Source organism: Natrix helvetica (assembly GCF_964273705.1).
Source record: "Natrix helvetica genome assembly, chromosome: 7".
NCBI classification, from domain to species: Eukaryota; Metazoa; Chordata; class Lepidosauria; order Squamata; family Natricidae; genus Natrix; species Natrix helvetica.
The window spans coordinates 42,377,582-42,438,529 of NC_138558.1; the positions used below are offsets into that span (position 1 = coordinate 42,377,582).

A 60,948-nucleotide genomic window follows, 5' to 3' on the forward strand; every position below is an offset into this window, starting at 1 on the left:
TTAGGTTATTGGAAAAAGGTTTTTAGTGTAAAAATGGATTCTTCTGATGAACTTTTAATCTGTCTCCTACTTATTTTCATACACTAAAGCCACATTTTTACATTATTCCAAACACTATTTTACTTGTAACTTTCTCCTACTATTCCTGCATCTTTTTACTAGTTCCTGTATTGGCAAGGTATGGTAATTTGCCATAGAATTGTTCCCTTTCTGTTTCTTCTGTATTTTGATTGCCTTCTCTTGGACTCATATTGAAATCATTCTGTCATTTGGGGTGCTGTATCTGAGGACTGACTTCGTCCTCTTTTTATTAATATTAATGGTTACTCCATGTCTTCTGTGATTTTCCTGTCCACAATAGACAATCTGATGCTTCTCAGATGTAAAGTGATTTATTCCAGTCCATCTCCGATTTTGGATTCCCTGAACATTCCCAATGTTCAGTCATGCAATATCCGTCTTGATAACATCAAGTTTACCTTGCACCATAGCTCTTATATTCCATATTATAATATTATGCATATCTTTGCAGCCTTGAACTTTTGCTTTTGGCCTCATTTGGCACTGTCTGCTTTTTCACCTTTAATCCAGCCACATTGTAGGTGCCAAGGCTATTTTTATTTGCCCTCTTCTGGTTCATTATATGCCTTCCAACCTGGCAGGCTCTTCTTCAAAATACAGCGATGACATAGTCCCTGTTGTCTACATACCTTTAATTTTCTTGACAAAAATACTGGAGTGAACTACCATTTCCTTTCCACAGGATCATATTTAGTCTGTCCACTCTTTTATGACCCACCCATCATGGGTGACTCTCCAGGAAGTGTTCATTCCCAAAGAAAGTATAGTCCAGCATCACTGGGATGCACAAGTTCCTTTGCCACAACAAAGCAATGAGCCATAAAGGGATTGTAAACACCTCTATCGCTATCAGGAAATTTATTTGAATAGCTAGCTGGAATATGCTTTGATGCAGTTTCCAATAAGCTGTTTACTACAGGAACTAGATTCCACGTAAAATGATTTGTACAGAACACTGTTAACTGCATTTTTAAAAAATGAATGCAATGTTGAACACCTATGATCATCGAACCAGGACAAAAGTGAATAGAATGTGCTTTCAGCTTATTTCATATTTACATAGTACACATTTACTCTAGGGGAAAAAGCATAAAATACCTACATAAACTCTTATATCAAGAGTCCTGATATTTGTATGATGAATAATCACCCAACTTTAACATTCCGTTGTTGGAGTTCCACCTCCTGCTCAGTGTGAGCCCCATGTCATCTGGCAGAACCAGACCTTCAAACTCCTTCAAAAGGTCAGGAGAGCAAAGGCTTGGCTCACCTCTGGATGAAAAGTATTCCAGAGAGTGGGAGCAATAGCAAATAAGTTCCTGGATCCTGCCAGTCAAAGTGACAGGACCCATACATATCTTTTCTGCCTGAATAGGTGGGATGGACTGATATGATTATTTGATGGTTCCTCATGTAACCTGGCCCCATGCCATGTAGGGCTTTAAAGGTAATAACCAACACCTGGCATTTGATCCAGAAACTAAACAATTACGGTATCTAATGTAGCTTCCATAGCAAAGTGTTACATGCACCATCCTTGGGAGTGTAAAATAGGTTGCATGGGCCACATTCCGCACCCACTGAAGTTTCTGAATAGAGTAACCCCATATAGAACATATTGCAGTAGTCCCTAAGGGAGATGACCCAGAGTATGAATAATTTCCCTAAGTCTTAAAAATTCCTTAAATCTTATAGCTTAACTACTCAACAATTTACTAAGGAGAGAAAAAGATTAGGAAATATTATAGAGGCCGTATGATGCAATAAAGAGTATTGATTTCGAATTCATGTAACTTAAGACCATGGTAGGTTGTTTTTTTTACAGAAAGAAGATACAACAACCGCGAGTGATATATAGATGGCAATGCATCTAGAGGAAGTAGATACCTTGATAGAATGTTTAGTAAAGATAGAAACAAAGAATTTTAAAGATATGCAAAGACAAATTATTTATGTTGTATATTTCAGCTGTATATTTCAACCCCAAACCACCCCAACGAGGCTGTCGAAGTGATGTCCCGGTGTTTGGAGGCCGTCGGGGTCTGGATGGGGGACAACAGACTCAAACTCAACCCCTCCAAGACCGAGTGGCTGTGGTTGCCGGCACCTCGGTTCAGCCAGCTGACTCCATCGCTGGCCATAGGGGGCGAACAGTTGTCCCCTGTGGAGCGGGCGCGCAATTTGGGTGTCCTCCTTGATGCCCGGCTGTCAATGGAGGACCATGTGACAGCCGTGGCAAGGGGGGCATTCCACCAGGTTCGCCTGGTGCACCAATTGCGCCCCCTACTGGACCGGAGTGCCCTGCGCACGGTCACTCATGCGCTGGTGACGTCTCGCCTGGACTACTGCAATGCTCTCTACATGGGGCTTCCCTTGGGACGCATCCGGAGACTGCAGCTGGTTCAGAACGCAGCCGCGCGGGTTATTATGGGAAGTACTCGTTACTCCCATGTAACACCTCTCCTGCGCGAGCTGCACTGGCTACCTGTAGCCTTTCGGGTGCGTTTCAAGGTATTGATTACCATCTTTAAAGCGCTCCATGGCAGAGGACCTAGTTATCTGCAGGATCGCATCCTACCACACACGTCCCTGCGACCTATCCGCTCACACAGGGAGGGGCTCCTCCTGGTGCCGTCTGCCAGGCAATGCCAGCGGGCGACACCTAGGAGTAGATCCTTCTCTGTGATGGGCCCAACCCTCTGGAATGACCTCCCCCCAGACATTCGAACCACCACCGACCTCCGCTCCTTCCGGCAAAAGTTAAAGACTCACCTATTTCAATCAGCTGGCCTGGCACCGTCTTAGTTTTACCTCCCGGGATTTATTTATTTTAATTGGGTTTTAAGGGTTTATAGGCTTTTAACGTATTATATTTATTATTCGATTACAGTCTCATAACCTCCTTCACCAGTATTAATTTAATTGTTTATGTATGTATTTTAGAATGTATTTTAGTGACTGTACACCGCCCCGAGTCCTCTCCGGGAGAGGGGGCGGTCTATAAGTGTGAATAATAAATAATAAATAAATAAATAATAAATGTGTCCAATCACACTTGGCCAATAAAGAATTCCCTTCCATTCCATTCCATTCCATTCCATTCCATTCTATTCTATTCTATTCTATTCTATTCTATTCTATTTGCTTGTAGAAAGGTAGCAGACAGGGATATATGGCTCAGGATTGCTGAAAGAAATGTATTTGTCAATGTAAGTAAGCTGGATGTGTTAATAGAAATGAACAAAGAAGTTGAATGCAATGGCATGGGGTACCTAAGAAGCCTACAGTATGTGCAAAAGAAGTGATACGGTCAAGAATGAGCAGATGTGATAGAATGTGTTCATGCAGGAGCACAGGGACAGACTAAAAAGGTCTTTTTAAAAAATCTCGAAGAAGCACTGGAAAGTCATTTGCCAGAAATCATGCTACATAGACTCTGAAATCTGATTTTTTTTACCCTTATAGTAGTTTTATTTACAAATAAGGAGTTTGAGAATAACCATGAAAAACTGTACTGATGCATCTTCTTAATCACTCTTTGAAATAACAGGATTAAACCTAAAAAACCTCCATCTATAGGTTGCTTAAAGTTATGTATAAACAGGGAATCATCATTTTATGTCAAAGCAACTACTGGATTCCTGCATAATCCTTAGTTTAAAACATCCATCATTTTTCAAACTAAAAGCAATAATTGAGCTATAGTTGGTTCAATGTTGCTGTCAAGCAGTATGCTAGACAGACCCAGCAAGGAAAAAGTAGAGGTACAAAAGCACTTCCTTTATATCAAAATATAAACAATAGTATGCTTCTTAGTCATGCATTTAGCATTTTTTTTCTAAGCACCACTTCTGTCACATTAGTAATTTGGCTTGGTATCAATATTTGGATGCTTTCATTGCTGCTACATTCAAGTTTGTAGAGAAACAAATATTGGGAAGGCAGGTTAGGTATCTCTGTGCTAGGATGCCATTAAAAAAGCACATTATGGCAACCTTACCAGATCTATAAACCATATATTCTTCTTGGCTTATAAATGTCACTTGTTAAAGGGGAAACAAGCCAAAAGGGAATCAAGGGTTTCACTGAGTATGTTTAACTATACTTACTGATAGGAAAAAACTCTTGCTATGATTAAACCACAGTTTTAAGCAAGTTTCTCAACCTCAGTAGCTTTAAGGTGGGTGGACTTCAACTCCAAGAATTTTTCAGCCAGCATGCTGGCTGGGGAATTCTGGGAATTGAAATCCACCCACTTTAAAGTTGCTGAGGTTGAGAGACACCGGTTTAAATAATTCTTTCCAACACTGATAGAAATGAATTCTATGCAGGTGTATTCAAAGCAAAGTCCCACTGACTTCAATCAGTCTTTTCCCAGATCAATAAGTATGAAATTTCAATTTCTCCCTAAAAACAAATCCTATGGAATGGATTGCAGTGCATGGGAATTTAAAAGTTTTTTTTAAAAAAGAATGTAGTTTCCCGTTTCCAATTCCACAGCACAATTATTTTATTATCTCAAATCCACACTTAGAGAGTTTGAAACAATACAAACCAGACAAACCTGTTTTCTGGAGTGATAAGTAAAATAAGCATTTATACCACTCTCTCTTCTAACGTAACTCCAATTCACTGAGAAAAAATAATAAACTATTTCAAGTTCTTGCCTGTCTTCTAAACCACTTTATTGGTGTCTTTGTGTAAATCCTCGCCACCTTGTTCCTATGAAAATGCGAAAATTAACAAGAAAGGGAATGCACACTGAAGATGAATTCTGAAATTCTCTCTTAATTTCTTTGGCTGCAGTCACCATAAGAACTGTGAGCATGAAGGAACGTTCATTGCATGTGATGGCATGAATGTATGCACATTCTTCCCAGGAGCTACTAAGAATTGTGCATATGCATTGCCTGCAGTCTGTGAGATTTTAATCAGAATGAATTCCAATGTATTGCATGGGTGTGTTATTTTTGGATTTATATGTGTGCAGTGTGAAACATAGGGAAATATGTGTATGCCCTGAGTCAATTTAGGGGATTAGAATAGAGCAGTCATAAATATTCTGAAGTTCACCCAATCAACTTTCCTGTAGGAATTTGCTGGGTTGTTATTTCCATCTTTCCTTAAACTGGGTTGATTGGCCTGTTTTCAAACTGCTGACAGAGAAGATGGACAGAATCTACCAAAGCCCTACTGCATAATTTCTTTGTAATATTGTTAGGTTAGAAAGAAAAAGAGAATAAATGTAAAAAAAATGACAAAGAATGAACCCTTATGCCCCTTATACTGTCTTTGTCTTCTCATGGACTACGAAGGCTAATACGCTTGCGAGGAAGGAACCGAAGAGGATGTACTTCCTGAGAATGCTCAGGAAGATAAATCTATCCCAGCATCTACTTCTCTCCTACTACCACAGCACAGGGGTGAAATCCAGCAGGTTCTGACAGGTTCTGGAGAACCGGTAGCAGAAATTTTGAGTAGTTTGGAGAACTGGTAGTGGAAATATGGAGTATTTTGGAGAACCGACAAATGCCACCTCTGGCTGGCCCCAGAGTGGGGTGGGAATGGAGATTTTGCAGTATCCCTCCCCTGCCATGCCCACCAAGCCACACCACACACACAAAGCCACGCCCACAGAACCGGTAGTAAAAAAAATTGAACTTCACCACTGCCGCAGCACCAGTGAGAGTGTCCTGACATACGGTATTCTTGCATGGTATGGGAGCAGCTCTGCAGCGGACAAAAAAGCTCTACAGAGAAATCTTAAAACTGCCCAGAATATCGGGCTCCAGCTACCAGCCCTGGATGACATCTTTGCATCTCGCTGTTTGAGGAAGTTGCACAACATTCTCAGAGACTCTTCTGATCCCGCTTACAATCTTTTTGGACTGTTGCCTTCTGGCAGAAGATACAGAACAATTAAAACTCAGACCAATGTCTTCTGAATAGTTTTTAATCCCAGAGCTATAATTGCATTCAACAATGAACTAAAGGGCCACCATCAGTGAGCTGCTGGACAGCATTACTTGGTCTGCTTTGTGGATGCTTGGGTGGTTTAGGTATGAGGAATTTTTGGAGGGTGGGGGGTGTTTGGGGATTGTCATGTGTGTTGAGCCTAGTCTCTGGGTGTCATGTGAATTTCGTTGTATGAGTATACCGTGTATATACGTACAATAATAAAGTAAATCTAAATCTTGTGCATGCATAAAATTGCATAATTGCAAAGATGAAATAAAAGCAGTCACGTAAGTTAGCTCTAAATAATGGGAGCAACTCAGAAGTTTTGTGGGATTTGTGCATTACAAATTGTGCTTTGCCTTGAGCTGGACACAATCCAGCTCAAGTTTTCAACTGTCTGCATCGCTTCAACTTTCTGCTTCATAGCTTCAGCTTGGCTGTTCTAGAGACTGGCCTGGAGTTCTTAGTTTTTTTGGATCATTACTTCAAGGAATGGACAATTACTGCATTTATAAGTTTCTATCCTAGAATGAAGAATTCAGGCAGTGTTATCAGTTCCAAAGTCAGGAAATGTTTTTTGCTGCTGATATCAAAGCAAACATTGCTGTGGGTTTTAAAGAAAAATATGATGCTATTTTATCGTGGGTTTATGCTACTTCCATAGCCAGCCCTCAACAGACATCAAAAAGTAATATTTACTGATGGTGTTAAAAGTAGTAATTTGGTATAATCGTTTCTGAATTGACTTCTATTCTCTCCCTCATATTTCTGTCTGCCCAACCTGGGGTTTCTTCAAAGTAGTTTCTTCCACCTCCATTCCTAGGTCCAATTAGAAGTCTTGGCCATGTTTTAAAGCTTGTAGGAAATCTGTTGCATTTATTAGTCAATTTAATTTTAACCCTATGCAAAATAGCACTTTAGACCTTTTTTTTTAAAAAAAAAAACCTGCCCATTCCCCATACACCCACTGCTTGTCAAGAAAAGAGACATAATTGGAAGAAGACAGAAAATTAGAAACAGAAGGGAGAAGATTCTTTATTTCTCTTACATTGGAAGAAACCTGACCAAAGATGAAAAAGGAGTATTGGACAAGGATTGCCTCATGTCAGAACTTATTTTCTTGAAGCCGTGAACTTAACCGATAATTTATGGGCAAAGATAATGTTTTCTGATTTTGAACCTGCAAAATAAACCCTCGCTCTTTTCAATGTCTAAAACCGCAGTGCACTGTTGCCTTGAACTACCTGTTCTAGAATGCAAAATGTGGGATGACTACTAGATGGTGGCAAAGAGGAATTCTTTGATGACATGTAAAAGTTTTGCAGTCCAGATATAGTAGCCTGCTGAAGAAACATATACTGAACCTGCAAAGAAATACAGTACCAGGTTCTAAGGCAGGGGTGAAATTCAGCAGGTTCTGGAGAACCGGTAACATAAATTTTGAGTAGTTTGGAGAACCGGCAAATACCACCTCTGGCTGGCCCCAGAGTGGGGTTGGAATGGAGATTTTGCAATATCCTTCCCTTGCCACGCCCACCAAGCCACGCCACGCCCACCAAGCCACGCCCACAGAACCGGTAGTAAAAAAAAATGAATTTCACCACTGTATCTAAGGCTATGCACTCTGGGAATAAAAAGATACTCAGAATCAAGGTTTTCTCCAGAATAGACCCAGTTTTATGAATTTTATGAGTTCCAGCTGAATGTGTGTGAAATATGGGTGCTGTATAGAAGGCAGACATTTGTTGACAATTGTATATTAGCTATTTATTTTGTATTAATTTATGACAGAGGTTCGCACAGGTGCTCTATACCATTGATAGTTTGGGTTATTTTGACTCTTTAGCATGGATTTATGCTCTTTCTTATCTTTTTGCCAATCCAAGTACCTCTGGGGCAGTGGTGGGTTCCGGGTCCTGTTGCAACGGGTATGCTGCAACGGGGCCAGGCATCCACCATGGGCACGCATGCTGCGACGCTCCAGCTGCTCGGCGGACATCACACAGGTGCCATACGCTGCACGTGTGTGCGCAAATGGCCCCGTTAGCTCAAATAGAAGTAAGGAACGAGGGCGGGCGTGTGGGCCCTCCAAAACACTGTTCCAGTATGGTGGCCGTTGCTCCCAGCTGCCACCGGTACGCCTATAACGGGGTGTACCACCCGAAACCCAGCACTGCTCTGGTGCAATAAGTCTGGCTTCTAAAATTCATAAGTTCTGTTTGTATAGCCTTTGGATAGAATGAACATCTATATTAAACGTTTCATTCTACCCTCTACTATTGTTTGTTCCAGTCAAACTCAGCATTGATATGATATCCCCCAACAAACAACATAGCTTTGGCTGAAATGGATAGGTCATCCCTGTTTTACAATAGTTCTGATTTCTTGATGTAGCTTCTTAAAGGCAAGCTAAATGTGTATCTCATTAGAGCACATTATTAAAGCTTGAAAAACTCTGGCTGGACAATTAAGGAAGCGCAAAAGCATGCAATTACTTTAAGCTGGAAGTGTTTTGGATTTTTCTGTTACAAATCCAGTACAAGCTGATTTTCTTTTTAATCAATAGAGCTGCAGCATTAAGTTCAATCCCATTTAAAACAACAACTAGTGTAGAGTACCGTATTTTTCGGAGTATAAGATGCACCAGAGTATAAGATGCACCAAGGTTTTGAAGAGGCTAATAAAAAAAAGTTTTTCCACTCTACACAAACCTCCCCAAAATGGCCCTGTTTTTCACAAAAAAGGGCCCATTTCCCCCCCAAAGGCATGAATAGCCTTTAGGGGGCTTGCAGAGTGTTCCTGGGGGTGGCCCCCCCAAAATGGGCAAGAAACGGCCTGTTTTTTGCAAAAACAGGCCATTTTTTGTAAAAAAAAAAAAAGAGGGGGCATGGATAGCCTTCAGGAAGCTTATAAAGTGCTCCTGAGGGCTGCTGGGGGAGGTAGTAAAATTGAGCAAAACATGGGCTGTGTTTTGCTCATTTTTGCCCTTCCTAGCCCCCAGGTGTTCTCTGAAAGCCTCTTACAAGCTATGCATGGCCATTTTGGTGAAGGGGGTGGGGTTTTGGGTGGCAAAAACTGTTGTATTCAGTGTATAAGATGCACCCAGATTTTCAGCCTCTTTTTTGAGGGGAAAAGGTGCGTCTTATACTTCGAAAAATATGGTACATTCTGTACCAAAAATATGGTACTCTAAGCGTACAAATAAGTAGCCTTTAAGGGAGATATTTTGCATTCCAATATCACCGTTGCAAAAACTGTCTTCTCCCATAAATTATTGGAAACTATACTAATAACATAATCTTTATTATTATAGATGCATGATTTTAGGGAATCTGCTATTGTCATTTAACAAGGGCAATGTCAAACAAGGTTCTTACCTTTTGCAAACATGGGTGCAGATACCTCGTCTGCTTGCTGCTTGTAAGAAGCTAATGGGGAGGATGGTATTAGAGAGGGGAAATAAATTCCCCTCCCCTTGATAAAAATCCACCCCCTGAAAAAATTTTTGTCTTTCCTGCAGGAAATGGCACAATTCTGCTTGTTCCTTCCTCGTGATTTCTCAGCATCCCTTCAGTGTTGAAAAGCTCCTTGACCCCTTATCTGTGGCAATGGGATCTTCTTGCATTTGAAGATACTGCATTTACTTTGGCTACTCTGTACCTAAGTGGCATTCACATTCAGGGAAGGGGCTTTAGGGGAGACTGAAATATAATTGGGCTCTTCATAACCTTTCACCATTTGGTTTATTAACTGATTCAGATGGTAGAAGGACAATTTTGAAGATTTGGTCTTTGCTGAGAGTATTCAGAAAAGAAAATGGTGCATTGTTCAGCTAGCAGTGTCATTACAGGTAAGTTATCATTCCTTTATAACCTTGACATATGCTGTAGTAGTGTCATCAGATGGCTCTCTTATAGAGAAAATCCATCTGTTCAAACTAATGAAATTTATTCTGATTGAGGATAGGGTTGCCCAGAGACAATACAGACGACTCAAATCATCTGGAAAACTGACTTGCTTGCTAGTGTGTTATCGCCCTGACTACAATCTTCTTATTTTACCATATCACCACGAGGGAAGGGACAATGTAATGCACATTAGTTGCCACTATTGTAGAGGGAAAGAGATAGTTTTACTCTGCTTTGTTATTTCTAGAAGGTAATTGTGAGATCTGGATGAGATGGATATTTCTTTTCAGCATGTGACCTACCGAACCACCATCGTTTATTATTTCTTAGTCACATCAATTTAACAGGTATGTCACACTAAACTTAAAACCTCCTCCTTTTAAATGATTAATGAATGAAACTCTATGAAGGCTCCTTTTGCAGAAAGCATTAGACAGGTTTGTACTGAAAGGAGATGACCCCCAAAGAAGCACAGTAGAACCTTTATTGAAGTTGACTTCCCTGGAGTTTCATTTTACACTGGTAGAAACCGACATTCCGAATACGCTGGAGTGAAAGGAAATATTGTAGCTGGAATGAAAGAGGCAATAGTTAGGCAGCTGGTAAGCGTAACCTACCACTAAGTAACAAAATGATACCTGTATGCAGGTATCACTAATGAATTGGACTCGTCCTTTTAAAATATGAAATCCAGGCTTAATTAAATGATCCACCAATTTTTAATTCAGAAAATAATTTTGGTATAGATAAAAGAACCGACACATTTATCTCAAAATCTTCTCCTTACATAGACCATGGTGCTAACCTCTTGGAAAACTGACAATTGAAAATGGCACAGAAATTAAATAAAGTAAGAAAAATAAAATTAAGGAAGAGCCAGCATAAAGATAATATATATAGTAGATACCTTACACTAGGCTTGTCTTTAAAAATGTAAAATTATTCTGAGATTTCTTACTAGGCTCATTTCTATTCTGTGGTAGTGTTTATAAACATTTTTATGGAAAGAGCTATTTTTAGACTTCCCAACATCTGAAAAAGATAATTTTGTCATGTGAAAAAGCAGTCTTTCATTAGGTTTTTATCAGACAAACGTTTATCATCTAAAACCAACTTAGATCTCAGTTTAGGGTGAAAGAGTTTGTGGTCTAAAGAAGAGAGAATTGTAATAAGCTTGAAATACTGTATTTCCATAGTGCCACTGAAGAATACCAGTACATTAAAATTGGGCAAGGAATCCAATAGCAAAACATTAATGCAGATTTTACAGATTGCTTATTTTGCCTAAATATATTTCTCCCATCAGTTCGTATTCCACATTACATTACTAGCATTAAAAAAATAAAAACTTTGTTTATGAAAGGCTGAAATATTTCTTCAGATTACTTGCTTTTGTATGAAAAATAGGTGTAATTTGAATAAGCTATTTAATACATGAATTATGTTGCTGCAAACCATAAAAACCCATTTTCAAATATCAATTATGTATGATATTTTGCTTATTGGTTAATTTATTAGACCATAAAGCAGAGATGTAATGTGTATAGCTCTAAAATCTAGTCAATTGATTCAAGATTTTAAAAACATATCATTGATTGATAAGTGGATTGTTTGCAGAAGCTTTTTTTCCCTTTTAGATCCAGAAACAGCATCCCAATTATTTAAATGGCAGTTCTACAACTTTTGGCCACCAATCAGGGAGCTTGTGGGATTGAGGAATTTTTCTTGGAGGGACAGCAAGCATTGAATCACCCTTGTGCTCCTGCCATGGTGGCATTTATAGCTCTGAGTTTGATAGTGCAGATCACATGTTTTGTGGTTTTCCAGTTATTTTTTTTTCTCCACTCAAGAGTGGGGAAGAGACGCCCAGACATCATGACTAGGAGACAGGCTTTGTGATGTTCCTCTGATGACATGACAAGCGACAAAAGGGGAGAAGGTTAGATGTTGGTGGATAGACCTGACCTAAACTTATTTCAAGTATTCCTATTTTCTTGTATTGGAAGAGCTCTTTTTTTTACACGAAAGATACAAGTATCATTCTAGCTGAAATGGACGTCTGACAATTATTCAAATGCATGTATGTTGTTGTTTTTTGTTTTGATATATATATATTTTTGGCAATAGAAGTGGTTTTCCATTTGAGGATATTTTTCAACTTCAGTCTAAATATATTTCTGTATCTCCTGATGGTCTCCTGTCCAATCGTACTTAGCTTTTTGGAGAGAGGTTCTGCCAAACGACTTTCTTTCTTTCTAGTTCAAAGCAGGAATTCGAAAGGTCGATGTTGGAATATTCTGAAGATGCAGGATTGCTCTGCTTACATTTAAAATTTTTTAAAATGTGCTTACTTTATTATGGCATTTACCCAAAATGTAAAATCTAGAAAATTATTTTCAGAGCCATAAAACATGGTAGAGGTAGTCCTCATGATCATAATTGAGCCCCAACATTGTTGTTGCTAAGGGAAACATTTGCTAAGTGAATTTTGCCTCATTTTGTGATCTTTCTTGCCACAGTTGTTAAGTGAATCACTGCCGTTGTTAAATTAGTAACACAGTTGTTAAATGAATCTGACATTTCTATTGTCAGAAGGTCGCAAAAGGGGAATTGCGTGACCCTTGGACATGCAATAAATGTGAATCAGCTGCCAAGCATCTGAATTTTGATCATGGGACCATGGGAACGCTGCAATGGTCGTAAGTGTGAAAAACGGTCAGAAGTCACTTTTTTTCAGTGCTCTTGTAATTTTGAATGGTCACTAAATGAACTGTTGTAAGTCAAGGACTATCTGTATCCCTTTGTTTCACTCCACTGTCAATGGCATAAAGTCTCCACAAAGCTGGGGAATCTGTTTTGTAAGATTGATGGAGTAGATTGGTGATACGTTTGGAGTGGATGTTGATCAGAGCAGGAAAAACGTGCTCAGATACTCCCTCTTTAATAAAGAATGCAATGTGACAATATTATTGGAATATTTCAAGCAAGGATATTTCAAGCCACTCAAAGCCCATCTATGGCCCACACATAGTTTTATCTTACCTCCTGGCAGATATTTTACTTGGGAATTTTATGGGTAATTATTTTAAATCCAATTTTGGGGTATTTTTAGGGGTTGTTTTTAAATTTGCTCTTAAGACTTTACTTGATGGTACAGTTGTATATAGCCTCCTCTACTTATGTATTTATGTATTTATTGATATGTATCTTATCTGTGTTTTAGCTTGACTGTACACCGCCCCGAGTCCCTTTTGGGAGAGGGGGCGGTCTAGAAATATGAAATAAAGTAAAGTAAAAGTAAAGTAAGATGGTAATGCCAGCCTGCTCTTTATTGACATGGGAGTAATATCCCACATTCATTATGCAATCCTAATGCATTAAATGGTCAGAAGAAGAAAGGGAAACAGCTCTGGAAATTTATTTTATTCAATTTCATAGCTACCCATCTAAATATAGTTGAAATACTATTGTCTATATAGGAAATAAGGGTCAGCAAATGACTTGGAATCCTGACTTCAATCAACAGGGGGAGGAAACTTCATAATCAATCCATAATTGGTCTGATCCTGGAAACAAGCAACTTGAGACCATGGGAAAATTTACAACCCTCTCTTTTAAAGCAACAGCATATTTATGTTCTGTTGGCTTCCGAGAGATACAGGAGGAGCTTCAGGAAAAGGCCTTCTGTGCTAATAATATTTTTATTCACTAGAGCTAAACATAAACATTTCTGAAAATGATACCAGTCAGAAGCTGCAAAAGATGACCTAAGCATTAACTGTTTCATTAAGTAGAAATCAAAAACGGTGCTGTAGCTAAAGCTGAGAAGCCATTGAACTCTCCACATCTCACAGAAATCTACTGTGTGTGGAATTGGGATACCATTTCTGGAGCAGAAATACTTTACGGAACAAAGGATAAAGATAATTGCTTGCAACCATTAAAGCCAGAGTCTCTAAAATTTCCAAACTCTATTACTGCAGCCTAAACCAGTAGTATGAATTTGGGCTGCCTGTTGGCTGAACTTACAATGGGTGGAATTTTCCCCCCTTCATTTTTCTGAAAAGTTCCCCTGTCACAAGCAAAGCTGATTTAAGGTGAGGAGGGCATGGGAGTGGGTTTTTATATAATCTTTTATACAGGAGTCCAGAGAGGAAGCCTCCTATTTTTTTCCACAGAACAACCGATTGAAATAAGTTAGGCTGAGAATGTGATTGGCCCTAAGACACCCAGTGAACTTACATAAGGTGGACAAGAACCAGGATCTCCCTGCATCTGATTCAACAGTTATAAAGGTAATTTTATGACCTGTCATTTAGGGACTGTTTGAAGTTACACTGGAACCCCCCCCTCCAGAGTTACTTACATGATACATCCCATATTTGACGTTATGATGGCCAACCCTACCCTCCACAGTCACATGATTGCATTTTAGGTGCTGGCAACTGGCCTGCATTTTTGGTTATTTTCAGCATCCAATGGTCACGATTTAATGCTTTCTTCCGTTTTCCCACAAAAAAATCCTATAGAAGGGATCCTATATTTTTTTAAATCTATATAATGGGTTCATTTAACAACTGCTATAAAGAAAAATATTGTACGATTTAGAGGGCTCACATGGTGGTCTGCTTAAAGACCCACACAGGTTACAACCATAATTGTGGGCTCAATTACAGTCATAAGTTGAGGGTCACCTGCACACTTTTTTCTCACAAAAGAAGATTCATCTTCTATGTGAACTGTTCCTTTTAATAAGACAGGACAACTAATAAATTAAAGACAGTAGGAATTGTTTGGGTTTGGCTTAGCATGAAAAGAATGACAGTTATTTTGTAATGTCATTATAATAAAATAAAATGATGGGAAGAAAATTGAAAGAAATATTTTTCCCCGGGCATCTTAAGTGTCTTTAAATAGAGAATATCAGCAAATAATTCAGATTGTTTTAGGTAAGGGATTCAAAAGATATTCTAAACACCCTAGATAAGTGGGGCCTCTAATTGAGAAACCAAACACCTTATGAATGGTATTGATTTTGACTCTGGAAGAAACAGGCCTCCATCTGAAAAAGCAGTCACTTGGGCAATCTCCTGGACTCCTGGCTCTTGTTCAAGAAAAATAGGAGGCTGCAGCCAGCTTTGTCTGGTAAACCATTTGTGGTCTTTCTGGGAGCAGAGTAGCATGCTGAATCAGAATCTCATACTTGATCAATGTACATAGGTTGCTCTTCTAAGGCCACCCAGAAAATTTAATGGATACAAAATGCCTTTAGGCTAAGTAGACAGTCATGGTACTGCCACAAGAGCAATTTAAAGCACTGCAGTTACCTGTAAAGGGCCTGGGCATCTTTGACATTGTCTTCCAGGTAACATCTGTCCACCCCAGATGTCTTACACTAAACTGAATAAGAACAATTGGTTTAATGGTACTATAGATTCTTATTCTAATGGTAGGGCATTAAATCAATTGAAAGATAACTCAAATAATAAATCAAAAGAGAGTCAGTTTGGTCAAGTGGTTAAGATAACAGGTTATATAAAGTAGGAGACCATGAGTTCTAATCCTGTCTTAGTCATGAAAGCCAAATGAGTGATCTTCGGCCAATCACACTCAGCCCAATTCACCTCAGAAGATGAGGGTGAAGGTTAGTTCCCTGAGTTTGTGGGTTGGTTTCTGAACGTTTCGGTACCAGACTAGGTAACATCTTCAGCAGACTTTAGGGGATTTCAGTGTCAGTGTTCTTCTGTTTATAAGGGCTTCAAGTGTGTCAAGTGTGAATCTTGTGATGGGGGGATTACATCAGGTGAGGGTCATTAGGACATGAAGGTTGCTTGAGGGTCAATGCTGTCTCTGGTTGGCTGTGCAGTGGGTTTGGATTCTGAGGGGTTAATAGCTGGTTATAGGTTAATGAGTCTGTTGAGAGAATTGCTTGTGGAGTGCCAGGTTTCTATGAACTCACAAGCATGGTGATTAGTTTTGTGTGGATCCAATCCAACTGGTGCTGTTTGTTGTCGGTAGAGATTAAGGATTTGGGATTGTGGCATTTTACTGCCAGCTGGAGTTTGTGGATCCTGGTTTTTAATTGATGTGATGTTTGTCCCATGCAGAATTGGTTTTAATGGTTACAGTTGATTTTGTAGATTACATTGTTCCTTTCATCCTTTTGTATCTTGTCTTTGGTTCTGGATAATTCCTGGTGGAGAGTAGCTATGGATTTGTGGGCTACTGCTATTTCTAGGGGTTGGAGAATTCTGCCTGTCATTTTACAGGGTTATTGTTGTGGGGAAAATAGGAGAAAATGTGTTGGATATGCTCACTGCCTTGAGTTATTTGTTAAGATAATGAAGGCAGGTTAATAATAAAATTAATTAAAAAATCAATTTATTTGAAAGGCAGGGATAATGCTTACTTGGACAGATTGTAAATTGAGAGCCAGGAGATATTTGGAGAAGATGAGTTCTTTCTTTTTAGTCAGACCATATCATTGAAAAACATAAATACAGGTAAAAAGCAAAGAAGTCCGTGGATCAAGAACTAGCGGTCTGAAGAGTGCAGTCTAGGTTGCAGTTGAAGCTCAAGTTGCAGGGTAATACGAGAAACTGAAGTATGTCTGGAGATAAGAAAGTGTTTCCAACAGTAAAACAGTAAAACAGTATACAGCTTCAGTGGCTGACATGGCTTAATGGAGGAGTTAGGGTTTCATATTCTTGAGCTGCAAGGCTAGGCACTCTGTCAAGTTTAGACCCCCTCATGATCTAAATCAACCCCAAATGGCCATGTTTATTATCTATGGCAGCCACCTCAGGTGATTCTCCCAGCTCTTGAGGTTGATAGTCCATCTTCGCTGCCTTTTTTAGCCTCAACTTCAGAAAAGACCATAAATCTGAAAGTCTTCACAGATTCCGAGTTCTGACTGGAGGAGATTCAAAGGCATAAATATATTTCCAGTTTCATTTTTGCCTCTGGCTAGGATAGGATGGTATTTTTGTATTTCTGAATATGTAAGGAAATCCATAGGAGCTTGTCTATTGTAGTCTGTGTTTACTTTATCATCAAATCAAAGATAGCCTAAGTACTTCGTTGGACTATTTTGTAGAACTGAATATCTGAGTTTAGTTCAGTGCTAGGACATTAAACACTCATTTATTCTTCACAGAGCTTGTGCTTGTTTATAAAACTATAAATCTTTCAAGGTATATATCTATAATGGAAAATTGAAGAAATAATTTTGCATTGTTCTTGCTGCTAACAATTGTAATAGTGTATTTAGTTGCATAATGAATGACATCTTGTTCCTTCTGGTTATTTCTTACTGTTCTTTATTTACCTATGTGGTCAAAACAAAGGGTGATAGATAAAATATGCTTGGGCACTTTACAGGAGTAATATATATGCTGATCATTATTCTGTCATCCTTTAAGAAGTCCATTAAACATTTGCAGAAAATATCTGGACTTTGGCAGGAAAGCAATAAATGCTACCACCTAATTGCTAAACCTGCCCTTCTTTTTTTACTATGTCATGAATTCTTTAATTTTCTCAATTACAAAACTAACAGAAGCAGCACCTTCATGCAAATTTATTTGAGAACTCAGCTGCACGTATTTCTAAGTAACAACTACAAATTCAGAAATTAACAAATAGAGTTGCATTGTGGCTATAAGTGTAAACTACAGCTGGTTACATATTCATTTATAGGTGAAACTTGAAAAATTAGAATATCATGCAAAAGTTCATTTATTTCAGTATTGCAACTTAAAAGGTGAAACTAATATATGAGATAGACTCATTACATGCAAAGCAAGATACTTCAAGCCATGATTTGTCATAGTTGTGATGATTATGGCTTACAGCTCATGAAAACCCCAAATCAACAATCTCAGAAAATTAGAATATTGTGAAAAGGTGCAATATTCTAGGCTCAAAGTGTCCCACTCTAATCAGCTAATTAAGCCATAACATCTGCAAAGGGTTCCTGAGCGTTTAAATGGTCTCTCAGTCTGGTTCAGTAGGAATCACAATCATGGGAAAGACTGCTGACCTGACAGTTGTGCAGAAAACCATCATTGACACCCTCCCTAAGGAGGGAAAGCCTCAAAAGGTAATTGCAAAAGAAGTTGGATGCTCCCAAAATGCTGTATCAAAGCACATTAATAGAAAGTTATGCGGAAGGGAAAAGTGTGAAAGAAAAAGGTGCACAAGCAGCAGGGATGACCGCAGCCTGGAGAGGATTGTCAGGAAAAGGCCATTCAAAAGTGTTGGGAACTTTCATAAGGAGTGGACTGAGGCTGGAGTCAGTGCATCAAGAGCCACCACACACAGACGGATCCTGGACATGGGCTTCAAATGTCGTATTCCTCTTGTCAAGCTGCTCCTGAACAACAAACAACTTCAGAAGCGTCTTACCTGGGCTAAAGAAAAACAGGCCTGGTCTGTTGCTCAATGGTCCAAAGTCCTCTTTTCTGATGAGAGCAACTTTTGCATCTCATTTGGAAACCAAGGACCCAGAGTATGGAGGAAGAATGGAGAGGCACACACTGCAAGATGCTTGAAGTCCAGTGTGAAGTTTCCACAGTCTGTGTTGATTTGGGCAGCAATGTCATCTGCTGGTGTTGGTCTACTGTGCTTCATTAAGTCCAGGGTCAGCGCAGCTGTCTACCAGGAGATTTTGGAGCACTTCATGCTTCCTTCTGCAGACGAGCTTTATGGGGATGCTGACTTCATTTTCCAGCAGGACTTGGCACTTGCCCACACTGCCAAAAGCACCAAAACCTGGTTCAATGACTGTGGGATTACTGTGCTTGATTAGCCAGCAAACTCCTGACCTGAATCCCATAGAGAATCTATGGGGCATTGCCAAGAGAAAGATGAGATAGTTAAGAAGGAACAATGTAGAAGAGCTGAAGGCCGCTATTGAAGCATCCTAGTCTTCCATAACACCTCAGCAGTGCCACAGGCTGATAGCTTCCATGCCACTCCGTATTGAGGCAGTAATTGCTGCAAAAGGGGCCCAGACCAAGTTATGAGTACATATGCATACTTATATTTTTCAGAGGTCCAATATTGTTCTATGTACAATCCTTGTTTTATTGATTGTATGTAATATTCTAATTTTCTGAGATTGTGGATTTGGGGTTTTCATGAGCTGTAAGCCATAATCATCACAATTATGACAAATCACGGCTTAAACTATCTTGCTTTGCATGTGTCTTATCTCATATATTAGTTTCACCTTTTAAGTTGCATTACTGAAATAAATGAACTTTTGCACGATATTCTAACTTTTCGAGTTTCACCTGTAGTACTGATAGAGGCCATTGTTCCGCCAGCTGCATAGGCATCTATGGGGAGGAGCCAAGAGGGGATCAGATAAATATATGCGGATGATGATGTCAGCATGCCAATGATGCTCTTGGATATCATGTTATTAGATAATCAAATCATTTGCTCAGTGATGTAATGATGTATGTATCATCTGTTAGCATTCCAGATATATGCAGAGACACAGAATGACCTTGATTTCTAGAAAGGATTTTTTTTTTATTTTGAAAACAAACACATTCTACTCCTTACTATTCCCGCCTCCCAATTCCCCACTAATGAACAGCATAGTCAAGAAAGAGAGAGAGAGTGTGTGTGTGGCAGGCCAAAGATCCTAAAAGGAATGTAACTGCAGGCCTGACATCATCATTTTGATTTCATAAAAATGAAATCAAAATTTAACAACTTACATGCTTCAGAAGACTTTTTTTTAGAACACAAAATAGGACTCCATTATAAGACATGAGAGGTTTCATGAAGTATCAGTTGAAGAAAGACGATGGATTGGTGGAGCCTCAGCACTGAAGACATGGAACACGTTCTTGTTGACTGCAAATTTTATCTCTAGAAAGGGTTGCTTACTTAGCCTTTATTTAAAAAGTACAAAAAATATTGAAACACCCAGGAGAAACAATCACGCTTATTGCAGGAAACAAAACTCCATATCATCAATAAGATTGCACTTTTCATTTCAAATGCTACCTCAAACAGGACAGAATACCTTGATAACATTGAGGTTAAATGCAGGGGTGGTGATCTATTATTCTATTATCTATTCATTATCTATTTGCATTTCTGTATCAGTTTTATTTATTTGATACAGTTAATCAACTTCATAAAGTCTTCTAAGTCCTCCACTACTACTACTACTACTACTACTACTACTACTACTACTACTTCTTCTTCTTCTTCTTCTTCTTCTTCTTCTTCTTCTTCTTCTTCTTCTTCTTCTTCTTCTTCTTCTTCTTCTTCTTCTATTTTGTCTTACTCATTTATCTTTACTTTATCTTACCTCCTATATTTTATCCTATTTAATGTCACCATAGCTCTTTTATTTCACCACTGTATCTTCTCTCATTTTATTGTATTCTACTGTATGATGCTCATGCATTGATTTGATTAACTGACTAACCAATATCGACCTCATCATAGCATACTACAAATACTGCTGACCAGTTACATTACTTTACCTGCAATATAAGGATTACAACATTGCTTTTCCTGTATGGGGCTATTATAAGGATTTTATGACACAAGTCACTTTGGCCTCTAAAGTAATGTTATGCGAATGGTATAACTTTATTTATCTGCAAAGTCAAAACCCAGTCAATATATCATATAATAGAATGGGCCTAAAATAAAGTAATCTTTATTTCAATCGTATGAAACAAGAAACAGATGAATTTTTTTAAAAAAATAGTTACTGCTTTTCTACATTTTTCCATTTCATTTCTATTATGGCATTTATTTTAAAAAGTTTTCTGTAATGCTTTTTAAAATATTAAAAATACATATTTGAAATTAAACTTTAAATAGGTCTAGAATCATATTGACATAATTTAACAGTGAATAAACTAATCCAAAATAGGTTATGTCTTATTAGAACCATACTGTCCTTTTTCTAAGTGGCCTGTATTTTTTCATGTTCTTTAATTGTCATTAATTCCTAAGCAATAATTTAATTTTTAAAAGGACAGGAATAGCAAATAAATTGTGATTCATCACCAATGATGCCATCAGTATCAGCCAATTAGTAGGTGTGCCATATCGAAATAATAGAAGATACATATTATTCTGAGTTCATTTGCATCAGTTTTTGTGATGTTGTAGATTGGAAAAGCAACGCTCCTTTAACAAACTTTATTTTAAAAATATCCTCACTGCAATGTCCCTATTCTTCAATGATTACAAGTCACACCAAAAAATAAATTGCAGGCTGAAACAAATGACACTACATTGGATTCTCCTAATTAGATGTGAGATTTAGACCCATTGTTCTAGCCACTCTAGGTATTTACTCTTCATTTCTTCCGAAATTCAGTCTTACTCAGTCTTCTACCCACGTAAGTGCAGCATGACTAAGTGCAGCATGATTATACATAGTGGCATAGGAATAGCAAACTATGTGTAATAAAGCTAAAACGAATAAAGCTCTGTAGAAAACCATTTCCCACATTTCAGAATATTTATAATGCTTCAGTATATGTATAAAGGGAGTCCAAGTGAATAAGTAACACCAAAGTTGGGGGCTTCTTTAATTCATTTCATAACAATAATGATGAGATGACTTTAAGAAGATAGCCACCTTTGGAATGATTCATTGTCTCAAGCATTCTCCAATTCAATGCTTGGACTATGGATCCCTAAAGCTTTAACATAATTTATGAAATCTCTTCCTGATTAATAGGTATTAACTATGTTTTATGGAATTTTTCAGACATTTCTTCTCAATGCGGCATGTTGAATCTCTGTTCTAATACAGTTAGACCTAAATTTGCCTTTAACTAAACTAGAGAGATCATTCTTTCACTCTGGCACTTTGAACGTTGGGTGATTTTGTCTATAAAATAAAAGCAACATTAAATGTTAGTATTATTTATCTATTCAGACTCTCTTTATATGTCTGGATGTGAGTAGGACCCACATGAAGGTCTGTTCTAATAATATGTAACAGAAAAGATCCACAAACATTCAGAAAATTTGAAAAGAGGCAAGTTTTAACAGATCTGTAAGTTATCAATGTAAAATATCTGAAAGACTTAACTTCATCTAGTGTATATTTTGGATTGTATTCTGCTTGTGAAGTGGGTCAAATTAAAAACATGGTAGAATTAATGCTCTTAAATACAAATGAAGTCTTAAATCTTCTAGTAATGTAGCTATTGTGGAATAGGACCTGAAATATCTTTTTTAGCTAATGACTGTGGAATTAAAGAACTCAAGTTGTTTATATCTCCATGTCATTTGTTTTCTTATCAATAAAAATACGTAAAAGCATTAAGCACATTTAAGCTTTGGAAAATCGATGGGATGAACATAGGTATCCTAGTTTGGATGGTGGTTTTACTGAAAGGTGAATAGTGCATGAATATGCCCATGAAATGACCAGAAATGAAACTCATCCAAATACAAATTTAGATTTTAAAAAAATGAAAGCTGCTTAGCAGGGGTGGGTTGCTGCCGGCGTTACTGTGGGTTCACAACTCGTGTGCAACGTGTCTGTGCGTGTGTCAGACGCATGCGCCAGATGTGTGTGCCAGATGCGTGCTCATGTGTGCCGTGCGCTCGTGTGCACAGTTCAGTGTAAATTGTTCTGCATGCATGTGCAGAACAATTTACAGTGAACTGCGCATGCACGCTCCCTAAAATTCAAAATGGTGGTGCCCAAGTGGCAGCGAGGGAACCGGTTTGGGGGCTTGTCAGGCCTGGGTCGCTGCCAGTTCTGTGACCCAGGCCTGAATTCCACTACCGGTTCAGCCGAACCGGCAGCAACTCACCTCTGCTGGTTAGGAGTTGGCAGCATTTGAACAGCCTTGGTTGATCTCAAAAAACCTCAATAGAGTTCCCTTCTTCTCAGAAGCCCTTTCTAACTTCTGACTGACAGCCCTGGCAGTTCTTAAGGTTTCCCTCTCTTGAAGCTGGTTAGAACGTCAATGCAGGAACATAAGAAATGCTAAGGCTGTAAGTCAGACCAAGAAGTTAAAAAGAGCTTCTGGGAAGAAGATAGTGGCAAGCTGTATCCCTATTGCTGCCAAAAAAACCCACCCCTTACTCCAGGGGTGTCCAAACCTGGGAACTTTAAGGCTTGTGGACTTCAACTCCCAGAATTCCCCAGCCAGCATGGCTGGCTGGGGAATTCTGGGAGTTGAAGTCCACAAGCCTTAAAGTTCCCAAGTTTGGACACCCCTGCCTTACTCTATATAAAGTGTCATATACTCACCAATGACTGAACTTTACTTAATGGATTCCTTATCTAAGTGAAATAAGTGAATGTCGTAGTGCAGGTGTGACTGATTTGACTAAGAAGAAGAAGAACATGGGAAGCAAACCCTAAGCTACACTGGGACTGAAGTTTGGTGGCCTGACTTTCATGACAACAGACTTCAAGGAATACCACCAGCCACGCCATGTGTACCACACAATTCCATTGTCTGTCCTTGCTGAATAGGGTCCATTATAGTACAGGCCATTCAGGTTGGCAGTATGACATCTAGTGAAATAGAAGAAGAAAAAGAAATAGAAGGTATCTATTAGTTTCAAACAAAATCACAGCTTCCTCAGACTGTTTGCAAGTAGAAACGGTGACCTATTCTTCCCCCCTATACCCTGCATCTTAGTCCTCGAAGCCTGGGTAATATTTAATCTGTAGGACTAAAAGGGGGCCACGATTTCTCTTCATCTCCACCTGCTTTGGGGGAATGCAGTTACTTCTAATCTTTTGCCACTCGCATGGACCCTGGATCTGAAGAGAATCACCACCTACTCATCATCAAAGGACTAGCAACAGGCCTAACAGGAATATCACCAACAACCTTCTCCAGTCTAATATATTGTGTGACTAAAGGTCTGAATCAATCTGATTATACAGAGCTGTTCTATAGTGACCATATCATTCTTGTGATATATTTTACTTTGTGTAAAGAAAGTTCTGTTGATTTTCAGACAAATTCTGAAAGTTATTTCATTACCCCTATATATCCCAAGAAACCCTTATTCCCTAACTAATAACAGCTAGTGATTTGCTACACTTTTATGATACCTAAAATCCACCCAATTATTACCTTGATCTCCTCGGTCATCAACTCAATGAAGAAATGGCTTATAAGATACAGTAAATAAAAATCCCACTGTATAGTTCTCCTTTGAGTAGATTCATCAAGCCCTATAATCTTCTTTTTTGGAGAAATTGCAGGAGTTTCTTAGGGATTACATCATTTAGTGTCTGTGGCAAACCACTGAATTAAAAAAATTATCTCCCTGCCTCCGTCCAATTAACCAAAAATAAGTGGAATATGTGAGTTAAGTTTATTTGGATGTTTATAAAAATAAGGAAAAACCTCATAATACGAAATCAAAATATTGAAGTTACTGATTAAAAAGGGTTACTTATGAAAGAGGGGAACCAAACAATAATTTGGTAGGATGGAAATCGTAATAATGATGCCAGTAACTGCTGTTATAGAAGATGGAAGTTGCTTCTAGAATTTTTTCTTTTTCTTTGTCTCTGTTTCTCACTTTCTCTTTTCTCCCTTTTTTATTTTTCATTTTAGGTTTGCTGTAGTTTTAAACTCTGTTTAAAGTTCTTTTTCAATAAAAATTATATGACCCTCTCTCAAAATATTGAAGATAGGCAAAGTATTCTGCCCTCAGCATGTGGAAAAGAAAAGAAAAGAAAAAAAGAAAGGAAAAGAAAAGAGAAGCAGGAAGGGAAAGGAAGGAAGGTAAAATAAAATCTATCATAAGTTATAAATACAGATTATAAAATATAAAAATACAGATTAAGTTATAAGTAGGAGCTGCAAGATTTAAAAACATTAATTCTAAAATTTAAATATATTTACAATATCATATTTTGTACTAGTACCTGCACTTCTTTTTCTCCTCGGATTTCGCGCCGTTGAAAGTTTTGAGGGATACTTAAACTTTATCCCTTTATCAAAGCCTCTTTTTTAAAAATAAGTACCTATTTATTAGTTGTGCAGGTAACTTTCCAGTCACTTTTCAATTATATCATACCTATTTTTTGCTTCCTGAATATTCTTTGCAATATAGCAGAAAAAAACCCAAAGCATTTTCTATCTTTGTTGATTTGATTCAGCACTAATTGTTGTCTGCTAATCAACTTAATTTGAAGATTTAAAAAATCATTTCCTGAAAACTGGCAATAAAAATAGTTAAACTTTACATAACCAATATGCTTAATTATGTTTTATTTCACCAGCACAATCTTCTCAATTCAGACAACATAACTATTTTGGCTACAGAAAGGGCCATTAACAACAAGCTAAAAATAATGTGATGTAGCTAAAAAAAAAAACTTTTGGAGTGTGTTAACACAAGCAAAGAGACCAAATCATAGACCTTATTTGCTCCACTCCACTCTGCCCTGGGTCGATTCCACTTACAATACTCTACTCAGTTTTGGGTACTAAAGTTCAAGACGGACAGGGACAAAATTCACAAGGAACGGAATTCGTGCTAGTCATCAAGAGGAATATTCTCACTTATGGAGTATCACAGAAAGTGATGAACCTTTTTTTAAAGAGATCTTCAGACAGAGGCTGGATGGTTACCTGTCAGAGAAGTTCTAAAGGACCATGTAGTGAGGAACAGATTTTCCATGAGGCCATGATTCTATTTGCAAGTTATTAGCAGAAGTAGACTGTCTCAAGAACAAAACAGGGTTGGATTTAATTAGTACTTGGAGGAGAATTCACTAGGAAATACTAAAGCTCTAAGCTAGACTGGAAAGGAGGCATCTTGGGAAGAGACAATTGTAAACCAGTTTTGTATTGTTGGACATGGACAAGACAACATAGTCACTAGAAGTCAAGCATGACTCAAACAGAATGTTACGTTAACAATAAATTACAAACATAACACACCCTTGCCACTATAATTAACCACTAGTTTTGCAACTGAAGTCAACAATGTCTCTGAATATCACAAAAATGGGGGTGACAGATTAGGTTTAAGTCTCTAGAGCAGTGTTTCTCAAACTTGGTGACTTTAAGTCCTGTGGACTTCAACTCCCAGAATCCCCCAAGTTTGAGAAACACTGCTCTAGAGCCTCAGGTTGCCCACCTCTGCACTAGATCATAATACAACTTGCTTGATTTTGTAGTGTGCAAACTCAATGACTGACTGGGTTTACAGCACATACATTTATAGTTTGTTGTAACCACAATGCTAAACCAAAGCTTAACAAATCGCATTACCACTTAGGACAAAGTGTGTCCTCAGCACACATTAAACCTCACAAGCCTTAATCTGGATAGGCTTCATTTTTATCTTTTCTACTTCTCTGTTTTTAAAACCCCAAAGAAGACTCTATTATCCAGTGAGCTGATTTTTAACAGGTAGGCATCTTTGACAAAGCAGCCCAGGGAACTCCATTGTCTTTCCTTATGCATAAGTGATGATGGCCTGTGATCAGTGCTTTCCCTTGTCTGTGCTTGCTGGTTTTGTTCCCGCACATACACTGCTCCATTGTTCACAACAAAAAGCATGGTTAAAAATAAAAACAGAAAAGAACTGGAGAGTTGGACAACTGCCATTCTTCCAAGCATAGAGCATCGGTGCTGCATGGCACAATCTCCACATTAAATAATTATGCCATTGGCTCTTAAAGAGATACCAGATCTTCACCTCTAGAATACAAAATCCCATAACTGAAAAGTCAAATGACCACTGAAACAGCTGTGGTTTTGGATAGTTTTGCGAAACCTAAGTGGGCAGGAAATAACTGAACCTTTGGGGAAGGGAGGTACAGTAAGAAAGAACTATCCTACTGAGAAGGCCACCTGTTTCTGAAAGAGGAAGGCCCACAACAGACCTTCTCTTAGGACCAGACCAGATTAAATATGTGCTGCACCACTAGGGGCTTTAAAAGCACTAGCACATTTCACTGAAATAGTACTAGCCTATTGAAATAGTAAACGATGCAATGTTGAAGTGACTTCAAAGTTAGTGTTATTCAGGCTTGGTGGAGTTGTCCTGTCAGGAGTCTCTCCACTGCATTTTCTGCAGCTGAGTAGCTGAAGCTGATTGTTATCCCACTGCTGCATGAGCTGTGCTGGCTTCCAGTTGCTCTTCAGGTGCAATTCAGATGCTTGTTATTAGGTCTTAAATCCCTAATGGCACAAGATCAGGACTGCCTCTTTCTAAGAATATCTACTGATCTAGGTCAGATATGTTGAGCATGCTCCAGAGCCCCTCCTTTAAATACTGGCAACTTTGGGGACTTTGTAAATGTGCCTCCTCTGTATTGCCCCAGTCCAGATCTTTTGAATGACCTGCCACTTGAGATTCTAGGGCACCTTAATTATCCTTTTAGATACCCGTGAAGCCCTGCCTGTTTCCCCAAGTGTTGGTCTAGAAAGGGGATTGAATCAGGAGGCTAATTGGTCAGGAGCCCAGTGGGAAGAGTGGTTTTGTTTTTATTTTTGTTTTTACTGATAGCTGTGAGCCACAGTATACGGTTATTATGTGAGACAGGCATCCATATAAGTTATGTAAACAAGTAAAATTAAAGGCAGCCCCAGAAAAAAAAATTAGCTGTATTCCAGCTGAGCAATGGTCAAGTTCATTTACCCTCATCAGGGTAAATTCTTCCAGATAAAGTCAGCCAACATTTGCCAGAGGGGCCCTGGTCACAGTCTCCACATTCTTTTTAAGCAGAGAATAATAATAATAATAATAATAATAATAATAATAATAATAATAATAATAATAATAATAATAATAATAATAATAATAATAATTATTATTATTATTATTATTATTATTATTATTATTTTATTTGATTAATAATAATAATAATTTTATTTGATTAATAATAATAATAATTTTATTTGATTAGCCGCAACCCTCTCCCGAAGGACTCGGGGCGGCGTACAATCAAAACAGATAAAATACAGATAAAGACAAACATACATACATAAAGAACAAAGACATATACATGTGCATGGAGGAGGTAGACTCATAAGTGAAAGACAGTTAAAAAACACAATTTAAAATCCCATTAAATAAAATTACTGAATTAAAAAAACCATCAGGAGCGTTATGAAGTTATGATTGAGCCAGGCCGGCTATTTGGAATAGGTGGGTCTTGAGCTTTACACGGAAGGAGCGGAGGTCAGTAGTGGTCCTAATATCCGGGGGGAGGTCATTCCACAGGGCTGGGCCCGCCACAGAGAAGGCTCTGCTCCTAGGCGCCGCCCCATGGCACTGTCTGGTGGACGGCACCTGGAGAAGTCCCTCTCTGTGCGAGCGGATGGGTCATAGGGATGTATGGCGCAGAGAATCCAGGAGAAGTCCCAAGTTACAAATCAAGCTTCTTTGGGGGAGTATGACCCCATCCAGAGTTACTATTAATGTTGCTGATATCTATTGACAACAAGCTGCTTCATCAGGGAATAGTTTAATCTGGACTTGTTTTACTATTTATGCTGTCACAGTCTCTGGACACCAATTCAGGACTTCAGAAACTTCTTGACATAGCCCATGATGGTGATGTATAACTGAATATTATCACCATACTAATAATAACATCATCCTGAACCATTTTATCTTGAACCACAGAATGACTCACTTCATTCATGTACAAATTAGATAATTTGGAGGGAAACCCAGAGGAATTTCACACTTTAGGGACTTGATCACAAACCTCCCCATGAGTCTGACTGGAAGTATCCACTAAGGTAGAAGCAGAAACACCATAAAATGATACCACCAGCTCCCTTCTCCTGCAGGTGGCCCAGGAGGATATTATAGTTGCTGGTACTGGACATGATAAAGAGATCTAATAAGATCAAAAGGGATATGTTGTCCCATATCAAGGTCCTAGCAGAGATAATCAACTAGAACATTCAGTGCCATTTTCATTCCTTAACTAGCCCTGACTAAAAAGGATCTAGTAATCAATTTCAACTAGAATCCTCTGCAGTGTTATTGATTTTTCCCACTGCATTCTTGACCAGTTTGCAAGGAAAAGAGTTTGAAGCTTGGGGAAAAGTTGTAAAAAAAGAAAAGAAAAAGCTGTAATTTTTACTGTAGAATAATTTTTCGTGGCCAGGATTAATTTTATTATATAACTACATTTGGATGTTTTTATCTACTTTGCTGCACAGTGTCAACTGGTGGAAGAATTTCTCCTGGGAGAAATATTCTTAATGCAAATGCCTTTTATTGTTAAGAATTAGTACCAATAAAATGGTGTTAAGAAGCAACATTTTTGGACAGAACTGTTGTGCTCTTGACATCTCATTGGATTAAGCTTCTTTGGATTATTTGGCTTCATTAAAGAAGGGGTCTACCTTTTGTAGCATTTGAAATTGTGAATCATTGTTATGCTATCAAAATCAAACTGAATGATAATCCAATTACGGTCAATTCCAAAGTTAAAATGTTTTGTAGTTCAGCACATACAATAGCCTTATTTCTGCAGTTAAATGCAAGACAATTATTTCAGTTTCTCGGCTACAGAAATATAGCCGTTTCCTTCCTTCTGTGACAGAAAGATATTTCTGAGATATATAGGATATGAACATTTTCCATACATAAAACCTGTTTGGCAATACTTAAGCAGACTGCATTTGCTTACAAAGTACCCATAGCCTAGTACTTCATCTTTCCATCCATGTGCACGATTTATCCATAAACCAATTATGTGAATACCCATTCATAATAAATCCATTAAAAAAAATGTGAACTAGGCTTAAATCGGATATACTCTTCTAGGTGGGAGAAAGCCCCATTAAATTCATTAGCACTGAGCTGTACTTTTTTTTCTGTCTTTCTTTTTATGTACCAAATCCTCTATGACTTGGCTCTTGAGCTGAATGTCATTCACCAAGAACTCTTATCAGCAATCTAATTTCATTATTTCTAATGAACTCCCCTTGAGATGCACTTGAAGACTACAGCTGGTCCAGAATGTGGCCGCGCGGGCAATTATGGGGAGTACTAGATACTCCCATGTAACACCTCTCCTGCGCGAGCTGCACTGGCTTCCTGTGGTCTACCGGGTGCGTTTCAAGGTGTTGATTACCATCTTTAAAGCCCTCCATGGCACAGGACCTAGTTACCTGCAGGATCGCATCCTACCCCATACATCCCTGCGACCAATTCGCTCTCACAGAGAGGGACTCCTCCGGGTGCCGTCCACTAAGCAGTGCCAGCGGGCGGCGCCTAGGAGTAGGGCCTTCTCTGTGATGGGCCCAGCCCTCTGGAATGACCTCCCCCCCGACATTAGGACAACTACCGATCTCCGCTCCTTCCGCAAGAAACTCAAGACCCACCTGTTCCAACTAGCTGGCCTGGCTTAACTACAACTCTATTCTCTAATCCTCCTGGCAATTTTTTAAATCTTAGGGTAGTTTTTAAGGTTATTTTAATCCTATTGTTATTGTATTATTTTATGAAATGTGATATTGTGTTATGAGTTTTTATACCTCCTCCATGCAACATATAATATATATCTTTGATTGTACGCCGCCCCGAGTCCCTTCGAGGAGAGGGAGCGGCTAACAAATCTAATAAAATAAATAAATAAAATAAAATAAGGAAAACCAACCCCAAGAAGGGCAGAAGGAAGTCCAGAAGGAAAAGGGCTATTAAGATAGGTTTACAGAATGCTTGCTAAGATATAATTGATTCTTTTTTAAACTCGTAATGAAGACTTACTACATAACGAGGGCTGGAAGAACACATTTACAATTATTATTCTTTGACTCAGAATAATTGCAGTGCAGTGTAATCCCAATGATTCACCAGAAACAAATGTGACTCTTATTTTCAGCAGTGACAAATTCCCATTTGAAGTCAGTGGAAGCTTTGACTTCACTGAAAACAGGATTTAAACATTGTTTCATTTCCTCCTCCTTATCAACTTAGCATTGATGAGAGCTGAAACACATTGTTTCACACAGTAAACTTGGCTTCACTTCAGTCCAGCTCAAGCTGTATTGCAAAATGCTTGCAATAATTGGCAAGACTTTGTGTTTATAACAACTGGATAGACAGAGCCAAACAAGAAGAATCCAGAACAAAAGAAAAGCAAGAGAACATTGAATCTGCTTCTAAGAACCTTTTCAAATGTATCTGATGGCTCTCAAATCATAAGAGACAACTTGTTCCCTGAGAATTACGCATATTGTTAGACTGGCTATGTAAATATACTTCCTTGCTATATTTTGCAACCTTTTACATTCAGTGTCGACCATTATTACTTTGGCAGTGTCAAACTTCCCTTAGACTTGCAAATGCATGGCTACACTTTAAATGCAACCAGTTAAAAGTCATTGATTATTATGTTCAATGTGATTAATGCCATGCAGAACACTGTAGAAAAGAACAGGTATGGGGAAACAAACAATGTTTCTTAACTCACTGCAAACCTGCTCCTAGCGTTACAACTCATCTGAGTGATGGTCAAACCATGGGTGGCATTTCATCCCAATTTCTTTTAAAAATGTATGAACGTTTCTTGATTCTTTAAAATACTATTTCTTATGAAGGACTAGTTTTCTTCGGTGTTAGGTTTTCTAACTACATTGGACAGCAGCTCTCAGCCAGGGGTGGGATTCAACCAGTTCGGATGGGTTTGGGCGAACCGGTAGTTCCAGCGATCAGTTGGCCCTGCCCACCTGCCCCTGCTCTATTCTGTCCTATATTTCCTTTGTTTGAAGCCCAGCTGATTGGCACCGCAGAGCGGATTGCCGTGTCTCAGCTGTTTTACTCACTGGGCAGGGGTGGGTTTCTGCCTGCATTACTGGCGGTTCAGTGCATGCACGATTGCTAAAAAACACACAACCGTTGCAGCATCCCCATGGCCACATGATGAAAATTCAGATGTTTGGCAACGGACTCATATTTATGACGGTTGCAGTGTCCCGGGGTTGTGTGACCTGTTTATAAGCAAATTCAATTGGGAAGCCTGATTCACTTAATAACCTGTTATTAATTTAATAACTACCATGATTCTCTTAACAAATGTTAAGTCGCCGGTCGTAAAATAGGACAAACTTCACTTAACAACAGTCATAGTTAGCCACAGATGTGTTGGGCTCAATTGTGGTCATAAGCTGAGGAGTACCCATGATTTTTAATTTAGTGCAGATTGGAGATTGATATCAAGGTCACATTTAATGTGACCCAAAATTCAGTTAATGTGAGGTTACTGAATGCATAATTGAGGTTGGTATTTTTATATGCTGCTACTGTTTGTATATGCAAGTGGGGAAAAGGTAGATTTTGTCAGAGGAAAACAGTACAAGTTTTAAAAAGAAAAGGCTTGGGTTTTTTTACCCATAGAAGTATCACTTTGAATAGCAAACAGTGCAAATTAAAATAACGTGACTATTTTGTGAAATTCATTAACTGCACTAATTGAGACCTATTTGTAATTCATAATGGCAGGATAAAAGATAACACTTAACTTGGCTATTGAAAGCTACTCAGATCCAGAATGTCTGTTTTATTTTACATGAATTTAAGGAAAAAAATAGTTCTTCTAAGTCAAAATAATATGAAAAGAAAGCCAACCTGTTAAACCACCAACCAGCCTGATCTTCTTCAGCGCAATTCTTTTCATAATTGTCATTATCTCTGTCTTTGGTGCTGAATTTCATTCCTTGGTGATTTGCCCACCATTTCACTTCAGGATGAAACCCCCCAGTGAGAGAGTCACCAGCTGTTCCAGAATATTGGCCACAATTCATCTTGTAGGAATTCTAGCAAAGAAGTTGAGAAAAGGAGTAAGAGAATTGTATAAGTGGAACACCTTTCTAGCATTTAAGAGAGACCTTCAAAAAGGTGAACAAGAAACATTGTCCACAAAGAAATCAATTGAAAATGCAAAGGCTTCATTCATATGGTTGCATTTAATAACCAATATTAGGTACATGTATAGCTTAGGGGATTTCCCAGTTTTAAGGATGTATGCCTATAAGGAAGTTGATCATATTATTCTGTACTGATTTTTTTTTAAAATCCTGGAGTGAACAGTAAAAGAATTTAGCATATTGTGAAATTCCCATAATTTTAAATTTGAAAATTGGGAGCGGTATAGTGTGTTTTTATTTAATTGGGGTGGATAGTCGCTCCATTTTATGATGTTGATTTTGTTGTCTGTGACTGCAAAAAGTTTGAAAGCTTACTGCCTTTGAAATTGAAATGCTAATTAAAAATAGTATTTATTCTTCTGTTTCTTCCTTATACCAAGAAGTTCAGATTATATACATACTATGAGGGTCACCTTCTTATGGGGACTCTATGACATTGGTTAGGTAAGAGAATGTCTCCATTTCCCTTCAGAGATCTCACTAACCCCTCCAATATACATTATGGCTTTGAGTGTTATATGTAACTGGACACTCTTGACTGCACACAATTAATGAGGTTCACAGCTGAATGGAGATTATTTAGTCTATCATTCTAAAACTCTCTCACACACACTCATACACACCCAGAATTCTGAATGATACAATATTTGTGAAATACTTATGTTCTTATGATGTGTATTTAGAATTCCAAGTTCTAATGAAGCTACTTCTACTACCTGCTCGTCTGCAACTCGAAACTTTTCATACTGTGCAAAGCGCTGTTCATCCATAAAATCAGACAAATCGATCCTCAAGGTATAATTCCCTGAATTGAAAAGAACAAATGAAGGTGCAATATTCAGAAGAGCGGAAGGGAGAACTTCCATTCAATTCATTGCAGGCATGGAGAGAATTCAGATACTGTGGCTAAGTGCTAATTTTTTAGCAGTTTGTGTTTCTTATTGCTTAGCATGATGCTGACATACTTTGATTAATCAGGGCAGGTTAATATGGAATTTTATTGAAAATTTATTATCTATTATTAAAAATAATTTTATTACATAATTGTAATCAGAGATCTTGCCCTTTACAGTCAGCAACTCAGCACTTTTTGTATCTTGCATTAGTGATACCTAACCATGTATTTTGTTGTTGTTAGTTGCAAAGTCCAACCATTGTGACCCCATGGACAATGTTCCTCCAGGCCTTCCTGTCCTCTACCATCCATCCAGCCACCTCATTCTCTGTTGTCCCCTTCTTCTTTTGCTCTCAATCTTTCCCAGCATTAGGTTCTTCTCCAGTGAGTCCTTCCTTCTCATTAGGTGGCCAAAGTATTTAAGTTTCATCTTCAGGATTTGGCCTTCTAAAGAGCAGTCAGGATTGAACTCCTCTAGGATTGACTGGTTTGATCACCTTGCAATTCAAGGGACTCACAGGAGTCTTCTCCATAACCCTAGTTTAAAAGGACTCATAGCTTCACTGAGCTATGCAAGCCCCCTTGCCATGACAAGGCAGTAATCCATGAAGCGGAACCATATATTTAACACCTGAATTATATTAACAGTGTGTCGTTCTTTGCTTTGTTCTGACTGTGAGGTCTGAACATCTTGTAAACTGTTCAAACCTCACAATCAGAACAAAGCAAAGCACTATACATATAGTATACACATACACAGTCAGACCAAAGGAATACCCACATACTCACACACTTATGTCCTGTGTTTACACATCCCAGACTTGAAATTAGCTGTTAGATTGTCAGACTAAACACAACCTATAACTGAATGCTTAGTGTTTTGAGAAATTCTCTCTTTGTCTGGGTAGGAAAAAACAGTGGAAAAATTTGTTTCACCATAATTCCAGATTGATAGTTTGTCGATGTGGCTGTGATTTCCACTTGCCAGCATGTGTTATTTCTCTTTTCTGTATCAATTTGATTCAGTATCCAGAGCAGATATTTTAAAATATGCAAATTGTAATAATCACACTGAGATTATTCTTAAAAAAACCAGAAAATATATGAATAAAACGCTGGAGATTTACGGAGTATTTTTTAAAAAACAAAATAACTTAAAATTGCTTTTACTAGCCAAGTGACCTCTAATTCTGCTGGACCACAATCCCCATCATCCTAGATAAAGGAATGAAGAGAGTGGGATTCCAACTTAAATGGAAAGGGATACCAGGTTGGGAAGAAATTGCCTGGTGTCTTGGGACAGATAACAATTTTTAAGAGAGACTCAGTAGTTTGCAAGTATATATTTTGCCCGATACATCCATTTCTGCAGAATGCACTTCTCAGATTAGAAGTAAACCCTGCAAGATGTAAAAATTATTTAAAATTATTTTCATAGATTTCCTGGACATGCCTGCTTAGAAAAGAGTCCAAAAATCCAAAATTCTGCAAGCCCTATGCATCCCACAGCTCAGCGACTGCAATGGGCTGTACATGGGGCTACCTTTGAAGACTGTGCAGTGCCAGCAGTGATGGTTATGTCTCATTATCGCCAGATGACATGCCTGCTCTGTGAGCTGTAACAACTGCCAGTTTGCTTTTGGGTGCAATTGAAGCTCCTAGTTACGACCTATAAAACCCTACATGCCCTAGAGTCTGGTTATTGGAGGGAATGCTTACATCTCATGGTGTCTGTCCAGCTGAGAGAGTGGCAGGGTTGGTGGCCCTTGGGTTCCTTCAATTAAACAATATAATCTACCACAACACAGAAAATGGATCTTCTTTGTCATAACACTTGCCCTCTGGAATGAGACTACTACTGAGATACAAGTGGCTCTTATCCTGATGGGATTTTTGAGAACTTTAAAGGCCTAGATATTCCTCTCGTGTAGGCTGGTTGGTGCTCCATGCTGGATTTCTTTATATACATATGCCTTTTTGAGTTGGCTGGATTTATCATCTTGGTAGGTTTTTTGGTAACTTTTTAATTTATCTTGTGTCTGTTTTGTTCCTTTTTCTTATTCATATTGTAATTTATTTTGTCTGTTACATTGTGAGCTGCCCATAGTTATCTGGAGTTGGGTGGCATCTAAATCAAATGAAATATATAAATGTATTCCCGGAGATATCACTATATCAGAATGCATCTAAAACTGTTAACAAACTCAGCAACAAATCACACTTAAAAGGTAAGGTAAAGTTTCCCCTCACACATATGCGCTAGTTGTTCCTGACTCTAGGGGGCAGTGCTCATCTCCGTTTCAAAGCCAAAGAGCCAGCGCTATTCAAAGACGTTTGCGTGGTCATTTGGCCGGCATGACTAAACACCAAAAGCACACGGAACACTGTTACTTCCCACCAAAGGTGGTTGCATTTTTACATGCTTTCAAACTGCTAGGTTGGCAGAAGCTGGGACAAGTAAGGGGAGATCACTAGGGATTCGAACCAAGTAAGGGGAGATCACTAGGGATTCGAACTGCCAAACTGCCGACCTTTCTGATCGACAAGCTCAGCGTCTTAGCCACTGAGCCATAGCATCCCCCCCAAAAAAATCACACTTAGAGAGACCTTAATTTGAACTACAACTGTGAAGAAATCCTACTGAGTATTGGCTTTCCTGTTCATTGCTACAAAATTAATCAATCTCTTATTATTGGTTTTGGTTTTTCTAATAAAGTGTTGTGTTTTTTCTTACCCTGAGAAGTCAGATAATGAAGGTTTTTATTCCCAAGCCAGTATTCACCATTTGCTGAAGTAAAATCTCCAAAACCCTGCTCATATTCAGTCCAATTTCTGGGGAAAAAAAGATTAAAACCTTTGATCTGTATAAATCACAGAGGATTATCAAGTGGCTTTAAAACAGTTTGTGCAGTTCTCTAACAATTACAAATTACAAACATATATTTGGTTTCTAGGCAAAAAAACAAAGGAAATTCAATTCGTTTTATAATTTACTTTCTATTATGATCAATGACTAAAAGGATTTGATTGCAATTTTAGGTCGTCCAGCAATAACAATCAATAAACATTACTATACTCACAAAGCAAAATCATTACGCTGCTTTTGATTAAAATAACAATAAATATAGATTTGATTAATAAATATTGCTATTATGGTTTTTTTGAAGCTTTTAAAATAATCATTGTATAATGGTTTTAGGAAATAATATCTTTATAGACTTTTTGTTTAGTGGATAGTTGTACGCTGCTCAGAGTCACTTTCCATGAAATGGGTAGTTATATTAACATAATAAAGAAATAAATCTTTAAAAAATCATTAAATCAATATGAAATACAATAAATACCACTGATTTCTATCTTCCCATATTTTCTGCTCCTCAGTGTAAAAACGTCTTACCCAGCAAGCCACCAAAGATAATCTTGCTAGTTATCATATTATTTTACAGTCTTGGTCTGGAAGAAAATTAGTCATCTAAGACTCAACAAGAGCACCTGCACCAGTGGTGAAATTCAATTTTTTTTACTACCGGTTCTGTGGGCGTGGCAGGGGAAGGATACTGCAAAATTTCCATTCCCATCCCACTCCAGGGGAAGGATACTGCAAAATCACCATTCCCACCCCACTCTGGGGCAGTGGTGGGTTCCTGCTGGATCGCACCGGATCGCGCGCGCTCCCTTTCAGCGCTCCACCTGGCTTGCGCGCTCCCTTTCAGCGCTCCACCTGGCTTGCGCGCTCCCTTTCAGCGCTCCACCTGGCTCTCGCGCTCCCTTCCGGCGCTGAAACTGGAAGTACAGTCTTGCCCCGCCCCTGGCGAAGCAACGACGCCTGCCTGCGCTCCACCAGCTCGGCTGGGAACGGAGATGTTTCCTCAGCGGAGCGGAGCGCCTGAAAAGACTTTTCAGGCGCTCCGCTCCGCTGAGGAAACATCTCCGTTCCCAGCCGAGCTGGTGGAGCGCAGACAGGCGTCGTTGCTTCGCCAGGGCCGGGCAAAACTGTACTTCCGGTTTCAGCGCCGGAAGGGAGCGCGAGAGCCAGGTGGAGCGCTGAAAGGGAGCGCGCAAGCCAGGTGGAGCGCTGAAAGGGAGCGCGCAAGCCAGGTGGAGCGCTGAAAGGGAGCGCGCAAGCCAGGTGGAGCGCTGAAAGGGAGCGCGCGCGATCCGGTGCGATCCAGCAGGAACCCACCACTGCTCTGGGGCCAGCCAGAGGTGGTACTTGCCGGTTCTCCAAACTACTCAAAATTTCTGCTACTGGTTCTCTAGAACCTGTCAGAATCTGCAGAATTTCACCCCTGACCTGGACATTTTTGGTATTTGGGGGAATTTCAGGCCCAGTCCTTTGTGTCCATACAATTGATTCTAAAAATTAAACTATAATTAAACTATATCTGAACTAACAACCATAAAAAGTTGCATTGAGCTACATTAGTTTGAACATAAGTTTTTACAAAAGATGCATTTTCGTTTTTATCCATAAGAATTAGACATTCTACTGTAAATGAATTTTGTTTCAAAAATAACAAGCCTGTGAGATGAATGTAGAGATTTTAATCTGTGTAACCAAAACCTTACTATTGTATCTTAACTATTATATTTGTTTAATGAAAATCTTATCACTCCCACCAACACTGACAGAGCAAGCCACTAGTATATAAAAATAAGAGCAAGTTTCAATTAGCTGGCCTGGCACACTCTTAGTCTTACCTCCCGGGGATATATTTTAATTGGGTTTGGGTATTTTAATTGGGATGTTTTGGGGCTTTTATACTATATTTATTTCTTTGTACAGTCTCACCTCCTCCACTCAAATGCTCAAGTATTTAATTGTTTACATATTATTTATATTGTTATTTATGTATTTTATCTGTGTTTCATTGACTGTACACCGCCCCGAGTCCCTTTTTGGGAGAGGGGGCGGTCTATAAATCCAAATAAATAAATAAATAAATAAGTCTCATTCCCTAGTAGCACTGGTGACGTTACCTAGTTTGGTAATGAAATGTCTTCAAGAAAGCAACCAAGCTTAGAGAGCACCAAGGACTTCATAGTTCAACCCTGAACTACAATATTCTCTTCTTACCTATTAAAATTTTGACTCCCATCTGATCGTCTCTGAAAGACTGTCCACCCACCTCCTTCTGCCATATCACAGTAGGCAAAGAATCCACTGGGGCTCTTCAGAGGCTTCATCTTGTAAAATCCACTTTGTGTATGACCAGCCTGATAGATCTCAGCACAATCTGAATCACAGCAAAACATCAATGGATTTTTAAAAATACAGTTTAATCACATTCTCCTTCCTGCTATAAAATATCAGATGGTATACCTGCACAAATTTTAATTCAATGAGGCAAATGCCATTCACGGATCATATACTGCTTCTTGCCAAAGGGTCTCGTTTATTCTTTTTATGTGTCTTTTTTTAGTTACATAATATTAAACGTTGAAAAACTGAACAATAAAGAAAACCCATACAATGAAGGATGTCTTTATTTAATTCTAGTCACCATTTATAAGTGCATATAATATGTATTTGAACTTACAATTTTTTTGGGGGAAAATATTGAATATTTTTAAAATATACTTCTTGAGGGCACATATGCATACATCTATGTATTTTGGTCCTTTCCAACCCCTGGATAATTTGCATGTTCAACATTATAAATCTTTGTCTATAAGTTTTTGTCTTGATAAAAAGTTAACAGCAATAAAGAGGCAAACAAACAAAAACAAAACAAGATGGGATTGCACTTCTATTAGCCTGGATAAAACTGATCATTCCTCATCTAAAGAATTGCTAAGAGTCTTCTAAAATGGTATAGCTGGCAAATGCATATCTCTTTGGCTTAATATAGGTCAGGGGTGTCCAAACTTGGGAACTTTAAGACTTGTGGACTTCAACTCCCAGAATTCCCCAGCCAGCTGGCTGGGGAATTCTGGGAGTTGAAGTCCACAAGTCTTAAAGTTCCCAAGTTTGGACACCCCTGATATAGGTCATAGTTAATCTTCAAAAGTTAACGATATTGATTCTGCTTATGAGTCAATTGGATAATTGCATTCCTTTACCATAAGGAGTGGAAGATGAATTAGTGCTGGAAGAAATAGGGAACAAAATAGCCATAAATTGCTAATAAAAGCTGATCTCGCCTGATAGCAAAAGGATCATAAGGCAGAACCAGTGGTGGGATTCAAATTTTATTTACTACTGGTTCTGTGGGACTAGCTTGGTGGGTGTGGCAGGGAAACGATACTGCAAAATCCCTATTCCCTCCCCACTCCTGGGGGATGGATACTCTAAAATCTCCATTCCCTCCCTACCCCACTAACCTGCTTTACACCTCTCTTGTCCTATGCAGGACAACAAAAGAAGACCCAGCTGATGAGCTGGGACTCTGATCAGTTGGGACTAGAAAAGCAGCAAATAGATGGGGGTGGGGCCAGTCAGAGGTGGTATTTGCCAGTTCTCTGAACTACTCAAAATTTCCACTACCAGTTCACCAGAACTGGTTAGAACCTGCTGAATACCACCTCTGGGCAGAACTAAGGAAATACTTAACAGAGTTGTGGTTGTAGCACAGAACAGTCAGAAGCAATGGTTTTAATAGAACCTGGTTGCTGGATCTCTTCACTGAACCATTCAATGAAAGAACACAAAGCTTATGCAAGTTGGCTAGAATGACTGCTAGTTACTTACTGAAATTGCATTAAATTCAAACATAGAACTAAAGTTTGGGTTAGCCCATACTATAATACTTGGGCAACCTTCATTAATTGTCTTGTTTACTCTCGTTCAATGTTCTGCCTTGCCCGAACCATTGGTTTATGAAAGCTACTGGAAAAATTCAAGATACACTATACTGCCAATACTCACAACTGAATCTGATTATGTGGATGGGTGAAAGAATACTTTTGGCAATATAGTGTGTGTGTGTGTGTGTGTGTGTGTGTGTGTGTGTGTGTATGTATATATATATATATATATATATATATATATATATATATATATATATATATATATATATATATATATATATATATATATATATATATATATATATATATATATATATATATATATATATATATGTCTTTGGCTGTTCGGGTTTTCTCCCGCGTAGAATTGGAAGTATCTTCACGACGTTTCGATGAAGTCTCATTCATCATCTTCAGGCTGCTGCTTCCGGCTTGGTGCTTCTGGCTTGGTGCTTCCAGGAGCAATGTGAGATCTCAGCCGGTTCCTCTTTTTAACTGCCAGTGGGGGTTTGTGCTGATTGGGTGGGAGCTTGGCTGCATTCTGATTGGGTGGAGGTGTATTCTGATTGGTAGGGGTCTTGGCTGTGCTCTGTTTGGATGGGAGTTTGGCTGTGCTCTGATTGGATGGGGTCGTGTTCTGTTTGGGTGGGGGCCTGGTTGTGCTTGTGTTAGTCTGAGTTGCAGAGGGATTTCAGCTGGTGAGAAAACCCGAACAACCAAAGACATACATACAAACACCCGCGAAAACCTCAGAAAACATATATATATATATATATATATATATATATATATATATATATATATATATATATATATATATATATATATATATATATATATATATATATATATATATATATATATATATATATATATATATATATATATAGTGTATATAATAAGTCTCCTATCACCAATTCTTTGTATACTATTGAGTTGGCTACATGTAATTCTATCTATACATTGGGGTTAAGTTTAAATATATTCTTTTTGCTTCATGTAATTTGAGCGTTCATTAATTTCAATCATTATGACAAGCTGTTAAGTTTTACTACAGTTGGTGCAATATCCAAATTGGGAAATAATGTCTGATGGAATAATTCATGACAAACCGTGATTTGAAGTTTACTACACTATAGGTTGATGATGTGTGTTTGTGAGTGCGTGTGCGCGTGTGTGCGCACAATGGCTCAGAAGTTAGTTGGAAACAGTGCTCCATGTGCCTCAGCATACAGTCAGGCTGGCGACAGGACCCTGGAAATGTCTTCAGACAATGCTGGCTCGCTCAGCTAAGAAACGGCCATGAGTACCACCCCCTAGAACCAGACACACTGGAAAGGTTCACCTTTACCTATGCCTATATCTATACATATATAGGCATATGTAATGTTTACTGTATATAGTTGAAAAGTTGAAATGACGGCAGCAAACCATTCAAAACAGATTGTCCTATGTAAAGTGTAGAAGTTGAAGGCATGGTATGGATTCTAAATTTTGATCATCCCCCAGGTTTGTAAAAGGAATGCTTTGAGCCCACCTGGAGACCAAAGATGACATTTATTTCTAACCTTTGTACTTTGTTTCTTCTCCCAGGTTGATGACAGCGTTTTCACCTTCTTTATCTCTGCTCTGTATATCCCTCTCCATTAAGAGGTTCACAATTCTTGCCTGTTGTTGCTTCACACTGTGTTCCAGTAGTCTCACTTGGGCCTGGAGTCTCAGCTGCTCTTGGAAACAACTTCCTACAGTCTTCAGGAAGGAGAGGAAAGACGGGGGCTCATCAGTGTGTTGCTAAGTACTTCAGTGTCAGTTCATAACCAGTTCCTACAAGATTCTATTACATTCAGGTAATATAGAATGTTCTTTCTTAATAGATAGCTGAGCTTTTAAGTTCTTGTTTATTGCTCCCAGTTATTTAGGAAAAGTGTATAGGGCAGATTCCTTTTGTTCCTAAAAAGGTGCCTAAGCAACAAATATAGAGCTAAAAATAATTGGGGGATTTTCAAGATGCATAGTTTTCTAACACACATATATTTTCAAGATATATATGTGTGTTAGAAAACCTTTCCTTGACTCTGTTTTTTAAAAGTGACAAAAGAATTTCAAGAGGATTCAAGTGATATCAAGTGAACTAATAGAAAACCAGGGTGTACAACTTGTTTTTGTTATTCTAGGTAAAAATGTTGATAAATGACATACATTCTCTAATTTTCCTGTTTGTTTTATGCTATTTTTCTCATATTTAATTGATGCTAATTCGGGACATAGAGCTTATTCTGGAAATAGAGAACTTTTTGTACCAAATAAAAGGCATTTATGAATAACTGGTGGATTGATATCACCAAAGTGGGCATTGTAAGTAATATCATTGACATGCTTTGAAGACAATTGAGGAGGGAGGAATGGAGTAATCATCATGTGTGCATGTGAGAGTGCCTAATACCAGAACCTGGTCTGAACAATACTTAATTAAGCAGATTTCCTAAGTAGAGTAGAAAGGATATTTATTTATGGGAAATTCTTCATATGTATAGGACCTAGTTAACTACATTCTACCAGGAAGAAGGTCAAAAAGTATGTGCTCTATGCCTGAAAAGAAAGACAGAAGGGAGTGACATTAGATTAGCAATTAGACAAGACGAGAGAAAGAGAAGGAAGTGGAAGAGACAAAGGCACATCCACCCAACTGTTCTACTGCATTCCCATTCCAAGGCCAGCAGAAAATCATGCCATTCCAAATCCTGTTCAAACAGACTCCTAAAATAGGAGTCTGCTGCATTGGTATCCATTTAACTTCAACATGTGATATTCCAAGGACCATGATTGGTGGTGGTGTCAGTTGACACTCCAGACCCATGATGGCGCGCAGGTGGTGTGGCACCCAGAGCCCTATCTGCGGGCACACGAGCCGCCACTCCAGTTCAGCTCTACTGAGCATGCGCGTGTGCCTCCCGCCAGCCAGCTGATTTTCGGGTCTCTGCCACGCATCCATGGGCAATGGGGTGCATGCAGGAGATGCGTGCTCATGCGCAGGGCATTGTGGGTGCATGTGTGGGGGTCACAGGCGCATGCGTAGGGATTGCACACACATGTGGGGGGAGCAGGGGGGTCATGCATGCATGCACATGGGCGGCAGGGGGAGTGCAGGGGTCACGTTTGCATGCAGGGGGGAGTGAGATGTGTAGGGGTCATGGGGAGGTCACGCACACATTGTATTATGGGTGTGCATGCACACATGCACGCTTTCGGCACACAATGACAAACAGATTAGCCATCACTGCTCCAGACCTTTCAACACCATCCACCATCCAGGAGGAAAAGCCTAACTGCTATGTACAACCCTGTAATTGTTCCTTAGACACAGTAATGATTTTCCCCAGTGATCATCTATAATTAACAGAACTTTTGCAAAATCTTTATAAGGTAGCAGCAATCAATTTTTATGCATCCAGGCCACTATCCAGTGGTCATTTTGAGTTTTGAAATGCAGCTGCTGGAACCATGTTGAGAATGCAGGTTTGCTGTAAGGATCCATGTGGGAGTTGCAAAGTGCAGGCACTGTGAAGGGAATGCCGTGCCACAAAAGTCACAAGAATGGATCTTTTATATTAGAATGATAGTTTCGTTTGCATGCACTTAGCCAGGGACTAGGTCAGCCAACTGGCAGGTCAATCTGCACATTTAAAAAAGAGAGAGAAAAGTGGCTACGGAAGCTGGGGTTCCCTCATATCCAAAACAGCACTGGGGTAAAGGTGCTGAGTCTAGGATACAGGATAGAAAAAGCTGTCCTAAGCAGGACTAATTGCGACCGACACTCTGCCACCTCCAACGTATCATCTTAATTGTTTTTTTCTTCCATGTGCCACAGAAGATCTATATCCAGAGTAAAAAGGAAACACGTCTTACAGAAATGAAGGATCTCAACTCACTTATGATCTGCCTCAGCTGTGAACTGGCAGTAAGATACAGGTGTTAACCTGAGGACATGCACTTTGGAAACACTGGTGTGCCTTTGCACCAGGGCAATATGGATACAGACAGAATAAATCTAACCCTTTCCCCCAATTAGCAGTAAGTTGTAAGCTGCTTAACAGCTAGTACTATTGGATCCACCTTGCCAGCATTCCCAAGTCATATCCTTCTCCTGGTTTTCACCAGGATCCCTGTACTACATTTGTAAAATATTGGTTTTAAAAGGGGGAAACTAGAACACTCCCCAACAAAACCTTCATGCGTCATCTGTATTTCCAATAACCTAACCAGTTTGCCTTTTGCAAATTTAGGAACTGACCATACCAGTTATGGAACATGCCTCAAACATTCTCTAAAAATTCCAAATATGCCCACAGGACCCAAAAGACCAGTCTCTGGCTTACATTGTTATTTTTCAGTTCCAACATTTGCAGTGGGAATTCCAGAGATTGAAAAAAAAAAAGACATATAGTGCCAAAGGTGCTTTGCTTTGCTTTATACAAATATTGCATATATATGCATCATGTTCAAAATCACATTCGTCTGTTAATGTTCCCTTTCTATTAATGTGACAGCACCAGAAATTATTTTCTTATAATTGTGCATTTGAAATTGGTCATTTTAAAACATAAGCCTTCTCATCATTCAACTTAATTAAGTTTGGCTGGACTTAAAAGTAGGCAATTACCACAGGCATGCTACTATTATATACAGTACATGCTATTATTTGTGGTAAAAGAGAAGATTAATCTGGAGGTAGGCTTTTTCCCTCCTTTTTTTCATTCTACAAGACATAATTCAGGGTTGATGAACAACAGCAGGAAATGAACTAAATAGGAAGGCAGCGATGAGTGAATATGTTAGACTGGTAACAAGAAAATTAAGATTATTTTTAAACCAAGTCCTTCTCATCTTTGGCGTTCATTTCTGGGCTGTGTTAAATAAGTATTTATTGCTCGAGGCATATTGACTGAACCAAGATGGACTGCATATTCACTGTTTAAATATTTGGGTTGCATTTTAGATTTTTTGTTTTGCATTTAATTCCTGCCATTCAGTGCAATCCAATCTACGGCAGTAGAAAATGTGTTGAGATTAGGCAGCTAGTAAGGAAAGCATCAATACAATATAATACAATACAATAGCAGAGCTGGAAGGGACTTGGAAGTCTTCTAGTCCAACTCCCTGCCTAGGCAGGAAACCCTATACCATTTCAGACAAATGGCTATCCAACATCTTCTTAAAGACTTCCAGTGTTGGGGTATTCACAACTTCTGGAGGCAAGCCGTTCCACTGATTAATTGTTCTAACTGTCAGGAAAGTTCTCCTCAGTTCTAAGTTGCTTCTCTCCTTAGTTTCCACCCATTGCTTCTTATTCTGCCCTCAGGTGCTTTGGAGAATAGTTTGACTCCCTCTTCTTTGTGGCAACCCCTGAGATATTGGAACACTGCTATCATGTCTCCCCTAGTCCTTCTTTTCATTAAACTAGACATGCTCAATTCCTGCAGCCGTTCCTCATATGTTTTAGCCTCCAGTCCCCTAATAGTCTTTGTTGCTGTTCTCTGCACTCTTTCTAGAGCAGGGGTGGCGAACACGCGGCTCGCGAGCCGCATGCGGCTCCCGGCCAAAATAAATGAGGCTCTTTGCCTCTTATCATTATTTAGTATACTGTGGCTCGGATCGCGCGCTCCCTTTCGGAAGCTGGGGAGGTCCTTTGCAGGCAGTTAGAACGGGCCGCGCCTGCAAAGGACTTCCCCAGACTTGCTTTGAGGAGCACAGGGCGACTGAGGCTAGTTGTGAAGCCCCAAAGCCCCCACCGCCACCGGAAGAACTGCTGCCACCTCCTCCTCATCCTCCTCTAACAGGCAGCACTGCCGGATTTGCCGCCCGGCGCTGCGGCTGAGATGAAGCCGCCAAAGCTCCAGCCGGCATCTCCGTGCGTGGCAGCGGCGCCTCCCCTCCGTTCGGAGCAGCTGAGCTCAGTCAGTGCTGGGTTACCCCTGCCCCCTCCTCCTCCTCCGCCGTGCTTTTGAGGAGCCATGAGGCTGCAGGAGCCAGTAGGAAGGCGGGGGGGAGCAGGGGAAAAAAAGCATCATGGCTCCTCAAAAGCACGGAGGAGGGGGAGGGGGCAGAGGTAACCCAGCGCTGAGATCAGGAGCAAATCTGGTGATTCTGTTGGAGGAGGAGGAGGAGGAGGTAGCAGCAGTTATTCTGGTGGCAACTCGTACTCGTTGGCATCTTCAGCAGAAGCCCTGCCCACAATGAAGAAAGCAAAGATGGAGCAGATCCACGCAGATGACGTCGCTGCAACATGACTGGAGGAGGAATTCTGGGAGTTGAAGTCCACAAGTGTTAAAGCTGTCAGGTTTGAAGACCCCTGGGGGTTTTTTTCCCTAAAGGGTTAGGGGTGCAAGGGTCTTGTAACTTGACAGCTTTAAGAGTTGCGTGCTTCAAATGCCAGAGTTTCTGAGCCAACATTTTGGTTGCTAAGCAGGAGCGTTGTTAAGTGATACTGATATTATATAACACTTTGAATTAAGCGGGTACCTTGAAGAAACATAACTTTGAGTTTCAAATAATACTGATTTCGTTGTTGTCTTAGGTGACATCTGTGAAAAAAATTCGGGTGCTCAGGCATGAAAATGTGCCGCTCAAACACTATACTTTTCTGCTCACATCGAAAAAAAATTAGAGGGAACATTGCTTCCGGGTCTGTTTTGGCAGGTCACTGCGTGGTGTGGCTCTCTGACTCTCACAGTTTAAAATTTTGGCTCTTTTTGTCGAACTTGTTCGCCACCCCTGTTCTAGAGTCTCCACATCTTTTTTACATCGTGGCGACCAAAACTGAATGCAGTATTCCAAGTGTGGTCTTACCAAGGCATTATAAAGTAGTATTAACACTTCAAGTGATCTTGATTCTATCCCTCTGTTTATGCAGCCTAGAACTGTGTTGGCTTTTTTGGCAGCTGCTGTACACTGCTGGCTCATATTTAAATGGTTGTCCACTAGGATTCCAAGATCCCTCTCACAGTTACTACTGTTGAGCAAGGTACCACCTATACTGTACCTGTGCATTTTGTTTTTCTTGCCTAAATGTAGAACCTTACTTTTTTCACCATTGAATTTTGTTTTGTTAGATAGTGCCCAATGTTCAAGTTTGTCAAGATCCTTCTGTATCTAAAGCCTATCTTCTGGAGTGTTGACTATTCCTGCCATCTTGGTGTTATCTGCAAATTTGATGAGTTCCCCATTTATCCTCTCATCCAGATCATTGATGAAGATGTTGAAGAGTACTGGGCCTAAAACAGAGCCTTGGGGTACTCCATTGCATACCTCCCTCCATGTAGATGCAGTTCCATTGAGGACTACACGTTGAGTGCGGTTGGTCAGCCATCCTGGAGGGAGAGGCACAATGACAGTCCAAAGAAGCTTTGCTAATGTTTTTACAATCTGTATAAAAGGCAGTTTTCCTGCGGCTAATTGTATTGCTGGGTTAGCATAAGGAACAGGTTTTTCTGTGATGGACGAGAAAATGCAGAAAGAGGAATACCCTGTGGCAAAAATGTCATTCTTCCATCTCTTAATGTACTTTTGTCACTAGAAAAAAAAGATGGAAACAGCTTTGAGAAAATAGGCAAGCCTGCAACCTCGGAAAATGAAGGTCAATAAATACTTATTTGGAAGGAGTCCTAGTCTAATGAAACAAGCATGACAGGAAATTGACTTTTTCCTATTGAACGACAGGTTGGGAACCCATGAGCTTCATGCCAAAAAGAAATATTATTAAACAGCAAATGGGTCTCTTCAATTCTCAAGACTGCAATAAGAATGCCAAAACTGGAAGAAAATTAATTCTGAGGCTGATCGAGGATTGTTCTGTTACTTATCTGAAAATTTGATATGATCATCCCTATCACATTAAACAATCCTATATGGCTAGCAAATAACTAAACAATAAAAATTCCAAATTAAAGCTCTTAACACATTACCAGCATTATAATAGTAACCTAACCTCACAAAAACAACACATACACACATATACAGTAGACACAGACTAATCTATTAGCTGCTCTGGGTCAGGGTTGTCCAATCTTAAAAACTTTTAAAACTTGTGAATCTCAACTGCCAGAATTCCACAGCTTGCCACCCCTCAGTATTTGATAGCTGATTATGGTCTATCCTTGGGATAGACCATATCCCATCTATCCTGGGATTTTAAAAAACACAGGTGCTCACTGTATTGACTGTCCAATTGTAAAACATCCAAGGAAGCAGGAGCATTTTTATCTTTCTTTCTTAAATATGAACTTCTTAACACATTAAAAACAATATTTTTGTTAGAATGCAATGGAACATTGAAAAGATAATGGTGAAAAGTAATTTTTAACTGCAAGAAATTTCCACCTGAAACGAGGTGGAATATCCAGTTTTTACATCAGAGTTATAATATCACTTCCCTTCTCCCCACAGCCTCTCCTCAGACACTTTTCTCCTTGCCCACTTGTGATACAAAAAATAAGATTGGCTGGTGAAATAGTTTGATATACTTCGTGCTAGAGACAAATGAGAATGTACAATTTATCATGTTTCCCTGTTAAGTCAGTTTTCAATTTGCATTAAAATGCATGTTTGGCAATAAACCTAAATAAAATCACATTCCTGGGTTTCTCATCCCATTCTTTCAGTTTTAGGATGGATGGATGGATGGATGGATGGATGGATGGATGGATGGAAGAAAGAAAGAAAGAAAGAGAAAGAAAGAAAGAAAAAGAAAGAAAGAATCATTTCCTTCTCCCCCAAAGAAAAAAAGTGTTAGCTGTCTATCATTGGTAGCATATCTGAAGTGGAAGTTCTGCATTTATATTCTTATATACTAGGGCTTTTACTATTGACATAAAAATTCTAAATAAAGTTTTGGGATTTTTCCTGAACAATTTACCAAATCCCAAAGCCTCCAAGCATAAAAAAGGGAGGGGATCAAATACCTATCTGAATAAATTACATCACAAATAATCACCAGCTCCCTTTTCACCCCCTTGTTGATCTTTAAACAAGTCACTTAAGGGCAACACCAGGCTTCTTGAGTTGAGAATGCTACATTTGCTTCGTCTGGAAAAATACATTTTCTGCACGTTTACAAATACCATAACAGAAATCTGCTGCAAATTCCATGCACCAAAAATTTAGAACAAAAAATATCCATTTTTTTGTTCTACTGTATATTTCACAAGTAAGTGGAATTAAAGCCACTTACCTGGAAGACTACAGAATTCTAAATTTTAAAGTGATTGAGGATAGTCCCTTAACATCCTTTAAAATGCAAAACAAAAACATTGGGTGGGATGTTATTTAGGTTGTGGCTAGATCACTAATTGGAAACAGATTGTAACTGAGTCAGCCTGCTTTACTAAGTACATTTTTTAAAAAAATATCTAAATTCAAAGCAAGATATTAAACAGCTGTTGTCAAACTCTTTGGTTTTCAGGCATATAACTGCATGTTTCTCCCAGCTGCTATGACTGATAAACACACACATGCTTTTATAACTTATATGGCCAATTACAAGCTAAAAATTACATCCAAGTAGATGCAATATTTTACAAAAAGTTTCTTTTTTTCTTACATGAGCTCCGTAAGGCAAATACAAATGCTGATAATTTGGAATGAAGAATTTGGACTTCAGCATCCGGACAATTACAAACAATAACAAAGATATTTCTTTATGTCTCAAACCATATCCACACCTCTTACATTTTAATTCTAACCCTATGTTCATTGACCGCCAAGATAATAATAGTAAAATCTAGTTATACTATTCAAGGACAAAACAGTTCCTTCTGATGATTGCTTGAGGTAAGCTTTTACTAACACAGTAAAGGAACACACAGTCAGCATGTTCTAAGAACATTATAAATGAATAATTATTAGCAACCAAACTTAAGATTTTTCTACTATTGATGTAGTGTCAAAAAGGGAGTTACCCACAAAATCATTTGTTACATATGGTTTATAATATTTTCATTGTTTTTGTAAGTTCTTATTGCAAAAACAATGGAAAATATTATAAACCACATGTAACAAATGATTTTGTTGGTAACTCCCCTTTTGACACTAGATTGCTCCAATAAATGACATCTATATACTGTAGCTAATTTACATTTATGCAATCTAGTGATTTGCAAGGAAGATGGGAAAAAATTAAAATTGAATGATTAATAGCTAGTATGCAGAACATAAGAAATAGGACTTGTTACATATGAGAAATAGGTAGACCTTTAGATTTTGGGTAGGGATAGGAAAAAAGTCTCGTTGAGTTATGCTGATGATGGTTATGGTGTAACTAGCCCCAAACTTAAAAGTCAGGCAATGTAGACACAGGAGAAGTAATGGAATGAAAGAAACTAGATTGGGATAGGAAACAGAGCTAGTTTAGAAACATATAACACCAAGACTTACATCTGACACAAAGGGGGAATGAGAACAAAATGAGAAAGCAAAGTAAGAATGTTCATAACTACCAGGGAGCACCTGCCCTCTGCTGGCATGAGCAAGAGATGAAGGAAGAAGTTAAACTGAACCACTTTTTTGTTAAGGTCCTATTTGTGAAAAAGCTAACGAGAACTAGAGAGGCAAAGCTTAAAGTTCCACTTTACCTCTAAGCATTTCACCAAAGTTACAAAAATATAATAAAACTTTGAAATTGCCCAATCTTTAAGGCTCAAAGGGATGCTATCGTCAGATAAAACCTGCAAATTCAGGTTTTGTACTCTTCCCTGTGCCAGTTGCTTTTAAAAATCAAACACGGTTTTAATTACTTAGCAGAATCTGTTCTATCCAGCTCATTTCTGGATCACTACATCCCCTTTGTGAATACAACTTATGTGTGGCTTTTTCACTTCGCTCCTCTCTTTTAAAAAAATATATAGAAGCTTTCTTGCAAAGAGTAAAACTTACCGAGTCGAGGAGGCATATGATTGTTATGTGTAGAAGTAGTAAGTAAAATAAACTCCACTTTTCCATTTTGATGAACCTGCAAAGAAAACCAGCATTGTTTGTCAGCTGAAATGCAAGCATAAATTCTTAGCACTTGGCACTGTGTAGGAGCCATTAGGGATTAGTTGGTTGTTTTCCCATTGGCTCTTCATTGTCTTGATAGGGTGGAGATATATAGTGATAGAAATCAGATTACTTCCAGGTTCTAGCCAATTTTCAGGCGATAGGAAAAATAAAGCATATCTTAAGACAAATTTAAGGTTAAAAATGTTTCTTAACCAGATATCACTCTGGAAAAAGAAATTATAGTTTATTTTTTTTTCAAAAAATTAATGCTACAGCCCTAAAGGGTATTGGGATCTACCTGTGTTAGATAAGATAGCATTTTATGACTTCTTTATCAACTGAAATGCATTTTAAACTATATATTTATTAACTGATGTGGTCTTTGAAGACTTGAACTGTATACCTTGAATAACTCATTGGTGAGTAAATCACAATTGGTTGGGCTCCCACATTATGCTACATAAACATAACTCATGATTTACAAAGTACAGAGCAGTGTTGGTGAACTTTTTCAGCACTAAGTGCCGAAATGGAGTGTGTGCACTTGCAGGAGTGCCAGAAACTGCAAGACCACCTCCTCGGTGTGCACATGCGAGAGCACCAGAAACAGAAAGAACAGTTTCCCAGGGCACATGAGGTTGTCTTACCCCATCTGCTACCTCCAGTAGTGATCACTCCCTCCTTGGAGCCCCAGGCCAACTGACAAATCTAAGTTTTAGTATCCTTCCAGAAGGCCGAAAGTGTAGGGGCAGTTCTCACCTTCAATGATTGAGTGGTCACAGCAGGAAAGGCTCTTTTCTTTGAACCTGCCCAATGGGATCTGTAGCAGGTCTCTCCCGCTGATGCAAGTGGGGTGGGCTAGTCCCATCGGGGAGAGATGGCTCCTCAGATTGTCCAATCAATTGATCTTACAAAGTTAATATGATAATGGTTTATCTACTTGAGAAGATTATTATGGATCTCTATGTACGTTTTCTCAGATCCCAAAATATTCTCTCAGTTGCAATCCAATAAAATTTTCACTGTGGATAAATTAAAGGCACATAGCTATTTGGGGAAGTTCTGATGTTCAAGCTAAAGACATTAGAACGCACATTTAAATTGTGCTGACTAAATAATGATTTATTTATTTGCTAATGAGTTTCATTATTATAGGTGATAGCAAAACAATAAACCAAATGGTATCAAAGTCTATAATTAGTGAAATGGAACAACAGCCTACAGTGCCTCATTAAGTTGCCAGATTAATCTGAAAAACACAGCTACAGCTCGTCATGTATTAACTAGGGTTGGTGGTATTTTGTTATGCATTGATATTTGCAAAAGAAAATATCATTTGCAAGAAAAGCTAAATAATCTTACATAATATCAAATATAGTGGGGATTTGTTATATAGTATATATAACATCAAATACTAATCTTCTAGCACTTTCTCCCATATAGATACAATGGAACTTATTTTAACCATATTTATTATACTGCTATTATGCTATTAAAATGCTACTATTACAATACAGGCTATGTCAGATTGCAACTCAGAAATAGGTGTTAAAGTTGTGAAGTGTCCAAATTTCCATTTCTGGGAGTTATTGAGTGCCACATAAAACTGATCTGGAAATATCATATGAAAATATCTACAGAAGACTCTATCCCAGAGGTGGGTTGACCCTGGTTCGGCCTGGTTTGGCCGAACCAGTAATGGGGTGGTGGGAGGGTCCTCCCACCCGCCTGTGTGCCCAAGCATGAGCGAACAGGTACTAAACAGTTAGCAACCCACCACTGCTCTACCCAGGTATTTTTTTATTAAGAGATTCATACACTGCTTTTCATGATGAGGAAACAATAGCCACTATGACAAATGGAAGCATTTGCATGGCAATAGGAACATCTAGTTTATACCTAAGCAGTTCGCAGTGATATGTTTGATAAAATAAACAATATAAAATACAAACTTAATAGTACAGAAATAATAAAGATAATAGAATAATATCCTTCATCAACACTCACTCATGGCCCTGCTTTCTCTGAATAGTGTGCTCTTCCCAGGCCTTCCAGAATAAGCAGGGTTCAATTAGCCTCTGGAATATCATTGGGAAAGGAGACAGTCTTATTTCTGACACAGGATGGTGTAGAGATGAGGAGCCCATGCTGAGAATGCCTGTTTTGATACTCCTATTGTTACAATACAATACAGTACAATACAATACAATAGTAGAGTTGGAAGGGACCTTGGAGGTCTTCTAGTCCAACCCCCTGCCTAGGCAGGAAACCCTATACCGTTCCAGACAAATAACTATCCAACATCTTCTTAAAGACTTCCAGTGTTGGGGCATTCACAACTTCTGGAGGCAAGCTGTTCCACTGATTAATTGTTCTAACTGTCAGGAAGTTTCTCCTCAGTTTTAAGTTGCTTCTCTCCTTGATTAGTTTCCACCCATTGCTTCTTGTTCTGTCCTCAGGTTCCTTGGAGAATAGCTTGACTCCCCCTTCTTTGTGGCAACCCCTGAGATATTGGAACACTGCTATCATGTCTCCCCTAGTCCTTCTTTCTCTTAAGCTAAACATACCTAGTTCCTGCAACCGTTCTTCATTGTTGGGCACCCCAGGTTTAGGAATCCATAGCAGGCACGTTATTTGTGTGCAATGGATAGGGAGATTCTACTTCCCCAAAAACTCATTGCTCCTGGTACCAGATAATAATATGCTTGATGTAAACATACACTTGATGTCTGTAGAGGGTCTTTAAGAGAAGCTACTGTATACAGGGAATGAATTGCAGTAATCTATCTGAGAAGTGATATGGGTGTGAGAAGCTGATCTCAGTACCTCCTACTTCAGGAAAGACTGCAAGTGACACATCAGCCAAAATGGGGCAAAACTCCTGCGGGCGAGAGCCTCTACTTGCACCTACGTTGTGACCCTACTCTTTCAGAGGAACCACAACCCCCAATGGTTAATGTTGATACAGTCCTGGAATCAATTGGTTTCTGGATTAGCCACCATTCCATTTTGCTTGGCTTTAGTCTGAAACTGTTCCCGCCAGGGGTGGGATCCTACTGGTTTAACAATCGGTTTGCTGAGTGCGCGCTTTGCTCACATGCGCACCTGACGTGAGCGTGGATAGTGCACTGGAAAACAGCTGAGGTGCAGCAATCCACTCTGAAGGTCAGAGTGAACCAGTTTGCTCTCAGTTGATCTTTGGAGCTACCGGTTTGCCTGAACCGGGCCGAACCAGTAGAATCCCACCCCTGGTTCCTCCCCATCCTACACTCATGACTCCTACTAGTGATATATCTCCCATTTGGTTCATAGTAGAACTCTGGAGCAGGAATCATCTGATGATATATCACCCATCAGATTTTTGAAGATGCTAAATAAAACAGGAAAGGGGAATGAGTATTCGAAATCCCACAGCTAGAAAAGTTGTTAATAGATTCTTTCTGACTTAGAATTAAATTGCAATTTATATTGCATAAAAGGAACACAAGCAATGTAAATCATAACGTATTTATAGTTACAGTGAAAATATACCATACAATGTTCAATATAAACCTACCAACCCTCTAACTTTACTAATAGAATTTAGAGAAAAGCCGTTTTCCTGTCTTGGCGATTATCTGCTCACCACCCTTCCACCAATTAGTCTGCTGCATTGAATAAATCAATTTTCAAAATCTTTTTGAAACGCATCCAAGAATGTGTAAAGCCAGAGAATGGTAGAAGAAAATTGCATAGTGTAATAGTAACAACAGCAACCATTTCTCTTTTTCTGATGAGTCATTTTTAATTAAAAAACAAATACTGCATATATGGAAAATAGCCACATCAAACTAAAAAAAAACACCATGCTGAAGGGTATATAAATATGAATACAATTTTAATGTTTATCGTTCTGAAACAAGATGCAAATAATATTTCAAAAGGCTTGTTGTCTCTTTTAATTTTAGATATAATTAATCTGATAGATATAGATGTAACAATTTAATTGCTATGCACATTTTACAGTTTGTGTCAAGATCATGCTTATATTAGATCAACAGTATCATTTTAATCCAGCAATATCAAATAACTTTACATTTAATTATCTAATTGAAAAAGATTGGGTAATTCCCAAGTCTGGACAATTCCAACATATACAGTGAAAGCATATCGTAATCAGCTTCCAGTCAGTTGTAGTAATGACAGGCAAGGATCTTGGTGGGTTTTTTTTTATAGGAGACTTGCCTCTTCTCAATTATATAGCCTTCAAGTCAAATTATGTGCCTGAAGGCTGCATAATAGATTAGTGTTTACACAGTGATGGGCAAAAAAAAAAAGCTTTTCCTATTATTGTATATGGAAATGCATTCACATTCTTTGCAAAATAGTCTCCAATGCTTGCCTCAACGGCAAGATGCAATGCTATCAATTCAGTCTGATGTGAATTTACTTGAGATTTCTTCTGAACTTATTTTAAAAGTTCTAGGAAACATACTTTAGAATTGCAACCTACCTTCCTTCATTCCACCACCTTCATCCTTGCCAGCTAGTAAAAATACATCACTTCTATTCGAAAAAAAACCTGCTTGTTTTACCACTGAAAACTGGAAAGTTAGTATCTTCAGAGCTGATCCAAGTTTTCCCCAGAATCTTTTTTTGCTTTTATTTGTTAACTGTTCAAACTATAATGAGTCAGGAGCGAGGAATGTTTGGAGAAGCTAGGCTTGACAGTTATAAAGACAGTGCTAATAGAATCATCTTCACCCAGTGTGTGTATTTTTTTTTGTAAGGATCAATTTCTTTTTCATAAGAGAATTTTAGACAGAATTTGGTTAGACATCGATCTCATTGCAGGCTGTTATTTCGGAAAAAGAGAGAATGGGAAACTCTCTTTATTGTGTTGTTGAGCAAAAGTATTCGATAAAGCTGGAAAACAAATGATGTCTCTTGCTGGCAAACTACACAAAAATATGGTTTGGTTATACTTTAGTATGCTGTGTGACCAGAGGTGGTATTTTGCCAGTTCGCCCCAGTTCAAGAGAACCGGAAGTGGTGGCGGGAGGCTCTGCCCACCTGCCCAGACATCATCACAGATGGTCTGCGCATGTGCAGAAGCGCCGCATGTGAGCAAAACCGGTAGCGAAGGTAAGAGCATTGCATGCCTATGTGTGATGTGAACCCCAGTTCTCAAGAATGGCGGTGACAGTCACATGTCTTATCAGTAGCCTAAACTTCAGCTTCCAGTCCAGTTCACTATAGTTTCTATATGCTACTGTTAATGGGGCCTGGGGTACTCCATTTGTGAACCAGTTTTTGTAAACTTTCTTTATTTGGTGATCAGTAATTATAGGACAATTTTTTAGTATGCAGTCATGATATTGAATGTGTATACCTATGAAAAATGCAAAGCAACAATCTATTCATAAGTGAGGAAGTAGTGGGGGAAAGCTGCCTCTGGCCTTTTTTCTACATTCTAAACGGGCTGAAACATTACACAAAAATACAATTTCTAGGAGCAAAGAAGTTGCACTTCTCAGAAAGTATTTATAGGATTGTGTTATTCATCCCTTAGAAATGTTTTTAGTAAGGAAGTAAAAAGTGGTTGCTCTCTTCATTATACAGACTGTGTTTTTAATTGCTTCTTAGCAATTAAATGCAGTAACATGGCAATCAAGAGTTACTAAAGATCAACAGATCTTTCCAAATTTATTTGGCTATTTCCAGTAAAAGATTTTCTTCATCAGAATTTTTTTCTTACGTAATTTGTTTTTAAGTGTGCTGGTCTTGCTTTAGTATTGCATTTGGCAGCATTCCAAGATTTGGTAAATGTTCTGTGTTTGCAAGCTAAAGTTACATGTCTTGCCCTTCAGAGTTCTACAGACTAGAATATTGCCTTGTTTATATTAAATAACACTTTGAAATTTTACTTACTTATTTTTTCAGAGGTTTAGTTCTTCTGGTCTGCAAAATTTGAAATTGTTGTGAGCTACGGTGAAAAATGCAGAGATCAACATTTATACAAAAAGAGTTGCTCAGTCCTTGTCCGAATCAATTTTTGCACGATCTGTTGCAAATTAATTGGTTTACATTTTCCCCTTGGCCCCTAACTGTGGGATGTGAAAGGCAATTTTTTAAAGAACTGAGCAGAGCTTAAAAGTATTCCAAAGAAGACCATGTAAGACTGCAATCCAACACATGGTCTGCTGATGGTGGATCTTTGGCTATAGTGGCCCCATTTGGGTTAAAGACCAACACGTGAGGAGAATATCAGGTTGTAAAATGATACTTTTATTTATTTTTATTTTCGGTTTTTAAAAATTGCAACTGATTGAGGTTTCTTCTGTTGACAGACAGATATTCTAATAAGCAGCTGTAGAAATGAAAGCTATTTATCTACATTTGCAGCCTCTTTTTTAGGATCAATTCTTCCCAGTGATGTGCAGTCAGGTGAGACAAGTGAGGCACAGCCTCAACGCTCTCATCATGAAAAGAAAAAAAATGTAAAAGGAAAAAGCTGAGCTAGTTGCTGCCTCACCATGGGTGACTCTGCTTAACTTGTTTAAAAAAAGGCTCTAAAAAAGCGCCCTCTACTATGAGGCAGGAGAACCGCATGCCTCCTCTAGTCTGATTTTAGGCATGTTATGATCACTCGAGCAGAGTTAAGCAAGGTTTAAAAGCCTAAAAATTCCTGACATAGGGTAGGCACGCAGTTCTCCTGTCTCATAGTAGAGGGCGCTTTTTTAGAGCCTTTTTTTATCAGTTAAGCAGAGTCATCCACGGAAGCCAGGCAAAGGGCCATGCTATAGCACACACACTTTCCCCCAGCCTCTTTCTTTTGGAAGGCTTGGATCGGCTCCCCTCCGGCTTCTCTGCCTCTCCTCTCACCCCAGCCTGCCAGCAGGAGGTGAGTGGGTGGGCTTTATTGCATTCTAGGCATTTCCCACCAAGACAGCAGGCTGCATTTGCAATGGTGGAGGTGTTTGGGGAAGGCAGCAGGGGAATGGGTGGTGGTGGTGGCAGAGGAGCTGCTTTTAAGCCACTGGAAAAGAAATCCAATCCAACTTTTGTGTGTTGTGTGTTTGTTTGAGTGTGAGTGAGAGAGGGAAGGGGGTAGGAGAGATAGTCCAATCCAACTTGTGTGTGCGTGTGCGTGTGCGTGTGTTTGAGAGAGGGGGAGGAAGGGAGAGAGGGAGGAAGGAGGGGAAGGGAGAAGAAAAAGAAAATGAAAAAAGGAACCTTTTTTCGCAAAGGAGAAAAACAAATGCTGTTGCTTTAAATCGGAACTGAGTATGCCTGGCTGTGGAATTCTGGAGTTGAAGTCCACAAGTCTAAAAATATTTGAAACCCACCACTGTGTCAGTGCCTCACCAGCCATAAACTTCACCGCACGTCACTGATTCTTCCTAACAATCTCATAGTTCTCTGATTCTACATTATCTGTAAGCATACTGATGTCGATCCTGAATTTGACATATGTGTAGCCATTTTATTTAGCTTTCTATTATTATTATTTATTTATTCCTTTTCTTTCTCTTTACTATGTAAAGGGAATACCTAAATAAAAGAAATTTACTTTCGAAGATGGACTTTGAACATTTCTTTTTGAACGGGTTTCATCACTTGGAAACCTGACAACCGGAGCTCCTGCTGGCCTCTCTGTGTATTTCCTCCCCCTCTTGCAGCCTCACATCAGCTAAGATATTCAGCAAAACACAATTCTGTTAGAAGAATCCATTGTAATCCAGATCATCAATCCAGGGCATAAAAGGAATAGATTCACCTTAGAGACTATGTAAAAATGAAGAAACCTTCTATTATGTATCAGCATCTACTGAAAACAATTTCCATTACAAAAACAAAAATGGTTAGAAAATTATTCTTGGACATCAGTGCCATAGTGCCATATTATAAATTCCTATATACATCAAATGAAATTAATGTATATTAAACACATCCATTAAACACATTCAATTAGATTAATAGTCAGGGTAGAAGATAGATTAGTGGCAGAAAATTTTCTAAAAAGAGAAGAATTAGATGCAATTGATAACATTTCAGTAGTTGAAGCATATTATCCATGAAATATTTTGTTTATAGGAATGGCATCTCAGAATTTGATACTTATTTTTTTTCCTAGCAATAATTGGATTGTATGCACACTAACCATAAATGTGTACATTAGAAAGTATTTTGGCTGAAATGAGATGAGAATTCTGACCCAGAAAATACCATAGGAGCCAGGTTAACTTTCCCACTTTATATAATTCTGTCAAACCCAAAGGAACTATTCCTGCTCCTAATTTTCTTGTCCCTATGTTTTGTATCCACACAAAAGCAACACCAAAATCTTTATTAGGACAGATCCTGTGAATGTAATTGTACAAAGGTTTAAACATTATATAGCCATTTTATCCTTTTCCAATTTTCAAAGGTTGTTTGCAATCTCCCATATTCTTTCCTTAATTCCTTTAAGTGTCTTCAATAAAATTTATTCAAAATAGGATATTTTCAAAATGATAAAAAATGTACTTTGCCAGGCCCACACCATCATTTATGAAGCATGGTTTGAGGAGTTTGGAGAATATCTGCAGAATCTGCAGAGTTTGGAGAATATCTGCAGAACAAAGTCGCTCAGATCCGAAGTGGATGGGCCCCCTCCAGTGGTCTGGACGGGCCGTCAACAGCGAGTCTTGTGAATCCACTCTGGGAGGAGTTTGACTCTATTGCCCCCGAGGATTTGGACAGGCTGCGTGGACGGCTGCGACCCACCACATGTTCATTGGACCCGTGTCCCTCCTGGTTGGTACTGGCATCCTGGGAGGTGACACGAGGCTGGCTTCTGGGCCTGGTGAATGCCTCGTTGGGGGAGGGATCCTTACCAACTGCCTTGAAAGAGGCGGTGGTGAGGCCCTTACTCAAGAGGCCTTCGCTTGACCCAATGGAGCTAGCTAATTATCGTCCAGTCTCCAACCTTCCCTTTCTGGCGAAGGTTGTTGAGAATGTGGTGGCGCAGCAATTTCCACATCACCTTGATGAATCCAACTATCTAGACCCACGCCAGTCCGGCTTCCGACCCGGACACAGCACAGAGACAGCCTTGGTCGCATTGGTTGATGATCTCTGGAGGGCCAGAGATAGAGGTTATTCCTCTATCCTGGTCCTATTAGATCTCTCAGCGGCTTTTGATACCATCGACCATGGTATCCTACTGCGCCGGCTGGAGGGGATGGGAGTCGGAGGCACCGTTTTGCGGTGGTTCGGCTCCTACCTCTCCGGCCGGATGCAATATGTGTTGACAGGGGGGCAGAGATCGACCCTGAGGCCACTCTCTTGTGGAGTGCCGCAGGGGTCGGTCCTCTCGCCCCTTCTGTTCAATGCATATGTGAAGCCGCTGGGCGAGATCATCCGTGGTTTGGGGGTTGAATACCATCTGTACGCTGACGATACTCAGCTGTACATT

At 39.0% G+C, this 60,948-nt stretch overlaps 1 protein-coding gene across 7 annotated transcripts; it reads right to left on the reverse strand.

Annotated features, from left to right (window-relative positions):
- Positions 1-21,821: 21,821 nt before the first annotated feature.
- On the reverse strand, positions 21,822-56,147 carry FGL1 (fibrinogen like 1). Of its 7 annotated transcripts, none has more exons than XM_081958869.1 (9): positions 56,084-56,147; positions 51,405-51,480; positions 42,047-42,227; positions 38,806-38,965; positions 36,463-36,560; positions 33,550-33,638; positions 32,535-32,722; positions 23,184-23,478; positions 21,822-23,039 (listed from the first exon to the last, which is right to left on the reverse strand). In XM_081958869.1, the coding sequence occupies exons 2-8, from the start codon at positions 51,468-51,470 to the stop codon at positions 23,319-23,321; spliced, it is 942 nt and encodes a 313-aa protein (XP_081814995.1). In that variant the 5' UTR covers positions 51,471-51,480; positions 56,084-56,147; the 3' UTR covers positions 21,822-23,039; positions 23,184-23,318. The 7 variants fall into 7 exon arrangements, with proteins under 7 accessions (XP_081814995.1, XP_081814994.1, XP_081814996.1 ...); XM_081958868.1 differs by having other exon boundaries at positions 56,002-56,122; XM_081958870.1 differs by lacking the exon at positions 56,084-56,147 and adding an exon at positions 52,269-52,284.
- Between the last annotated feature and the right edge of the window lie 4,801 nt (positions 56,148-60,948).

Coding starts and splice junctions, on each gene's coding strand:
- FGL1 (XM_081958866.1), bottom strand. CDS start 50,226: ATGAACATAGGGTTAGAATTAAAATGTAAGAGGTGTGGATATGGTTTG. Junction 42,228..50,073: donor ATTTGCCTTACGGAGCTCAT/GTAAGAAAAAAA, acceptor TCCTTCCTGAAG/ACTGTAGGAAGTTGTTTCCA. Junction 23,479..32,534: donor GCTGGTTGGTGGTTTAACAG/GTTGGCTTTCTT, acceptor CTATTTCACTAG/ATGTCATACTGCCAACCTGA.